Genomic DNA, 72,089 nt, shown 5'->3' on the forward strand with positions numbered 1-72,089 from the left:
TACCTCATATCAAATATAAAGACATAATGAAATCAACATACCCGTCCCACATCCTATTTTATGCCTTTCTCTGAGCTACAGTCATTTATATCCCTGATGACTTGCTGTGGGGGTGGTGGGTGCTGAGCTCCCTCCTGATGGCACTGCAGGCCAGGAGCTTCCTAACCAGGGTCACCTGGGCTGAGAGCACTGACTTCCTGTGGTGGGGTGCGGGGCACCCCCTGAGTGCACTGGAACTGGGTCCTACACTGTGATCTCTTTCTAGTTCTGCTCAGGAGGGTTCCCTCACCCCCTGAGATTATTTCACAAATGTGCTTTTGTGCCCCTACACAACAGTCAGTTCTGGGGGTATGGGATCTGGCCTGAGCGCCTGTCCCTGGGTCCCCAAAGACCAATCCCTAACTGAAGCGGGGAGAAGCAAGCTGGTCCTGAGTTGCCTGTGATGTGCTCAGGCAGGTTCAATGTCCTCTGCTTTACAGCGTTCCCTACTCTGTCATCACAGGGTATCCCCACATGGCATTTTACACTTTTTTTTGATATTTTTAAGTGGTATATCATAGGTGGACATATTTGAGGGTTAGTGTGATATTTTGATATGTGAATACAATGCATAATGAAGAAGACACGATAATTGGCCCATTTACCACCTTAAATATTTATTTTTATCTCGAGATCATTACAAATTTTTTCTTCTAGCTGTTTTGAAATACATAATAAACTATTGTCAACTGTAATTCTCCTACTATACCATCACATTCTAGAACTTGTTCCTTCTAACTGCATGTCTGTTTCCATTAACCAACTTCTCCCTGTCTCGGTTTCCACCATTCTACTGTTCACCCCAGGAGATCCACTTCGTATAAGAACACTTGTCATATTGCATAAGAGCCCACCATCTTTTTACATCTAGAAGGACCTTATGTCTAAATAAGCCACATTCCCAGTTTCCTGGGATTAGAACTTCAACATGCCTCTTGGGGGAACACCAATATAGATATTTTGGAACTTGCAAACCTCAGCTCCCATGAGACTGCCAAATAACTATACTTCTCAACTCCTTTTATTATTTTGGATTAGAAGGGAGAATTTTAGATTCTTTATTTCCATGGAGTAAGAGTATAGATCCAATCTTTGTCATGTAATTTTTCAGTTCTATTCCAATACCATGTCCTATACTTTCCTGTCCCAATTAAGTGAGGTGACTTCCTTGAGCAGTGGAATTTAGCTAGCAGGTGCTTTACAAGCAGAAAACTAGACTGCACTTGCTTGATTTGGCTTAGCTTCTGGATTCCTGCTACAACCCCTGAGAAGAATATGTTCTAGGTAACACTGGTTAAAGAAGAATTAGAACGTCAAGACCAGAAACTCCATAGTTTAGTGACTCCCGATACTCTGAGCAAGAGAAATAATTTGTTTCTGTAGGCCATTGAACACTGTCTTTGTTCCATAGCATCGTGAAGCTGGCCAATATGCTGTGCTGCTCCAAGATATAGGTCCACTTCATCATTCCTTCTTTCCTAAAATTGTCCTGATTGATTTTGCACATGACTGAAAATCATGTAAGTTTTAATTTATTAAGAAAACTGCTCCATATTAAACAAAACGTGCCTGCTCCTGAGCCCTTTCTGCCAGAAACCAAAGTTCTTTTTTTTTTTTTCATTGCTTTGCTCAAAGGTTTTATTTTTATTTTTTTTTATTCTTGGGGATTCAGAAACCAAAGTTCTAATCTTATTTGATATTATCATTCTTGCCTGATCATAAATTCTATTGAAATGAATGTCTTACCTAATGGCAAGGGAAATGTCCCAAAGCCTTAGGCATGTGCAAAATAATATCAGGTATGTCTACAGGTAAGATGTCCATACAATTAATCAGGCATTCAGGAACAAGTTGGAGAATTAAAGACGATACTGTAAATAATTATGCCCGGATCAGCCATAAAGCAGACTTCCTGAGCTTACCGGCTCATGCAACCCCTTTCGTCAGAGTAAAATAACGTGAAAGCACATAAGTAAGATTTGGATTTTGTTTCCTTTTGTTTTGGTCCTTGCTTATTTAGCTACTTACTTTTTTTCATATATAATAATTCCCCTTTATCAATGGAGGAGAAGTTCCAAGGCCCACAGTGGATACCTGAAACCATGGATAGTACAGAATCCTATAGATGCTATGTTTTTTCCCAGACATGCATACTATGATGAAGTTTAATTTAAAAATTAGGTACAATAAGAGATGGACAACAATAATAACACAACAGAATAATTATAACAACATGGCGGCATCACTACTCATATGCTTTCAGGTCATTGATAAATAGAATAAGCGTCGCTGAAATGTAAACATTGTGTTCCCTCCACAGTGATCAGCTACCAGGCGGGCTACTCAGTTACTGCAGAGTTGACAGCACGTGCAGCCTGGATAGGCCGGACAAAGGGAGGCTTCCCGGCCCATGTGGAACGGAACAGGATGGTAACATTTTGTTATGCTACTTAGAACTAGGCACAATTTTAAACTTATGAAGTGTTTATTTCTGGAATTTTCCATTCATATTTTCAACCCATAGTTGACTGCAGGTAACTAAAACCATGAAGAATAAAACTTCAGATCCAAGGGATCTAATGTAAACACCCGTTGGGGTCTTCCTATCTAGATTTCCAGGGCATTTAGGAATTTAAAACGTTACTCCAAAGAGCTCCCAAGGGAAAAAGCAGCCATTTGTCTTTCTGAGAGCAGGATAGCAGAGTCTGGATGCACTGCTAGAGTAATTCTTTCTGAGGAAGACGCGTGAAAATAAAATGTTTCAAAAGGATATCATTCTGAGATGGGACAACAGAGTGGGAAACTGTACAAAAAAGAGAAAAAAGAAAGAAAAGAAAAGAAAGGAGGGAAGGAATGAGGATGGAAGGAAGGAAGGAAGGAAGGAAGGAAGGAAGGAAGGAAGGAAGGAAGGAAGGAAGGAAGGAAGGAAGGAAGGAAGGAAGGAAGGAAAAGAATTCAATGAAAATTAGTTATCCTGGCATGGTGGTGCATGCCTGGAGTCTGACTACTTGGGACACTGAGGCAAAAGAACCACTTGAGCCCAGGAGTTTGAGGTTACAGTGATCTAATTGCAACACTGACCTCCAGCCTGGGTGACAGAGTGAGGCACTGTCCCTAAAAACTTAAATTAAAAAATTTATAGAAGTGTTTAGCCTATCTAGGAAGCAGACTCATTTCCTGTTTGCATTTCCAATATCCAGGAGTAGGTGGAACTATTTTCTTGATTGGTTAGAAGACTAGAAAGTCTAAAACATATGCCTTTTGGCCTTAAATACCCCAATTGTTCTCAAAGGCTTCAGCACTTACTTTCAAAATAAAAAGACAATTGAGCTGTCCTTCCATTTCCCTGCTGCAGTGTATAATTTCCCAAAGTGTGGTTCAGAACTCCTACGGGGTTCCTGAGCTTTTCTTCGCAGATAGAAAAAGATAAAGCTATTTTTATAATCATACTAATTTGTCAAATAAAATTTATTTCTCCTTTTAATGTGTTAACATTATACTGATGATGGATAAGCAAAGATGGGTAAAACTCCTGGCAACTTAGCAAAAATTAAAACAGTGACTCAAAAGCATAAAAGTGGCCACTGCAGCCATCAATATCATCCCCCTGCAATTGAAACAAAATTCCAATTGAGAATGTATGGATTAGGGTGGCGCCTGTGGCTCAAGGAGTAGGGCGCTGGTCCCATATGCTGGAGGTGGTGGGTTCAAACCCAGCCCCGGCCAAAAAAAAACACAGAATCTATGGATTAAGCAGTAAATATACTGATTTTACTAAGTCTCAGTTCTTGAGCATACATCTTTTAAAATTTTTTGCATTGAAATGAGAAGAAAGCATTTCCACCATATAACGAAGTACAATAGTTATCTCTCAAGGAAAACATATAAAAATTTGAGTGTTTGTGTGATTGAGCCATAGCAAGGACATTTTATCATGGAGCACTATTATTGCTTGATAGAAGGAGTTATAGAAAAAATGTGGTTCTTTAAACTTGAGAGTTTGGCAGACATCGTCTCAAAATTGAATGAAGTGAGTTAATCAGGTCAAGGAAAACAAGGATGAGGATAATAGTTTCACAATAGTCAAAGATTATTCTGATGAGATAAGAGGCAATATTTATGGTGACATTTTGATGTTTAATTTATATAATGAAATGTACAAACCTAAGGAGGATTTTTATAACTAGTGACAAAATGTTTTCTAAATGACCAATGTGTACTATAACAAAATAATGCATTGGTAAACAATACAAGTAAAATGTAAGAACAACAGAGGTCTTTAAGACAACAGGCACAGAAAGTTCATCAATATTACATAATACACCAGACAGCAATTGGCATTTAAGGATTAACTGTTTTTGCAGTTTGAGGTAGAACCAAAGAAGAATATTCTAAAATAGATGAAAAGGTTATTGAAATAAATTTCCCCTTTCCAAATACATGTATGTGTAGGGCCAGATTTTGTTCATGTTTCTCAAAAAAATAATCTAGAGACAGACAAGAAAATCTATGTGTCATAGTCCGTTCAAGTTGCTGTAACAAACTACCATAATCTAAGTAGTTTATAAACAAAAAACCATTTACTTCTCACAGTTCTGGAAACCGGCAACTCCAAGATCAAGGCAGTGGCAGACTCAGTATTTGATGAGAGTCTATTACTCAGAAGACCGTCTTCTAAGTGTGCCCCGACGTGGTGGAAGAGGCAGGAGGTCTCTTTAGGATCTGTTGTAAGAACACCAATTCTTACTGATGCTCTTACTGGGAGCTCTCATTCCCAAATCACCTCTCAAACGCCCCCATCAATGGTATTTCCAGGGCGTTAACTTTCGACATATGAATTTGGAGGGGACGCAGATATTCAGACCACAGCACGGCCTCTCCTACCACACCATACATTAAAGAGGTATGCAAAAATATTTTGAAATGTATTTTATTACTAGTTTTTGTCTTACAAATAGCAATTTTATTTTAAATGTATATTTGCACTAGGACAAAACATTCATTATAAACAAGTACTTTCAAAATGTTATATATTTTGAAAATGTTATAATTCATGTGAATTACACGTTTGGGGGTATTCCACAATATTTTAGGACTGTATAGAGTACTCAAAGCAAAAGTTTTCAGCAAGACTGCTCGCGTCAAAGCTTGCTGTTTCTTGTATATTCTTTCTTATTTTTTTTTTTCAATGAAGATACCAAGCTGAAAATCACCGTTTATTTCCTAAAAACTCTGCTGTGCATAATCCCAATTCTGGCCAACCTCTATTTCATTTTGATTTTAAGATGAACATTAATAAAACCTACAGCGTACAGTTATCTGTTTGAAACTCAGCATTGACAGCAGGAAAATCAATTTGTTAAGGTTTATGTAAAGTACAGGCCAGAGGAGAGGGCAGTGATATGATTATGATTCTTCCGTTCTAGCTTTTCCATGAAGTATTATGCTAAATTACAAGAGTGATACTGTGGATTTCTTCTCTGGATGAGATTATCCACCATTTCCATCTCCTTATCTATTGCGAGCTGCTTTCAAATTGCTAAAGTAATGGGTTGCATAGCTAATGCATTTGTTCAGAAAGAAAAGGAATTGTTCTTGACACACATTAAGAGAAATAGTTCTGAGGTTTTCTTAAACTTATTTTTTGTCGTCTCCTTTTCATAATAGTGACTTGTGCATTTGGAGTTTGTCATTTGGTTTTGGTTTGGTTCTAGTTTTGTTTTGGAGTTTCCAGACTCAAAGATTTTTAATTACTTACTTATTTATTTTTAATTAACAAATAACCATGATATAGTTTTACGTGACTCTGAATTTTAAAACACCTCTCAGTTTCTTTGTGTTCTGATTTAAAGTTCAAGGATTTCATTGAGGGATTTACAGTTCCCTAATGACTTCAGTTTTAGGAGAAAATGAAATAACTTAAGTTCCCTAAATCTAGGCACGTTTTATTCACTATGTCCTTCACATTATGATTCACGGTATTGTAAATGTAAAAGATAAAAATGCTTTAAGAAACATCAGAAAAACTAGCAGGGGAAAAATTGATAGTTTAAAAATATATTAAATGTATCATAATATATATTATATATTCCTGTATTAAAAAACCTATCAAAACTCCCTTCTAGATTAGAAAAAATATCCTTCGAGAATGTTGGAAGGTTAAAAGCGGCTGGGACATATTCTGTGCATTCATATTCTGTGAAACTTCAGCTCTTCTAATAAAGGCAAGAGATCTTTGAGGAATGAAAAGAGTAACTGTAGTCAGAATAATATTAAAGAATGATATTTTACTCGACGTATCATTCTAGTCTCTAAATTATGTTAGTAATTAATATCTATCAAAAACTGAAGATAATTTCTAATATAACCATTGTTTTACAAATTATATTGTAATTGGCTCGGTGTCATAACACAATGGTTATGGCGCCGGTCACATACACCACAGCTGGGGGGTTCAAACCTGGCCAGGGCCAGCTGAACAACAATGACAACTGCAACAAATAATAGCCAGGCATTGTGGCAGGTGCTGGAGTCCCAGCTACTCAGGAGGCTGAGGCAAGAAAATCACTTAAGCCCAAGAGTCTGAGGTTGCTGTGAGCTGTGACGATGTTACAGCACTCTACCCAGGGTGACATAGTGATGCTCTGTCTCAAAAAAAAAAAAAAAAAATATATATATATATATATCAGTAATAAACATCTATAAAAATATTCAAGATAATGTTCTCTTGCAACTAATTTTTTACTCAAAACTTACCAGGGTTCCTGGAATACAGCAGACCTGTAATATGTTCGTTAAATAATTGCTTGAACTTAGTTTCATGTTAGTTTTATGTATGTGTGTGTGTATATATATATATATATATATATATATAAAGTTCATGGTACAAAAAAAAAAATTACCTAATAACCGAGCTCCTTAATTTTTCTTTGAGAAAGCATTGTGAATCCAAATCTTTACTAACTCTGACCCAAAATTATCCCCAATTTCTTCTTTTTTCTTCTGTTCCTATTCTCAATATTTTACCTAAAAATTAAAGGCACCTGTCATCTGGAAATACAACAAAAATGAACTTTGGCTGTTATACACAGACATGGGAGTATTTAAATAATAAAAGACCAATATGACACCAGATGGAGCCAGAACTCTTTTATTCCTCCTTGGAATGAAATAACAGCATGTGGTAAAGTCTAGCTCAGAAGAAAATGTGCACCAGAAGTTTACAAAATAAAACAGCGAAAGCTCCAGATGCACAAGCAAAGCTGCCTGGAGGGGAGGGGAGATACATTTTCTTCGAAATCTTTGAAATTCTGACTTTTAAGTCCTTTGTGGGACATTTGGCTGTCAAAATGGCAAGGTAGATATAATGTAGGAGAGAAGTGATGCAAGAGTTGTATTTTACACTTCCGACTTGGGGTGCCACAGCTTTGGGTAAAGCGTGAACTTTGCAGCAGTGCAGGGTAAACAGTGCTTGCTGTGAGGGGCTCCCATTGCCAAGCTCAGCTGGAGCAGACTGTTGATGTATCAGGCAGTGTTACAGACGTGGTGCGTAAAATTAGAGCAGCTCCTTCAATATCCCCGGTCAGCAACACTGCGAAGGTGTAGCTCTATGCCTCGCAACTCCCTGTTATAATTAAGAAAAATAGGGTAGCACCTACGGCTCAAAGGAGTAGGGCATGGGTCAAAAAAAAAAAAAAAAGAATAAAATAAGAAGAATAACATGATACAGCTGATCTTGCCAGTGGGGTTGGGAATTTACAGCAATCCATTCAGATCTCATGAAAAAAACTTTACTCTGGGTAGCCTGCAAATTAAATCAGAGAACAGACCAGACCCAGCAGTGTGGGACCCAGAAGGAGTTCTTAGAGCCCAGGATAAAGGTCAAAAAAGGTTGAAATTAAAAATCTGGAATATTCAGAAGATAAAGATAACGTATTGTAAACCTCTAGAGCTAAATTATTTAGATAAAAAATACATTTAAAAAAATTAAATTTAAAAATTATTTTTGAAAAATCACTTACTGTCGATTACCAGATGAATGACTAGGAAGGGTGCTTCGTACTAACAAATCTAGTCCACTGCAAAAAAAAATCTCACAATTCTAATTTTGAAATTTTCTTTTTGCAAAGATTTCTGAGCTGTTAGAACTTTGTTTTTGTTTATCAACATATCCTGCCAAGAACAGATTTTTTTTCTCTGCATCTAACTTTACTTATCAGAGACAACCCCTATTTCACATTTTATGAGGTCTCAGTCAAAGTTTATTTTGTATTGTAACTTGTAGTCTTATTTAAATAATTATAGTGGAAAACTGTTATTTGTTTTACAAATGAATACTAAAGGGAAATCAACACCATTTTAAATGATTTCCTCAGGCAACTATGCCTATGCCTTAAGAAACACCAAAAAAGCTAACAGAGAAGAAATGGATGGTTGAAAAATATAATGTTCCAATATGTAAGATCCAAGAACAGACTCTTGTCTAGATCAGCAAGCAAATCCTTTGAGAACACTGAAAACTTAAAAGTGGCTGGGACGTACTCTGTGCATTAGAAACTTCAGCTCTTATGCTCAGGGCAAGAGACCTTTGAGGAAGGAAGGGTCTCCTATGCCATTTTCCTAAAAGTAGAGTTGCCAGAGGGAAGTATTTATATCAGTAGACTAAATTTTGCTTAACTAAAGATTCTATTAATAGGCTAAATTTTATAATAACACTTCATTGCTCTTAATCAGCCTCAGCCTAGTACATTTAATATAATCCAGCATATCTAACTGTAGTCAAATAGCACCTTATTTAAAAAATATATCCTTTCCATAAACTACATACTCATTTATATATCCAATCTTTATAGTTTAGTTTGTGCTAGGAAATACTAATGCCAATATAGACCTTGCTAATCATTACTATAAAAATAAGGAAAGACCAGTCAATGGTGTCACAGCTTTTACTGGACTTACCCTTGTGAGGAAAGTGTAGCCTCTGGGCAAAGTGTAAAAGGCCTTGCAGAATGACCAATAATGGTCTTTTGACTCTTAAAAGAAAGGAACTGCATAGTATTAGATTCATATTTATAATTTATACAGATGTTCTCCTGAGGGCCTTTCCAAATCTAAATGGCATGCAATAGCTAAAATTTCAGAAAAAAAGCCGTAGACACACGAGGTTGAAGCGTCACAAGACAAAGCATGGGGGCTGCTGGACACCTGGAAAAACTGAGAAAGAGGGACATAGTATGTGAAACCTCAGAATCTGTGTGTACGATACCCCCAAAGTATGCACATGTGGGGAGACTTCGAGGACCCCAGCAGGAAGCAACACATTGCTTGCTCCCCACACCAGGAGGGACAGAAGAGGCACCTCCTGGGTGTTTAGGGAGCATGTTGGACTCTCCGCTGAAGTTCAAGAATGGCTGAGCTATTGGCAGGTCTAAGGAATCCACCCTGGGACCAGGGGCCTGGTAAACACAGGCTTCTCCCAGAACACGCACAACCAGGCGTCCAGACTTCAAGGTAATCAGCCAACTACTTAACCATGACAGAAACCAGCGCCTTCAAAGTAAACCACTGAAATGACATAACAAATAAATAAGCATGGGAAGGATGTGGATACTGATGAGAAGGACGGAGGCAAAATCTGACCCACGTCATGAGAAGCAGCAGAAAGAAATCCTTAGTGTTAGATTAATATGCAGGAAATTTAAAGCAGCTGTAATAAAATGTTCAAGGAAGTAAAACAAAATCTGGTTGTAATAATCAAACAGATGAGTAATTTCGACAGATACATGGAAACTGTAAAAAGAAACATCTGGAAATTCTAGAACAGGAAACATTTAAATTAAAAAATTCACAGGCTTAAAAAATGTTAAAGTTGGCAGAGAAAGAGGGAGAGAATACTAAAAGTTGAAGGGAACTCAGGTAACAGAAAAGAAAGAAAAAATTTTAAATATGTACAATTTTATGTGCGGAAGGAGAGGCAAGAAAATGGAAGTTTTTTTTTTTAAATAACACTTAGAGAAATGTAAACAAAATACGTAACTTACAGATCCTAAGAAGCTCAGAGAACTTCAAGCATTTTAAATTAAAAATAAATAAATAAATAAATAAATAAACCCATGTCTGGTCACATCACAAACTACAGAAAGCCAGATGTAAAAACTGTTAAAAGATGCTAAAGAAAAAAAAAAAAACATACTTTACATCAAGGGGAATACCGAAATAACCTGACTAAATTCTTATCAAAACATGAAGAAAAGAAGACAATAGTATGATTCCGTTTATGTGTTGTTATAAAAAACATACATGTAGGTGTATATATATCAACTTAGAATTATCTAGTTTAATATTTTGCAAAGTGACAAAAAAATTAAGATACATTCAGGAAAACAGGACCAAAGACATTCTTTTTTTTTTTTTTTTGTAGATACAGAGTCTCACTTTATGGCCCTCGGTAGAGTGCTGAGGCATCACACAGCTCACAGCAACCGCCAACTCCTGGGCTTAAGCGATTCTCTTGCCTCAGCCTCCCAAGTAACTGGGACTACAGGCGCCCGCCACAATGTCCAGCTATTTTTTTGGTTGCAGTTCAGCCGGGGCCGGGTTTGAACCTGCCACCCTCAGTATATGGGTCCGGCGCCTTACCAACTGAGCCACAGGCGCCGCCCAGGACCAAAGACATTCTAATCTCAAAAGGCCTGAAATGCGAAACTGAAGTTCTTAAGGCTAAAGGAAACAATAAAAATATAATCTCAGATATGCAAATAAGAATAAAAAACATAAAAATCGAAAATTGTAACAAATAAAATACTCTAAAACTATCTTTATCCTTTTCATTCCTATAAGAAACTAACAATTAAAACTATTAACATTGCAATGTGGAATTTTACATATACACATACACACACGTATATTAACATTATCACAAAAGTTGGAGCTATTCCATGAGATTTGCATTTGACATTTCACTTTAGCCAGGCTGTGATAAATTAAAAATATGTATTGCATGCTGGGCACTATGGCTCATTCCTGTAATCCTAGCACACTGGGAGGCCAAGGCAGGTAGATTGCTTGAGTTCAGGAGTTGAAGACCAGCCTGAGCAAGAGCGAGACCCCATCTCTAAAAACAAAAAAGAAAGAAAGAAAGAAAAAGCTAGCCGGCCTTTGTGGCAGGTGCCTTTAGTCCCAGCTACTCCAGACGCAGAGGCAAGAGGATTGCTATAGCTCAAGAGTCTGAGTTTGCTATGAGCTATGATGCGCAGGCACTCTATTGAGGGTGACAATGAGAGACTCCGTCTCAAAAGAAAAAAAAAGTATCACATGTATTGTAATCCCCAGATTGCCACTAAAAGTACAAAAACTAGAATTAAAAACATAGACAAAATCAAGTAAAAAACAATAGTTAATTACCAGATAAAAAGCAGCAAAGAACACAAAAGCAGAAACCTGACAAATATAAAACAAATATAGAATAGTACAGTTAAATGTAGCCTCCAAAATAATTATAATAAATTTAAATAAATCTAACAAAAGGCAGAGATTGTCACAGTGAATTGAACAAGGAAGATACAAATGTACGTGTGTTTAAAATACTTGCTTTGAATAGGGCATGGTTGGGAAAACATAAAAAGATAGAAATAGACATATGTTCCATGCAAACGCTAATCAAAACAAACCCTTAGAATGGTAACATTTATATAACATAAACTAGAATTTAGAATGATAAATATTAGTAGGGAAAAAGAGAGAAATTAATGCAAATAATGGTCCAGTTCATCAAAAGAACAGGACTCTGACGTCCTCAAAGCAAAAACAGGCAGAAATAAAAGAAGACAGAAACAAATCCACATTTAGAATTGGGAATTTTAATACCTTTCATTTGATAACTGATAAAACTTGACCAAGTATCAGTAAAGGCACATAATATTTAAACAACAGCTCCACACTGTTGGCATTAGTAAAATAGTACATCCAATAACAACAGAACAGTGTTCTCCGTTGCACGTGTAAATGCTTATCAGGACATGCAGTATGCTGAGCTACTAAACATCTCACTAAATTTAAATGATTGAATTTTAAGAAGTATGTCACATGAGCACAGGGAATTACATTTGAAATCAGTAACAAGAGACTTCACTATTTCCCAAGTATTTGAAAAATTAATAATATACTTCTAAATAATTCATGGGTGAAAGAATTCACAAAAGATGGGAACTACTTCAAAATGAATTATTTCTAAAATGCAACATGTCAAAATGTGTGGATTTGAGTTACAGCACTAATAAAAACGATTCTTATAGATTTTAATGAGTATTAGAACACCAGAAGTGGGTTTTTATGAACTAAATTCGTAACGTGAAAATGTAGTAAGAGTCAACACAAAATACGAAGAAAATAAGTGATAATGAAGATTTAAATTATCAAAACCAAAAAATCAGATATGTAAGAGAATATAGATTAGCCTGATTTTAGCCATTTGGAAAGAGTATTAGGATTGGTACACCCCCTAAAGTAAAAAAAGAGAAGACAGAAATCTCTAGCCTATATAATGAAAGGAGGGATCTTGTTACATGCCTTCAGATATTATAATAAAATTAAGAGAATACCATTGATCTTCTTGTGGATCTATATTTGTGAATTAACTCCATTGCTAAAATGTACTTGTAGCCCCCAAATGAACAGGTGCAGCCCTTTTGTGATCACTCACAGACATGGGCAAGGCAGTGAAAATCTGAGTCACCCAGTGCACAAACCCCATCTGAGCGTAAACAAGACAACACTGTGTTCTTAGTCCAGCTCTCACATTACAAACTACCAGTCCTTTGGGGGGATCAATTTGGTTTCGTATCTCTTGCATTTTTCTGCTCTTTGTTAGTGATTTAACTGCTTAAAATGGACGTTAAGCACAGAGCTGACGTGTTGGCTAGTGGCCTAAGCGCAAGGCTGTGATGTGCCTTATAGAGAAGATGCATGTGTTAGACAAGCTCATCCAGGCATGAGCTATAATGATACACCAGGGAGGCTAGGAGTTCAACACCAATACATCAACAATATATATAAAATAATGTGTCTTTAAGCCAAACACACATAAATCATATCTGGGTACTGACCAGTTAATGAAAATGTGACCACGGGCGGTGCCTATGGCTCAAAGGAGTAGGGCACCGGCCCCATATGCCGGAGGTGGTAGGGTCAAACGCAGCCCCGGCCAAAAGAAAAAAAGAAAAAGAAAACAAAAGAAAAGAAAATGTGACCAAAGGCTTGTAGGAATCTAACCCTACATGGCCCCTACAATCAAGGGTCTGTATTTACTAATTCAGTGTTTGTGGTAAATTTATACAATATAACCACCATGAATAACAAGAATCAACTGCATATATATATGCCCTGCGCCTGTGGCTCAAAGTTGTAGGGCACCGGCCCCATATACTGGAGGTGGTGGATTCAAACCCAATCCCAGCCAAAAACTGCAACAACAACAACAACAACAACAAATATATAATATATTATATAAATACATTTTACAACAAAACCAGAATAAGTTAAAACTCTGTATAAAAAGATCCTCCAAAAATTTCTAGGCTCAGATAATTTTTTGGAATTAAAATTAAAATTAAAAAATTTTAACTTAAATTAAAAATAAAATAAAGCAGTACTCAACAATTTCTTCCACTTCATGAAGGAATGGGAAACTCTTTAAGACTTGTTTGTTTCACACGTTCAGCATAACTGTGTTAGTAGAGGCTAAGAAAAACATTTTATGCAAACACATATCCCAGAGAAACAGACACAAAAGAGTTGAAATATCAAATCCATCAATATGTAAATGATCCTTTATTATGACCAAGTGGTATTTATCTCAAGACCAGAAGTTTGGTTTAGCATTCAACGGTTATATAAATATAACTGATCACATTAACAGAATGAAGGAAGAAAAATATATGATTTCCTGTATTGAGCAGAAAAATTATTTTGTAAAATTTAACAAGTGAAAACTCTCATAAAATGAAGGACAACAGGGAATTGTCTCAACTTGATAAAAGACAGTGACCAAAAAAGGTAACTTTTAAAAATTTTACTTATTTATGCATTTATTTTATTTTATTTTATTTATTTTTTGCTGAGACAGAGTCTCACTCTGTTGCCACAGCATCAGCCTAGCTTACAGCAACCTCATACTCCTGGGCTCAAGAGATCCTCTTACCTCAGCCTCCAGTGTAGTTTGGACTACAGGTGCCCACCACAATGCCCAGCTAGTTTTATATTTTTTTTTAGTAGAGATGGAGTCTTTCTCTTCCTCAGGCTAGTTATGAACTCCTGAGCTCAAGCAATCCATGCACCTTGGCCTCCCAGAGTGCTAGGATTACAGGTGTGAGAAGATAACATATTTATTGATGAAAGATAGTGAACACGTTCCCTTTGATACTCGAACAAGTTAATAAAGTCTACTCTTAGTTTTTCTATTCAAAATTACTCTGGAGGTCTCTGAATAAATGAAGAAAAAAGTAAAAGTTCTACATATCGAAACTATGTGCACAGACAACACATTTGAATACATAGAAAATACTAAGGAATCTGCAAAACGCAGTGACAAAAATAAGTAAGTAAATTTATCAAAATTGCAAACACCAATAAACAAATAACAATTATTGTGTATTTGCATAATGCCATAAAAATTGAAATTTTGAAATAATATAAATTATTAATTTTATAAATAAAAAATACAGAGGAATAAACTACAAGCATCAAAGAACTCTACTCAGAAACTGAAAAGTATGGAATATTGCTGACAGAAATTAAAAACTTAAGATACTGAAAAGATACACCACTTCATGAACTGGAAACCATAATATCACTACAATGTCATTTCTTCCCAAATATCTATAGATTCAATGTAATTCCAATAAGATTTTTTTCCTAGAAAATAACAGTACGAGAGGAAATCCTTTCTAAAAGGAATACCAACTTGTAGAGGACCCTAAAATAAGTTAAATACCCTCTTGAACAAAGGAAACCGAGTTGGAGTATCCACTTTACCTGATTTCTAGATTTAGTACAAAGGTACAGCAGTCAAGAGAGCCTGGCTCCAGCAATGACTGGTAAATCAGTGGAATAGAATAGAGTCCAGATGTAGACCTGCATATATGTAACCAATTATTTTCAACAAGATACCAAAGCAATTCAACTGAGAAAAGTCTATAGTTTAGGAAAAGTAGTTCTGGAAAAACAGGTTAAAGATGTAAAAGAATAAGTCCTCACACTACATATGAAAATTAATTTGAGATAAATCATAGTCATCAGTGTAAAGCTACAAGTCCCCCAGAAGTAAATGCAGAAGATATTTTGTGTGTGTGTGATGTTGGGAGTTTTAAGTCCAGCAGAGGGTAAACAAGTGGAAAGGAAGTGGCGAAGGGCAGATAGCAGAACCCAAATTGTAGCCAGGAGCCAAATTGCAACGGGGAACCAAATTGCAACCAGGAACATTCCCAGGTGGGGACAGGAAGGAGCTCCTAGGGACCTTGAACTGACTTGAAGCTCATTATCATCTAATTAGCACAGCATGGGTAAATTTTCATGAACAATTCCCTGAGGAATGCGTGCATAGTTAAGGAAACAGTTACATAACCTAACCTGCAGCAAACCTGTATGTAACCTGGGATGGAATCTGTTATGTAACCCAACCTGTCAATCACCCCAGGGCGGGAAATGGCAGCCAATCCTGGCAGGAGAGAGGCGGGACAAACCAGTGAGCACCTGAAAGACACTGAGCTCGGACTGCCGGGCTGTGTCCCCTGGCGGAGAAGGACTGGTGTCCAGGAGATGTCCTCTGCCTTCTCAGTGCGTGCTGTGTGGGTGACTGCTCTGGACCACTCTGGTCACCGTCATCTGCTCCACTCGGTTCCGGCACTCATTATTCACACTGGGAACCCGGCCCCAGGGAACATCCAGACAGACCCACCTGGGCGAGTGAACAGGTCACAGACAGGACCGAAATTAGAGTTTTTAACGGTTGCTATAGTGAAGCTGAAAACATTCAAAATCTTTGATCATCAAAAAAAGGAAGGAAGGATGAAAAGAAAGGAAGGAGGGAGGGATGGAGAGAAGGAGGGAGGAAAAAAGGGAGGAAGGGAGGAGACACATGTCACAGAGTGGAAACAACTATGAGTATTCCACTTTTCTAAAAAGAAATTTGTATCTAGAATATAGAAATATTTTCTACAATTCAATAATAAAAAGTAAAATTTAACAAATAACACCCAAATATTTGAATAGACACTTCCTAAAAGATGATAGACAAATGCTATATACAATGAGCATACAAAACGTCCTCAGCATCGTTGCACATCAAGGGAAGTAAAATTAAAGCCATATTTTAATAACATTCTACATTCCCCCAAATGACTAAAATGTTAAACATGGCAATGCCACATGTGCTCTGAGGACAAGTGATGATCTAGCACATGGTGGGAGAGGGGGTAGGGGGAACAGGGAGAGGGAAGGAGGGAGGGGGTGAGGGTTCAGTGTGTGACACACCTCTAGGAGGCAGGACACCATTGTTAGAGGGACTTTACCAAACAAATGCAATCCGTGTACCTGCTTCTGTGTACCCTCAATGAGTGCTCAACAATAATAAATAAATAAATATTGTAATTGGTGTTACATTTGGTGTAACATTTGGTGTTGTTAGGCAAAAACATAGAAAATAAGTTGGCAATAGCTTATAAAAGTCAGTATCTAGTCTTTACCTAAAAAAATTTATTTCTAGACATTTACCCAAGAGAACTGAGAACATTATCCACTAAATGAATGATTACAATTATCAGTGTGTCTCATAGAAAACTCAAATTCCCCATAATAGGATGGTGGATAAAAAATAGAGATTATTTAAATAGAATAGAACACCAATAAAAACAGAAAGGAATGAACTACTTACATGAACCCTAGTTGATATATTTGGCCCCTCCTGGTATATCTGCACAGAGACATACCCACACATACACATGTGTGTGATGTCAAAATAAGTAAAGCATAAAAAAAGAGTTCCTACTGTTTTATTCCATTAATATTGAAGTTATAAGACAGATAAAAAATAATCTATGATGATGAAAATTAAAACAGTATTTGAGTATAGTGGTGGGTATGGACAGGAAAAGAGCATTAGGAAAATTCCTAGAGTAATAGCAATATTCCATATTTAATTTGGATATTGCCTATAGTTTATAGAATTAGTTTACTAAGCTTTTTGGTGTCTGTACTTAAAATATAATCTTCTTCACTGCATGTAAATTCTCCCTCAATCAAGAAAAGTTAGGTCCTAAATGATGCCAGAAACAGTTACTTACCTGACAAAATTTCACATATTACCTGAATGCATATTATGAGACAGATAACATTACTTTTTTAATATGAAAGAACTTACTTTAAGAGATAAAATTATTGATTCAAGGACTCAGGATTAGTTAGTGATAGAATCAATATTTAAACATAGTTTGGTATTATTTCCACTATGCTATACTCTAATTAAAAGAATCTGTGGAACATAACAAATATAATCTCACTTATGATATCATATGTCATTCGTTTCTGGTTATGCTCTTATATTTTTGCCTTCTTTGTACATGATCATTGAGATGTATCTGGGATTACAGGTGTGAGCCACCATGCCTGACTTGTTTTAATGATCAGAAATTCCTTTTATCAAAGGATGTTATATTTTTAAATGTGATTCAAAATGATAATATAAATTCAATGAGTGGAGTTTGAAAATCAAAGTCCTTGCATTGTTTGAGACTCAATTCTCCTGAAGATCATGAGTCACTGAAATAATCCAGCCTTATTTCTGAAATCTAACTCTCCTAGGGTAACATTTTGTAGGTTTGAGTAGCAGAGAATTAATAGTCCCAGATTCACGAATTAAACCTGTGGCTCAGTCGGTAAGGCGCCAGCCCCATATACCGAGGGTGGCGGGTTCAAACCCGGCCCTGGCCAAAACTGCAACCAAAAAAAAAAAAAAAAATAGCCAGGCATTGTGGCGGGTGCCTGTAGTCCCAGCTACTTGGGAGGCTGAGGCAAGAGAATCACTTAAGCCCAGGAATTGGAGGTTGCTGTGAGCTGTGTGAGGCCATGGCACTCTACTGAGGGCCATAAAGTGAGACTCTGTCTCTACAAAAAAAAATTAAAAAAAAAAAATTGTAAAAAGAAATCCCCAACACTTAGGCTATACATAACACCCTGTTGACTCAGAAAGCCCTGTATGCCAGGGTCAATCACCATTATGAACATCACGATTTTTATTGTCTAGTAGTTTATTGTCTATTTTTATTTTCTATTGTCTAGACTAGTAAACTTAGTCATGTGAACTTTCAATTTGTTCAAATTCTACATTTACAAAGACTGTTATGTTTAAGAAAGCCTTACATGTTCATTCAATTGACAATATTCTTCTTCAGCATTCATCAGCTCTTTACATACAGCTCATGTTGCTATGTGTTATATTTCTGAATCTACTGCATTATTTTTAACACCCATCACTGATTTAGTATCTGTTCATTCAATCATGTTTTTCACTCACTTTATTCACTCTCAGATGGTGACATTATTTTTATTCCACTGGGGAAAAGAAAAGTATGCCATCAGAGATTTTCCCTCTCACGCCAAACATCCAATCAGCTAATGAACCTATATAATGCCCATCGGATCCTTCTGTGCTCCAGATGCAATAGCCAGTCTCCCCTGCATGGGTATTGGGTCCTACAACTTTGAGCTTTCTGGTTCATGATTCTCTTTGCTTCCACATCTGAATCATGGCTGAAAGATAAATCATGTTTTAACATTTCCCATCTTAAAACAAACCAAGAAACTTTCCCTCAATCCTATAGCCTGTGCAGAGAATGTGCAGGTTTTTTGCTATTTCTCCCACAATAGAATTTTCAAAGCTGTTGTTAATAGCTGCCATCTGTTTCCTGCTGTTCTATTTTCTCTTGAACTCTCTGCAGTCATCACTCACCATCACCACTTTGTGGACACCATTGTTGTCAATGTCACTGATAATCTCCAGTAGATTCTCAAGGCTCATTTAACCAGACATGTCAATAGCAATTCTTCCATGAAATATTTTCTGCTGGGATGCTAGTCATTCTTGGTTCTTCTCCTTTGATTCTTCTCTGCGTTGTTCTCAGCTGTACCTGCAACCCATTAGAACCCTGACTATAGTGATGTAAGCAGTCAGTAAGTTTTTAATAAGTGAATACTTGTATTCTAAAGGCCACTTTTGCTCTTCAACTAGAGGTAATCATAGAGGCAAATATACACAATAAGAATGAATGCCAATTAGGCATTGTGATTTATACCTATCATCCTAGCATTTGGGGAAGGCAAGGCAGGAAGATTGCAGGAGACCCACCTGTACAGAAAATAAAAGAAAAGTATCAGGACATGGTGGTTATCACCTGTAGTCTCAGCTATTTGAGAAGTTGAAGTAGGACGATCACATAAGCCCAGGAAGTGAAGGCTGCAGGGAGCTGTGATGACACCACTGCACTCTAGAATGGACAAAAGATTAAGAACCTGTCTCAAAAAAAAAAAAAAAAAAAGTAAATTGTCTCTTTAACAACAGTATTACAGGAAGAGAAAATGTTCCTATAAAAACTCAAATCAAAAATACTATGTAAAGACAACTGGCAAAAAATGTGTTTCTGTGACATTAAAAATAAGATATACATTCCTTTTGGAAAGATGTTTGGAGAACACTTAGAGAACACTTATAATTCCTCTACTAGGCATGTACCCAGAAGACCAAAAATCACATTATAACAAAGATATTTGTACCAGAATGTTTATTGCAGCCCAATTCATAATTGCTAAGTCATGGAATAAGCCCAAGTGCCCATCAATCCACGAATGGATTAATAAATTGTGGTATATGTACACCATTATGCAGCCTTAAAGAAAGATGGAGACTTTACCTCTTTTATGTTTACATGGATGGAGCTGGAACGTATTCTTCTTAGTAAAGTATCTCAAGAATGGAAGAAAAAATATCCAATGTACTCAGCCCTACTATGAAACTAATGTATAGCTTTCATATGAAAGCTATAACCCAGTTATAACCTAAGAATATGGGGAAGGGGGAGGGGGAAGGCGGGAGGGGAAAGATGGGCAGAGGGAGGGTAATTGGTGGGATTACACCTGCAGTGCATTTACAAGGGTACATGTGAAACTTAGTAAATGTAGAATATAAATGTCTTAACACAATAACTAATAAAATGCCAGGAAGGCTATGTTAACCAGTCAAACGGTCTATAAAACCAGTGTATGGTGCCCCATGATTGCATTAATGTACACAGCTATGGTTTAATAAAAATAAAAAATAAAAAATAAAATAAAATAAAAAATATTTTAAAATTTTAATGTTGTTGGGTTGAGAGAAAGATGGCGGCCAAGTAACAGCTTCCTTGCATCTGGGCAACGTGAGTCTGGGGAGCTAGGACTCCAGGCATCTCTGGCTGGTGGGATCTGCCTATCATCACCCCTGTGAGGATACAGAGAGTCAGCGAGAGACCCCAAGAGGAGGACTAAAACAGTGGAAAACCGGCAAGTGGTCGTGTGTGTTCAATCTGTCTAAACCTGCCCGCAACTGTAAGTTCAGTAGCAGGGAGACTGCAAACTGGAAAGGCCTTACCTGTGAACTGTTTTGGTGTCTTTGGACTTGGCACTCAGTTGAACTGCCTTGGGGAGAGCCTGATGGGGAGTGTGGATGGCTGTTGTCTAGGGCCCCAGTCTGAGCCGCTGAGCCAGACGGAGCTAATAGTGTTTGGTTGTGGGCCACAGGAAGCCATTGTGAGTGATCTGCCCAAGCAAGCTCCACCCTCAGGGTCTCAGAGCTAGAATCTGGATGGGAGCTGGTAACCTAGCAACTGAATAGCCTAAGGGTGGGGTCTGAGCTGCCTTGCAGCCCTAACCCTCAGGGGCAGAGTGAGACCAGTCTTGGCACACTGGGTAAGTGGATAGCCACTTCAGCAGTGATTCCAGTGACAAGCACTTTCCTGGGACAGCTTCTGCCCAGCAAGTTTACAAGTTCAAAGTGCCTTTTAAGTGGACTGAACAGAGATTTAGGGTGTCTACCTCCTGGGGTTTGAGAAATTAGCAGCCTCCAGTCATATCAGAACCGTGATTAACATCTCATACCCCAGAAGACCACATGTTCCCCAGACAATATTCAACAACATATATATACTGCTTTGTTTTGTTTCGTTTTTTTTTTTTGGTTTGGTTGTTTTTTTGTTTATTTTGATGTTGTTGATGTTGTTTTCTTTTTAATTTCAACCTTTTCCGTACAGATCTTTTTTCTTTCTCAATTTTTCTAGTTTAACTATAATATCCCATTGCTGCCTTTTTCAATAACTAGAACTTCATTTTTGCTAGTGTTTCTACTGCTATTATTTGGTTTTTCACGCAATTTTATCCTGTAAAGTTTTCTGTTTGCTTGTTTTGGTTTGATTAATAGCATTTTTGTCTTTCCTCTCTACTTGGTGGATGTGGGGTACTGTGTCTGATCAGGTTAGCAAAGAGCTGCTGACCTCAAGGGAACCACCCAACTGGGCACCCCCAGAAGGTGGGTTTTTTTTAAGGTTGTGTCAAAGTACCCTACTGTACACCACCTATATTGCTCTGTCTCACTCTTTCTGTGCCTCTCTTCTTTTTGTCAATATTCCTTTTACCCACCCCCTCTCCTTTCTCTATTTTTTTTTCTTATAACTCGGTCCTCCTTTCTTTCATCCCTTTCTTGATCTTCAACCTTCTCACCCTTCTGGTCCTGTACCAAAAGGACTAATCTAACCCTTATTCCACAGGCATGAGAACTTAAAGAGCAAGAGGAAGTGAAAGGAAAATTAGGGCAAGGAAACAAATAAAAGAAATTACTCATGTGATGAACCTGTCCAAAGTCAAGACAAAAGAAAAGATTCTGCAAGCTGCCAGGACTAAGCGCCAGTTAACCTACAGGGGCAAATCCATCAGAGTGACCGCACACTTCTCTAATGAAACTTTCCAATCAGCAGAAAACTCCAGGCAACATGAAGAACCAGTCCAGAAAAACCCCACCAAGGGACCATGAGGTAGCTACTGCAGAGGATTCCACCTATAAAGAAATGTTAGGAATGACAGGAAGGGAATTTAGAATACACATGTTGAAAACAATGAAACAAATGATGGAAACAATGAAGGAAAATGCTAATAAAGTGGAAAATAACCAAAAGGAAATCCAAAAACAGAATCAAATAAGAGATGAACAATATGAAGAATATAAAAAAGATATAGCAGAGCTGAAGGAATTCAAACAGTCAATTAGGGAACTTAAAGATGCAATGGAAAGTATCAGCAACAGGTTAGACCATGCAGAAGAAAGAATTTCAGAGGTAGAAGACAAAGTTCTTGAGATAACTCAGATAGTAAAAGAGGCAGAAAAGAAGGGAGAGAAAGCAGAACGTTCACTGTCAGAATTATGGGACTTTATGAACCGTTCCAACATACGAGTAATAGGAATTCCAGAAGGGGAAGAAGAATGCCCCAGAGGAATGGAAGCCATACTAGAGAATATTATAAAAGAAAATTTCCCAAATATCACCGAAGATTCTGACACACTGTTTTCAGAGGGATATCTGACCCCAGGTCACCTCAACTCTAACCGAGCTTCTCCGAGACACATTGTGATGAACCTGTCCAAAGTCAAGACAAAAGAAAAGATTCTGCAAGCTGCCAGGAATAACCGCCAGTTGACCTACAGGGGCAAATCCATAAGAGTGACCACAGACTTCTCTAATGAAACTTTCCAAGCAAGAAGACAATGGTCATCTACCTTTAATCCACTTAAACAGAACAATTTCCAGCCCAGAATTCTGTACCCTGCTAAGCTAAGCTTAAAAATTGATGGAGAAATCAAATCATTTACGGATATACAAACATTGAGGAAATTCGCCACAACAAGACCAGCTCATAAAAAAATATAAAAAAAAAAAAAAAAACAAGACCAGCTCTACAGGAAATACTTCAACCTGTTCTGCACACTGACCACCACAATGGATCAGCAGCAAAGTAAGAACTCAGAAATTAAAGGACAAAACCTAACCTCCACACTGATGCAAAAGACAAAACTAAGCAATGGACTCTCACAAAACAAGATGAATAGAATATTACCACACTTATCAATTATCTCAATAAATGTTAATGGCTTGAATTCCCCACTGAAGAGACATAGATTGGCTGACTGGATTAAAAAACACAAGCCATCCATTTGCTGTCTGAAAGAAACACACCTGGTATCAAAAGACAAATTAAAGCTCCGAGTCAAGGGTTGGAAGACAATTTTTCCAGCAAATAGAATTCAGAAGAAAAGAGGAGGTGCAATCTTATTTTCAGATACATGCGGAATTAAAGCAACTACAGTTAAAAAAGACAAAGATGGTCACTTTATATTGGTCAAGGGAAAACTACAACAAGAAGACATTTCAATTCTAAATATTTATGCACCCAATTTAAATGCTCCCAGATTCTTGAAACAGACCTAACTCAGTCTGAGCAATATGATATCTGATAATACCATAATAACAGGGGATTTTAACACTCCTCTTACAGAGCTAGACAGATTCTCTAAACAGAAATTAAAGATATAAGATATTTAAATGAGACCCTAGAACAACTGTGTTTGATAGATGCATATACAACGCTCCATCCCAAAGATAAAGAATATACATTCTTCTCATCGCCCCATGGAACATTCTCCAAAATTGATCATATCCTGGGACACAAAACAAATATCAACAGAATCAAAAGAATTGAAATTTTATCTTGTATCTTCTCAGACATAAGGCACTAAAGGTGAAACTCAACTCTAACAAAAATGCTCAACCCCACCCAAAGGCATGGAAATTAAACAATCTTCTGTTGAATAACAGATGGGTGCAGGAAGAAATAAAACAGGAAGTCATTAACTTCCTCGAGCATAACAACAATGAAGACACAAGCTACCAAAACCTGTGGGATACTGCAAAAACAGTTTTGAGAGGAAAATTCATCGCTTTAGATGCCTACATTCGAAAAACAGAAAGAGAGCGCATCAACAATCTCACAAGACATCTTATGGAATTGGAAAAAGAAGAACAATCTAAGCCTAAACTCAGCAGAAGAAAAGAAATATCCAAAATCAAATCAGAGATCAATGAAATTGAAAACAAAAGAATCATTCAGAAAATTAATGAAAGAAGGAGTTGGTTTTTTGAAAAAATAAATAAAATAGATAAACCATTGGCCAGACTAACGAGGAATAGAAAAGTAAAATCTCCAGTCACCTCAATCAGAAATGATAAAGGGGAAATAACAACTGATCCCACAGAGATACAAGAGATCATCTCTGAATACTACCAGAAACTCTATGCCCAGAAATTTGACAATGTGAAGGAAATGGATCAATATTTGGAATCACACCCTCTCCCTAGACTCAGCCAGGAAGAAATAGAGCTCCTGAACAGACCAATTTCAAGCACTGAGATCAAAGAAACAATAAAAAAGCTTCCAACCAAAAAATGCCCTGGTCCAGATGGCTTCACTCCAGAATTCTATCAAACCTTCAAGGAAGAGCTTATTCCTGTACTGCAGAAATTATTCCAAAAAACTGAGGAAGAAGGAATCTTCCCCAACACATTCTATGAAGCAAACATCACCATGATACCAAAACCAGGAAAAGACCCAAACAAAAAGGAGAATTTCAGACCAATCTCACTCATGAACATAGACGCAAAAATTCTCAACAAAATCCTAGCCAATAGATTACAGCTTATCATCAAAAAAGTCATTCACCATGATAAAGTAGGCTTCATCCCAGGGATGCAAGGCTGGTTTAACATACGCAAGTCCATAAACATTATCCACCATATTAACAGAGGCAAAAATAAAGATCACATGATCCTCTCAATAGATGCAGAAAAAGCATTTGATAAAATCCAGCATCCTTTTCTAATTAGAACACTGAAGAGTCTAGGCATAGGTGGCACATTTCTAAAACTGATTGAAGCTATCTATGACAAACCCACAGCCAATATTTTACTGAATGGAGTAAAACTGAAAGCTTTTCCTCTTAGAACTGGAACCAGACAAGGTTGTCCTCTGTCACCTTTACTATTCAACGTAGTGCTGGAAGTTCTAGCCAATACAATTAGGCAAGACAAGGAAATAAAGGGTATCCAAATGGGAGCAGAGGAGGTCAAACTCTCCCTCTTTGCTGACGACATGATCTTATACTTTGAGAACCCCAAAGACTCAACCACAAGACTCCTAGAAGTCATCAAAAAATACAGTAATGTTTCAGGATATAAAATCAATGTCCACAAGTCAGTAGCCTTTGTGTACACCAATAACAGTCAAGATCAGAAGCTAATTAAGGACACAACTCCCTTCACCATAGTCTCAAAGAAAATGAAATACCTAGGAATATACCTAACGAAGGAGGTGAAGGACCTCTATAAAGAAAACTATGAAATCCTCAGAAAGGAAATAGCAGAGGATATTAACAAATGGAAGAACATACCATGCTCATGGATGGGAAGAATCAACATTGTTAAAATGTCTATACTTCCCAAAGCAATCAACCTATTCAATGTCTTTCCTATCAAAATACCAACATCATACTTTCAAGATTTGGAAAAAATGATTCTGCGTTTTGTATGGAACCGGAAAAAACCCCGTATAGCTAAGGCAGTTCTCTGTAACAAAAATAAAGCTGGGGGCATCAGCATACCAGATTTTAGTCTGTACTACAAAGCCATAGTGGTCAAGACAGCATGGTACTGGCACAACAACAGAGACATAGACACTTGGAATTGAATTGAAAACCAAGAAATGAAACTAACATTTTACAACCACCTAATCTTTGATAAACTAAACAAGAACATACCTTGGTGGAAATACTCCCTATTCAATAAATGGTTTTGGGAGAACTGGATGTCTACATGTAAAAGACTGAAACTGGACCCACACCTTTCCCCACTCACAAAAAATGATTCAAGATGGATAAAGGAGTTAAACTTAAGGCATGAAACAATAAAAATCCTCCAAGAAAGCATAGGAAAAACACTGGAAGATATTGGCCTGGGGCAAGACTTCATGAAGAAGACTGCCATGGCAATTGCAACAACAACAAAAATAAACAAATGGGACTTCATTAAACTGAAAAGCTTCTGTACAGCTAAGGAGACAATAACCAAAGCAAAGAGACAACCTACACAATGGGAAAGGATATTTGCATATTTTCAATCAGACAAAAGCTTGATAACTAGCATCTATAGAGAACTCAAATTAATCCACATGAAAAAAGCCAACAATCCCTTATATCAATGGGCAAGAGACATGAATAGTACCTTCTCTAAAGATGAAAGACGAATGGCTAACAAACACATGAAAAAATGTTCAGCATCTCTATATATTAGAGAAATGCAAATCAAAACAACCCTCAGATATCATCTAACCCCAGTGAGAATGGCCCACATCACAAAATCTCAAAACTGCAGATGCTGGCGTGGATGTGGAGAGAAGGGAACACTTTTACACTGCTGGTGGGACTGCAAACTAGTACAACCTTTCTGGAAGGAAGTATGGAGAAACCTCAAAGCACTCAAGCTAGACCTCCCATTTGATCCTGCAATCCCATTACTGGGCATCTATCCAGAAGGAAAAAAATCCTTTTATCATAAGGACACTTGTACTAGACTGTTTATTGCAGCTCAATTTACAATCGCCAAAGTGTGGAAACAGCCTAAATGCCCACCAACCCAGGAATGGATTAACAAGCTGTGGTATATGTATACCATGGAATACTATTCAGCCATTAAAAAAAATGGAGACTTTACATCCTTCGTATTAACCTGGATGGAAGTGGAAGACATTATTCTTAGTAAAGCATCACAAGAATGGAGAAGCATGAATCCTATGTACTCAATTTTGATATGAGGACAATTAATGACAATTAAGGTTATGGGGGGAGGAAAAGCAGAAAGAGGGATGGAGGGAGGGGGGTGGGGCCTTGGTGTGTGTCACACTTTATGGGGGCAAGACATGATTGCAAGAGGGACTTTGCCTAACAATTGCAATCAGTGTAACCTGACTTATTGTACCCACAATGAATCCCCAACAATAAAATAAATAAATTAATAACATTTTAATGTTAGTATTTTCTTTCTTTCAAATCAAGGTATAATTAATATTGCTCAGCATTTGTGCAGAGTGTTAATAATAACACATTACACAGTCATTTATATTGTGTTCATAAATGCTGCAAATATTCTTTTCCTGCACACATAAGGTTTTATGTGCAAATCACGTGTTTTTCAAAAGTCTTCCAAAGTTAAATAATGAGGACATGTAGCTACATAGAAAATGTCTCTTTTCTTCACGCTGATTATCAGTGTACAATAAATTCTTTACAATCTTTAGTTTTTTACTTGTAAACCCACAAAAATAAAACTGTGTTTACGTCCAATAATTATGAGTTTCTTTAACTTGACCTCCAGGGACAGAGCAGAGTCTATCAAAGAGTAACAAGTAGAGCAGAAAAACAGGAATTACGACATAATTCGGAATGCATATTAAATTTTTTGATTACAAAATAGTTTATTATAATTGAGGGGATTATTCTAACAAAAATGTTTTAAAGGCATTGCCATCTACAAAGTCATAAGATTAAAACTGAGAAGCTCTTATTTCTTTAAGACAGACATACTTGAAGTCGGCTCAAGTAACATAATTATAACATTTAGAGATGACTCACTCTGTTACCCAGAAAACTTAGTGTCTTTTAGGTTGAAAAAAAAAAAAAACCATCATAGAATGATTATCAGACAGATGTGATTTAATAAATATTTGAGAATAAAAGCGCTGCAAAATTTTAATGGTTCTGTAATTGTAATTCCCAAGTATCTTTCCTTCCTCAACTAATTGGGTAATGACATTGCTAGAATTAATTCAAGGTCATCAGCCTGCACATAGTACAGATGGTTTCACCATTTTACGGGTATACAGGGGATTTGAGATTACTGTTGCCTGCTGCTTTTCAAACTAATTTTTATTCTTAAAAATCCACATTTTCACTGCAGCTGAACAGCTAAGCCATATGTTGCTTTGTGAATACTTTAAAATATCTGGTGCATGTAATTATTACATGCATACAATAGGACTTTTCAATTTTATTTTAAGAAAAGGACACTTTCAGTACTATGCCGTGTGTGCGTGCGTGGGTGTGCGTTTCCTCTAAATACTAAGCTTTAGTTAAATTATGATCCCAGTGAGAATTTCAAGCTAAAATACATTGGTTAGCTGATCTGTATGATATTCTCGTGTACTTCTAAATTGCCTAATGCTTCTTGAGATAGTCTGTTAATCCATCTCACAGCTATAAGGCCTGGCTTTGAAATACTCTCTCGCTTTGCTCTTGTGGGAGTCATGATAAATAGGAATGGGTTTTTTTTTGTGCTTTTGTTGAAATTCTGATACACCATTGGGATTTTGGACAATTAGGGACTTGAACAAGTTTTTTTAGGTAATGTGATGGCAGAAATGTCTTTATTAAAAACCATAATAGTAATGGTAATTTTTATTTGTTAATATTTAATAGTCATCAGGATGTATCTTTTTCACACAAACCAAACTGAGAGACCAAAAGCCAGGTGATATCCTCATTTTGCATGTGAAGAACTAAAATTCAAAAGTCTTAATTGACTCGTTCAAGGTGACACAGCCTATAAGTGACAAAATGAGGCTAAGAGTTAATGTTGCTTTGGTTTTTCTAGAGCCTATAATAACCCAAAAAGTAGGTCCAGCATTCTGTACTTTTCATGTTTCTCTTACTTAATTCACAGGACAGTAACTCAGCCACACGAGGCAAATAGAAGACAAATCAGTATCTCGGAGTTCTCCAAACAGAACCAAAAGATTTGGAAAAAGACATATTAGTTTTTTATAAGGAGGTGACTCACACTGTCTTGGTGGCTGACAAGTCCCAAGATCTGCAAGTGAGTCACCACGTCTGATAACTGGGAAAAGCCAATGTTTTGGTTCAAGTTCAAAGGCAGAACAAAGCTGACGTCCCAGCTAGAAGGAAGCCAGGGAGGAGACGTTCTCCCTTACTCAGGAAATGTCACCCTTTTGATTCCTTTCAGAGCCTGGACTGACTGGATGAGGCCCCCCAACACTGGGGAAGGCAACCTGCTTTCTTCATTTCTACCCATTCAAATGCAAATCGTCACAGGAATACCCAGAATCTTTGACAAAATATCTGGGCAGCTATGTGACCCAGTGAATTGACACATAATATTACCATCATAAAAACAAATTATGTTTTGTCTTTATATTCTTTCTCATGCCACTTTCTTAATACCTATACACTTCATAAAAATAAACTCATAAATCATTTTGTAAATAGATAGAATAGGTACATAAAAACTATATATGGATGTAAAAAAGCCATGACTATAGTGAAGCCAAAAAAAAAAAAAAGAAAGAACCTAAAAGTTTATTGCAGACTCTATTCACAGCATCAGAAAAGGGCCACACTAGTAAATGATCCTCAGAGTTCCAGGAAGGGACATTGTAGGACTTGCGCGTGGAGACAAATGATGTAATGAACTGGACTCTGTAAGATCGGTTATAATCAGTTAAATTAAGTGGACAAAGAAAGCCCAAATTAAGTGAAAAGTCATAATTTGGTGAGTAAAGTGTGAAGAGCTTGTCAAGGGCTCCCAAGGATCAAATAAGCAAGGTAAATTAGCAAAGTTACAGATATTATCAAATTCCTGTAATAGGCAGGATTTGATCCAGAAAATGAGACCAACTGATGATTTTGAACCAATAGGTAATATGATGAAAGCAGTCAGATATCAGAAAAAGTCACTTGAGGCAATGAGGGAAATGAATTCAGTATAGAGGCACGGAGAAAAAAAGTAAAAGAAAATTCAGATTTCCTGGCACAAATTTATGAATGCATTTAATGGGGAAGTTGCTGATGGATTAAAAAAAAAAAAAAAAGAGGACATAAAGGCATTATTAGGAGAAAACAAAAAGTAAATATTTATTTGAAAATGTAAACAAGGAAAATTGAAAGAATCAATAATACATCAAAAGTTTAAGATGAGAGTGTGTGTAGGGAATGATGGTATCACAGATGGAAATAGAAAAATCTGCAAATTTTCAAAGGGAAATGAAGAGCTTGGACAAGTTTCCATATACCTTAAACACTCAAATGGTTGTTGACCAAAGTGAGAGCAGAAGATAGAGATTTTCACATCATCGCTTAAGTCTCCTAAGAGGCTGCTTAGGAAAGTTTTGCCCCCAGTCTCAAGAGTATCTAGGAAAAAATACAAACCAGGGAAAGAATTAAAAATAAAGGATCCTCACGATAGAGGGCCAAACTGGAAAATTAATCTGGTGATCTAAAGAAGAGGATGTAGCAAAACAAAGTAAATAAAAAAGAATAGGAACGTATCCGCAAAAGACAGAGGCGTCTGGGGTTCCAAAAGGAACGTAATTGGTGGAACTGTGTCTAGCCTACCTACTAATCAATTGCAGGGAGAACATGGTGGCTGAGTTCTAATTGCTGACTTTCACCACTTAATCTCTCTGTGGAGATAAGAATTAGTTATGGAGTGTTTGTAGATGGCAGTCATCTTGTTTGCCACAAACTCATTTGCATGGAAAAGCACACATCAGTTAGATTCCTGTCAAAATAATTAGCTAAGCATGAGATAAAACCTTCTAGATGTTAGAATGTTCCCAGCACTGACTCTCTTCTTTATATGAGCCCACTCAAAATGTTTTACGGAAATAATAAGCATTGCATATTATTCTAAATGTTTCATGTTACCTCTCTTTTGTTTTGTTTTTCTCATCTATTTAATAAAATACTCAATTGAGTAGAATAAAACATTAGCAACTGGTAATCACCGAGATAATATGAAGTGGAATTTCTTCTCATTTTTCTCATCCTTCTCATTTTTTGTTCAGCATTATGAAATTGAGATAACATCCTTCAATTAAAGAGATCTGTTCTCTTACTATAGGGCTCTTAGACAGTGTTACTGAATTCAGCCTGTTCACAGTTTAATCAGCGTACAGCCAACACCTAACACAGCTATAGAAGAATACGTCCTTTTCTCTTCCTGGATAAAGTGCAGCATGTTTAAAAGCACCTTGCTACTTTCCTTCCCAGGAGCATGGAAAAGAGAAACGGAGATTAGTGTTTTCTTTCCCAGGAGCATGGAAAAGAGAAACGGAGATTAGTGTTAGTATTTCTGGGACATGTGATGTAATTTGTTGATTTCTGCAATGGGTTTACTTTACAAATACTTAACCTGATTCTTTCAGTAAATTTACTATTCCTGGTCAAAATTTTGAAAAATGTGAAATCAATATTAACCCTTTTCATTATTTGCCTTTTGGATTAGCGCATTAATGGAACTATAGTCTCATTAGTAAATGAACTCCCCTAACTTCCCATGTCAGGCTATTTTAAAAATCAAGCAAACTTTTCCAGTGCTTGGCTGCGGAGATGACTCAGAAGCAGTTCTTGTCCTTAAATGTGCTCCACAGAGGTTAAAGCATTTCTAGTTACTGCTTTATTAATTAAATGAAAAGTGATTTGAAGTTTACCTTATGCCTTTCCAACTTACACTGTAGGACGCACAAACACATTTGTGTGCTGAACACACAAACATTACGTTCTAATTCAAGGTGTCTCGACTTTCAGTTACTGACATCGTGAACCAGAGAATGGTTTGTTGTGGAAGCCTGTTCTGTGCACTGTAGTAAGGTCAGCAGCCCCTCTGTCTGCTGACTAGCTGCCACAGGACACCCCAAGACATGACAACCAAAAACTGCATCCAGACATTGCCACGTGGTTCTGTTAAAAACCACTGCTCTGACAGGCCAGGAGGATGTCAACACGCAGAAGACAATTAAAGCAAAGAGTCTACACAGGAAGCCACAAAGAAACAAAAGGGGAAAATCTGAGAAACCAAGAAAGGGAAAATTTCTTTATTTATTTTTATTTCAGATTAATGTGAAGGTACAAACAATTAAGTTACAATGTTTGCATTTGTTAGGTAGAGTCTCCCTTGTCTCACCAGAAAGGGAAAAATTTCAAGAAGGAATCTGGTCAGTGGTGTAGTAAGGCCATGTCCAGGGAGAAAGACAGGTCTGGGAATGGAGTTCAAACAGCACCTTTGGAAGTGACCTTTACATACTGACCTTGACCACACAGCATCCTGTTCCAGCCCAGTTGTTCTTGAGGTTGTATTTACCTCCAGAGACCCAGGTGCCTTCCGGTGTGTCTGGTTATATATGTGTGTGCATATCTATAATATATATATTTTAATTACCTCTAGGATCCTGGCATGCCTTCCTGATTAACACCTACTACTTCAATCCCATTTTCTATATCTTTTGTTCCCTCTGTAATTACCTTCTTGTCCTTAGTAGTGTGGGGTGGTATTAAAAATACTGAATTAAATTATTCTGCCCAGGGGTTCTGCTTTTCAATTTGACACTAAGTAAATGTGTTCACTGGACAAAATCCCTTAAATTCTCCATAGCAGTTGAATCACCTATAAAATTGGGTCAGACAGTCCCTTCAGTGTGAACCTTCTACATAGAATCTTATTTGTTTGTTTATTTTTAACCATGTATAAAATTCTTTATTTCAAAGCATTAAGTGGTACAAAGGATTTTTTTGTTTGTTTATTTATTTTTTGTAGAGACAGAATCTCACTTTATAGCCCTGGGTAGAGTGCCGTGGCGTCACACAGCTCACAGCAACCTCCAACTCCTAGGCTTAGGTGATTCTCTTGCCTCAGCTTCCTGAGTAGCTGGGACCACAGGCGCCCACCACAATGCACAGCTATTTTTTTGTTGCAGTTTGGCTGGGGCTGGGTTTGAACCCGCCACACTCTGTATATGGAGCCAGGGCCCTACCCACTGAGCCATAGGTGCTGCCCTACAAATGTTTTTGTTAAATAGATAACCTTGCATCATGCTTAAGTCAGGGTTTTTGAGGTATCTGTCACCAGAATAATGTTCATTGTATCTAATTGGTAAGGTTTTGGCCACCTCTCTTTCCTTCTCCCCACTTTTTGTTTCCTATGTTCATTATATCTCTTTGTGCCCAAGTATACCCATCATCACCTACCATTTCTTAATGAGGACGTGTGGTATTTGTTTTAAAGGATAAGTGTGCAGTGCATTGTAAATAACTGTCCATTTCCTTTCATTTCCACAATTGCACAAAAATTTGGACAATGTTGTCTCTATCTTAGACTTCATAAGAGCCCTCAGTGACAAATACAATATAGAAAAGCAAACAATGTGATATAACCCAAAGAGCATGAGTTCAGTTCTTGGGGCACATGGAAAAATATGCACATATTTCTCCCTTCCTTATGTGCATGCCCCTTCTTAGTGTGATTTGGTCTCTATTCCTTCTAAGGAGAGGATTTCTCCATCCCTCAAATTTGGGCTTGTTCATGTGACTCACTTTACCCAGTGGAACATTAAAGAATTAGTGCAGAGTCATAAGAAGTGTTTAAGCATTGGGAGGTCACCCAGGGTACTGCTGGAAACCTTCTGCTGGGTGAATGTGGAGGGGAAGAATTCTAGAATGATGAAAATGCACACGGAGGGAGGTTCCAGGCCTTTCAAGATTACATCCCATCCCTGTTCAAGACACGTGAGTGAAGCTGCCCCACAAGGTCATTTAATCTCTTTCCAACCAAACTTGATCGGACCAAATGAACTGTCCAGGTAACTTACACAATCATGAGGGGGAAAAACGGTGTTGTCTTAAGCCACTTACATTGCGGGCCATTTGCTGAACAAAGAAGGGAGGGAGGGAGGCCGGAAAGAAAGGGAGAGAGAGAGGGAGAAAGAGAGACAAGAGGGAAGGAGGGAGGAAGCTGCTCTAGCAAATTAAAGCAGGAATCAGAAACTTAGTAAATGTAGAATATAAATGTCTTAACACAATAACTAAGAAAATGCCAGGAAGGCTATGTTAACCAGTGTGATGAAAATATGTCAAATTGTATATAAAACCAGTGCATGGTACCCCATGATCGCATTAATGTACCCAGCTATGATTTAATAAAAAAAAAATAATAATAATTCCAAGCAATGAATCTTTGAACCTACCCGTAACATATAACCCTCTATTTCAGATGCCCCACTTCTCTGGGCCAAACCAACGCATTCTTTCTATATATTTTACATTATTTCACATGTAATTCTTGTCTCCGTGAATGCATAAAGTCAACCCTGCTGCCTTGGGCACATTTTCTCAGGACCTCTTGAAGCCTTGTGCTCAGGCAATCAGACACACATGTTTGGGTCAGAATACATCTCTTTTTCAGATTTGGGTTTTTTTATCCATTAACATGGATGCATAGACAGATTGTGGATTCTCTGAGTCTCTCATGGTGCCACCCCAGGCATCTGCCATCAGGGTAAAGGAGCAATCTGCCTATCAGCCAGGCCTTCCTGTGGCAGCAGCACCTTGAACAGGCTAAGCTGTTCCACGCAATCACACGAATGCTTCACTTTGATAATTGGTATGGCCATTCATATTTTCTTGCCCAAATTAAGCATCATGGCAAATTGTTTTATTGAATGAAAATATATATTTCTCCCATGGGGCAGTGGTGTAGAAGGATAGGAAGATGTGAGTATCAGAAAACAATAATCTATCAACACAACACACCATCTTGGAACAAATATTTATTTCTCTCACTTCCACACAGAAAACACACTCCAAAAAAGATATCCTAAATGTCTTATTCAATCATGGCATACGATGGCAAATCTGTTATTTTGTGATAATCCCACTTTAAGTTAGATGATGATACTGTTCTGGCTCCCACATCCATCACAAAATGGTGGGATGTCTACCAAGAAGCATTACTGCTGGAAAAAAAGAATAATGAGAGACACACAGCTATCAATTACAGAAATTCATAGAAATCTGAAATTCAGCTAGATAATATAGGGGAGACAAAGTAATATTTTTTTCATTACCCATTACAAGATTTATAGCTGACATCCCTATAACAAAAGACAGATTAATAAGAGGAAAAGTATAATGAATTTATTTAAGCCAACTTATATGTGACACAGGAGACTTCCACAATGAAGACAACCAAAGATCCAGGAAAAACTGTATTTTTATGCTTAGATTTGATGAAGAATAGACAGTTATATAGAAATGTCATGGGACAACCATGGGTATGATCTAATTATTATGAAGTGGGAAGAACTGAGAGGGCCCCCTTTGTTTGGTTCTCTTGGCACCTCTGTATTTTCGGTCCTTTCCTTGAGGGATAGAGCAGAACACTTGTCCCATAATAGATCCTACCTTCAGGGGAGTTCGTCAGAGAATTATTCTTAAGGCCTTGGGCGGGGGAGGGGGAAGGTGGGAGAGGTTAGAGTTTGCTTCTCTTGTTTTCTCAGTTTCCTTCAGTTTAACATACTTGGGTGTCATGACTGGAAATACGGTGTACTGTATGCCATCAATAAACATTGCATATCCCCCTCCTTGATGGGTCTCTGGTCCTGCCCACGGGGAGGAGCTCCTAGATTCCATGGTCCCCGAAGGTCTGGGCTTCCTCTTCTGTGAAGTTTTCTTTTGATTAGTTCTCTTGACAGGATGTGACAAGGGTTTATTCAGTCTTGTTTTCCCCCCCAGTGGAACGTTGAGAGCCAAACATCCATTTTAGAAATTGAATAGTCACAAACTCTTTTACTGCAAATATTTTTTTAATAGTTCCTGGGGGAGACGTTTTGTTGTTTACCTCATTGTATCTTCTATCTCATTATGGAGAACTTATTTTGTATCAGGGATTTTTATACATCTGTGTCAGTAATTTATATCAAACAGATAAGCAACAGAATTGTTGAGTTATTGAGTCATATAATGCCATATAATTGGCTCTTGACACTAACACGGTGTCTCTGTATCTTTTGAGGACTGATAAAAAGATTGTGTATGCATATGATTTGTGCAATTCCTTTATTAAGGGAAATTTTTACCCCTAATTTTTTTTTTTTTTTTTTTTTTTTTTGCTGTTTTTGGCTGGGGCTGGGTTTGAACCTGCCACCTCTGGTATATGGGGCCAGCACCCTACTCCTTTGAGCCACAGGTGCCGCTCCCCCCAATTATTTTTTAATTTTTTTCTGTTATCCCTTCAAATTTTTATTTTATTTTATTTTTTTATTTCAAATTAATATGATGGAACACATTTTTAGATTATATTGTTCTCAGTTCCAGGGTAAAGTTCCAGTTGTAAAAGAGCCCCTCATCCAGAGGCTATACACCCTCACCATGTGCAGAATAGGTGAGATTCCACCTCCTGCCCACCCTCCTCCTGCCAATCATCCTCCCTCCATTCCCCCATACTAGATTATATTGTTCATGTGACCATGTAATTATTTATATATTGTTTTCATATTAGCTTTGAGTACATTGGATATTTATTTTTCCATTCTTAAGATACTTTACTGAGAAAAATGTGTTTCAACTCCATCCAGGTAAATATAAAAATGTAAAGTCTCGGGCGGCGCCTGTGGCTCAGTCGGTAAGGCGCCGGCCCCATATACCGAGGGTGGCGGGTTCAAACCTGGCCCCAGCCAAACTGCAACCAAAAAAATAGCCGGGCGTTGTGGCGGGCGCCTGTAGTCCCAGCTACTCAGGAGGCTGAGGCAAGAGAATCGCTTAAGCCCAGGAGTTGGAGGTTGCTGTGAGCTGTGTGAGGCCACGGCACTCTACCGAGGGCCATAAAGTGAGACTCTGTCTCTACAAAAAAAAAAAAAAAAAAAATTAAAGTCTCGTCTTTTTTAATGGCTGAATCATATTCCATGGTGTACTTATACCACAGTTCATTAATCCTTTTTATGGGTTGATGGGCACTTAGGTTGCATCTATGACTTGGCAATTATGAATTGAGCTGCAATGATCATTTTATTGCAAATGTATTTGTGGTAAAGTGATTTTTGTTCTTCTGGGTAGACACCTAGTAATGGGATTGCGGGATCAAATGGAAGGTCTACTCTTAGTTCTTTGAGGATTCTCCATACTTCTTTCCAAAAAGGCTGTATTAGTTTCCAATCCCACCAGCAATGTAGAATTGTTCCCTTTGCTCCTAATTCACACCATCATCTGCAGTTTCAGGACTTTGTGATCTGGGCTGATCTCATTGGGCTTAGGTGATATCTGAGAGTGGTTTTAATTTGCATTTTTCTGATGATTAAATATGATGAGCATTTTTTCTTGTGTTTCTTGGCCATTCATGTCATCTTTGGAGAAATTTATGTTCAAGTTTTGTGCCCACTTACAGAGGGGATTGTTTGTTCTTTTCTTTTCTTTCTGTCTTTTGAGACAGAGCCTCAAGCTGTCACCATATTCCTGAGGTATATGTGGCTGGTGCCTTAGACACTTGAGCCACAGGCGCCAAGCCATTTGTTTTTTTCTTATTCTTTAGTTTGAGTTCTCTGTAAATTGTAGTTATCAGGCATTTGTCAGATTCATAACATGCAAAAATCTTATCCCATTCCAAAGCTGTCTGTTTGCTTTATTTGTGGTACACTTAGCTGTGCAAAAGCTTTTTAGCTTGATCAAATCTCTGTCATTTTTGGTGTTGCTGCAATTGCCTGGGGTCTTCCTCAGAAGTTTTTTCCCCAGGCCAATATCTTGTTTTCCCCACACTATCTTCTAGAATTTTTATTGTTTTATGTCTCAAATTTCAGTCTTTTATGTAGATAGTATAAATTTTTGTCAGTCATGAGAAGTGTGGGTCCAGTTTCAGTTTTCTACATGTGGGTAAGCAGTTCTCCCAGCACCATTTGTTAAATAAGGCTTATATTCCCCAGTGCATGCTTTTGTTAGGCTTGTTAAGGATCAAATGATGATATGTGGCTGCGTTCATCTCTAGATTCTCTATTCTATTCCTTACATCTACATCTCTATTTTTGTGCCAGTACCATGCTTGTGATACTGTTTAGATCACTATAGACTTGTAGTATAACCTGAAATCTGGCAACATGATGCCTCCAAATTTGTTTTTAGTTCTAAGACTGTATTTGCTATTTGGGATTTTTTTCTGTTTCCATATGAATCAAAGTACTATTTTTTCAAGTTCTTTAAAGTATGACATTGGTGCTTTGATGGGGATTGCATTAAATCTGTAGATTGCTTTGGGTAGTATGGACATTTTAACAGTGTGGATTCTTTTTTTTCCTTTTTCTTTTCTTTCTTTCTTTCTTTCTTTTTTTTTACTGTTGGGGATTCATTGAGGGTACAATAAGCCCGGTTACACTGATTGCATTTGTTAGGTAAAGTCCCTCTTGCAATCATGTCTTGCCCCCAGAAGGTGTGGCACACACCAAGGCCCCGCCCCCCTCCCTCCTTCCCTCTCTCTGCTTTTCCTTCCCCCCCATGACCTTAATTGTCATTAATTGTCCTCATATCAAAATTGAGTACATGGGATTCATGCTTCTCCATTCTTGTGATGCTTTACTAAGAATAATGTCTTCCACTTCCATCCAGGTTAATACGAAGGATGTAAATCAGCTCAATTTACAATCGCCAAAATGTGGAAACAGCCTAAATGCTCACCAACTCAGGAATGGATTAACAAGCTGTGGTATATGTACACCATGGAATACTATTCAACAGTGTGGATTCTTTCCAGACGTGAGCATTGTATGTTCTTCCATTTGTTAACATCTTCTGCTAATTACTTTCTCAAAGTTTCATAATTCTCTGTATAGAGCTCTTTCATGTCTTTTGTTAGATATATTCCCAGTCTTTTCATCTTCTTTGGCAATACCGTAAAAGGAATAGAGTCTAATTTTATTCTCAGCTTGACTATTGTTGGCATATACAAAGGCTAAAAAAAAAGTACAAACTTTATGAATGTGTGTGTCATCCTTACACAAAGGCCATGCTAATCTTCTCTGTATCATTCAAGTTTTAGTATATGTGTTGCCGAAGCAAGTACTACAGACTAACAATGATTTTAAAGATACAAATATTTCAAAAATAGCTTTGAATTTTTTTTACTTATTTGGTGTTAGTCAGATAAATATTCTAATAATAACCACGTAAGAAATTATTTTTGAGATGTGCTTTTGTCCTTAGATTAATTTTAAATATTTTCAGTGTATCTGACTTTTATTGAATCTTACCCTTTGCTCAACTAAAAATACCCACCAGAGGCCATGTAATAACAAATGAAATATATCAAGTCAACTATTCACAAGATTTAACAAAGGGTGGTCTTTTTCAGCCTTGCTTCTCACTTGTGCTTTCCCCAAGCATGTGTCTTAATGATTATACCTATGTCTTGGCCTTTGCCCTAAGCAGTCATCTTAATGAGAATTTGAGTTGCCACGGATTGCTCAATTTTATGTTTCTACTTAGAAGAAAGAACCCCAATATATTTCTCAACTCTGCAAAGTCTAAGATCTTAAAAATTATAATTTACTTTTCATCCTTTCTTTAAAAAAGGCAAGTTTCTGTTTCCCCTTAGGTTCAACTCTTACTTGTCACATCATAGCCAATGAAGCTCATTTTCTAAATATCATAATGATGCTGAGTTTCCAAAACTCACTGGTCTTACCCACAGTCTTATTAGATAGATTATCTGCCTGCCCAATTAGCACAGTCAATAGCTTTACTATTTTTGTTACCACTATATAATATGGGCCGCCATTTTTCCAGCCACTAATAATAGTTTGTTTGTTTGTTTCTTCCTTCCACTCAGCCCAATCCCAAAGTTACAATATTAATTTTTTTGTTTTAGGAGTACAACACTCCCAGGTGCCAATTTTTGTCATTGGTCTACCTTTGATAGTCTATGTTGTGCAACAAACAAAACCAGCATCTCATGGCCTACAGCAGCAGCAGCAGCTCACTTCTCACCCCTTTTCTTGCATGGCTGGGATTCTGAAGACACAGAGGCAGATTATGTGTCTTCCACACTTGTCCCTTTAATTCTATAGGCCAGAGTGAAGGGACATCCCCAGTCTAGGACGTGGCCTTTCTCATAGCAGAGGAGAAGGAGAGATGATTGGCCAAGTTATGCTGCTGTGTCTGCAGCTCTTGCTCAGATGTAGTATATGGCAGATGCTCACATTGAGTTGGAAAAAGTCACTTGACCAATGGGATGAAAAATTATAATCTTTCAGTAGAAGGTTAACGGCAAGGGAGAGACTGAAAAGGAATACTGGTCAACAATCATATAACTTGCCACAGACAGAATGTAGAATCTCAGAGTCAAGCTCTCAGAAACTATAATCTAATAATTAGAGTTAATTAAAGGAGAAAAAAAAGAAAAAGCGTTGACTAGTGGGACAACAAGAGGACCAGGGAAGGGGGAAATCCTGTAAACAAAGATTAAAACAGGGCGGCACCTGTGGTTCAAAGGGATAGGGTGCCGGCCCCATATGCTGGAGGTGGCAAGTTCAAACCTAGCCCCAACCAAAAACCGCAAAAAAAAAAAAAAAAAAAAAATTAAAACAAAGTAGTTGAATAGGTAATGAATAGCTAACTCTGTCAAGAACCATTGAAATGTTAGGCAAATTGAGGTTAAACAATATGCAAGGACTCAGGCAGAATGAGACCATCAGTATAGCAGGTATGAAAAGCTCCAGCAGAGCAAAGGACTCCTGCCAGCTTAAGGAGCCACATGAAAGAAGGAATACATTTTACTGTTCATGAAAATTGATAAATTATGCTCTTCTCTTCCCTAGAAAATCCAGAATCCATTGATAAATAGGCCCGGGAGTACGGTATATTGAATCAAAATAACAAATCTACAAATAGGCAAGCTGAACTGCAGTGAGGCCTATAGCCAATATGTGCTTCTTTATGCTTTTTATTTTATTATATAGCCTGGGATACATTCCACTGGATAAACTGATCTGCAGAAGAGATTTCATTTATTCAGCAATGTGCAAGAAAGGAAATAGTTGCCTCAGCCACTTCAAGCCATCAGTGTAGGCAGCAATTGGCTTTTAGGTGTTATTAAAGAGAGAGGTCCTCAGCCTCAGTTCAATATTTTCTTCACAGAGAGAATGAATAGCAAATGAACATGTGCATACTTTGCACAGTTGTAGCAGGCTATTAATTATCGCCCAAACTCATTTTTACCTTCCTAACTGTAGGATTATATCTTTTCACCACTGAGTTTTAGCTGGACAAATGGATAGCCAGCTAGAGGCCCAGCCTTTCTTGCCTCTAGTATAGTCCAGATGCAGTGAAATATAAAGTGATATGAACAGATTCCAGGTCACATCTTTAAAAGGAAAATTTATTGAAATCTACTTTATCTTCCTCTTTGTTTGGATTCTGCAACATGGCAACAAATTGTACATCAGGTGTGGTGACCACACGCTGGGATAGACTTGGTAACTGCATGCTAGAACAGCCCAGTCATCCACCAGCCTGGACCCCAGCATCTCCTTTCAGATGAATCGCCAAACCACCCTGGATCTTTCATGTTCCTCTGGACTATGGTGTCAAAAATAAATCTAATTCTCTCTTGTTTGATTGAATGTATTTTGGGGTCTAATAATTATAGTAATTCATGCTGTACCACAATTAATATATAATTTGGGACTCAGCAAGACAATGATACCATAATAAAAATCTCAAATGATGCTCTGGCTTCCCCAGTGGGCTGTGAGCTTCAAGGACAGAAAAGTTTTAGTTTAAAAAAATCTGGTAATCCTTATCTCATGAACAAAAAAAAAAATACATGATAAGTCAGCTGCCATCAGGTGCAAAGCAAAGCACATGCTCCCCAAACCTGCAGGAGTTTCTGAAAGGGAAGTGCAGTACCCTCTGTGTGACTCACCCTTGTCGCTTTAAGCAACATTCTAAAAGATACCTAGCAGGGTTGCACACAGGGATGAAGTGAAAAGTATTCTGTCAAAAATTCTTTTTGTTGTTGTTGTTGTCTCATTCTATTCATACTGCTATAGCAAAATACCTTGAACCTTGACACAGTATTTTAATTTTAAAACTGTGTGTACTTGGAAAGTAGAATAGTGAGTGACAGAGATTGACAGGAGGAGAAAATGGGGAGTTATTGTTTTAATGGGTATAGAATTTCAATTTACCAGACAAAAAGAGTTATGGAAATGTTTTGTGGTTATAGTTACACGGCATTATGAACATATCTAATACCACTGAATTGTAAACTTCAAAATAGTTAAGATGGTAAATTGTATGTTATGTGTGTTTTACCTCAATAGAAAAAATGAGGAAAAAGATAAATTTAATTTTTAATAAAATAAAAGTTTTTATTTTACTTTTCATTATTCGGTGATATTCCCCCTTTCTTTGTGTAGGTCTGAATGTTTGTGTATTCCTCAAGCTCCTATGTTGAAATCCTAATTCCCAAGAGTATTAGGATGTGGGGTCTTTTGGAAAGTGATTAGGTCATGAGGGCAGAAACCTCATGAACAAAGTTAGTTCCTTTGTGAAGAGGCTCCCAGGTGTCATTTGCCCCTTTGAGCATGAACTTGCCATCCATAGGGAGCCGCCCTCCCTAAACATCAGATCTACTATTGTCTTCATCTTGAACTGTTCACACTCCAAAACTGTCAGAGACAAAGTGCTGCTTGTAAGCCATCCAGTTGTGGTGTTTTTCCTCACAGCAGCCCAAGTGGATAGAGACAGGATCCAGCTATGTGACCTCAGGATGCAGCTATGTGAGCTGTACAGCATTCTTTCTCTCTGAAAGAAATGTATTTTGATATTTCCTGCAAGGCAGGTCTCCTGACAACAAATCCTTCAATTTCTGCTTGTCTGAGAAAGTCTATTTCTGCTTCACATTGAAGGGTAATTGTGCAGGGTATAAAATTCTAGCTGGGTGTTTTTGTCCTCTTAATACTGTAAATATTTCACCCTGCTCTTTTTGCTTGCATGGTTTCTGGGAAGACATTGGATGTAATTCCTATTTTGGCTTCTTTCAAAATTTTTTCCTTCTCTTTGATTTTCTGAAGTTAAAAAGTGACAGGCCTGTGTAGTTTAAGGACATTTATTCAGCTTGGTGCTTTGTAAACTTCTTAGAGCTGTGGTTTGACATCTGATAATAATTTGGGAAAATTCTGCCATGATTCCTTCAAATATTGCTTCTGTTCCTTTTTCCGTTCTTCTTCTTTGGGCATTATTATGCATATGTTACATTCTTAATAGTTGTCACACACGATTCTTAGATATGCTGTTCTATTTTTTTCATTTTGCTTTTCTTGTTTTTTTTTTTTGTTTGTTTGTTTGTTTTCGTTGTTGTTGTTGTTTGTTTGTTTGTTTTGGCCAGGACTGGGTTTGAACCTGCCACCTCCAGCATATAGGGCCAGCGCCCTGCTCCTTTTTGCTTTTCAATCTTATTTCTATTTCATATTCTCGAGCTCAGAGGTTCTTTCCTCAGCCATGCCTAGTCTACTGAGCCCATCAAATGCATTTGTCATTTCCATTAGCATTTTTGATCTTTAGCATTTCTTTTAGATTCTTTCTTAGAATCTCTCTGCTTACACTACCATCTGTTCTTACACAATGTCTATTTTATCCATTAGCTCCTTTAGCGTATTGGTTATAGTTGGGCTAAATTTCTAGTCTGATCATTCCAACATTCTTGTCATATCCAAGTCAGGTGCTAATGCTTATTCTGTCTCTTTAAACTGTTTCTTTTGCCCTAAAATAAGAATGCCTTGCAACTCTTTCTTGATAACTGCATATGAACTATTGGATAAAAGAACAGCTGTAAACAAGCTTTTAGTAATGTGAAGGTCAAGTGCAGGAAGGTGCTTTCTATTATCTTTTAAATTTTTATAAGCCTTTCTCTCTGAATTATAAACTTAACAAGTCCTTCTCAGTTTTTTTTTTTTTTTAATTTCCTTTGTCAGACTGGGTTAGCTAGAGTAGGCTGAACTTGTATATTTTCCTTTCTCATGTGCATGTACAAGGCTAAAGTAGCTATTTCCTTTCCTCCAAGTCAGGCAGGCTCTAGTAAAAGGTTAGGTTCTGATTAATTGGTTTCTCCTGAGGCCATGTTTTGTTAAGAAAAACAGAGTTCTCTGTTGTGTTTCACAATGGCTATTTTCCCCCTTTCCCTGCTAGAAACTAAAGTAAGTGTCCTCCAATATTTATGAGTATTGCAGGAAGATGAGGCCCAATGGGAGAACAAACACACAAACACTGTGTTTAAAAGAGGATGGGCTTTATTCCAGCTGGTGGAGCAGCAGACCCAGAGTCCCCAAATGGCCAGGCTCCCCGACTGGCTCCATCTTCTCCTTTTAATCTCCAGTCAAAAAGTTCTGGCCCCTGGGTACCTTTCTTATGGTCAGTTTGAATCAAGCTGTAGGAGTGGGGCTTTTGGCTTTTACAGAAGTAGATGGAAGCTTCCAGGTTTCAGGAAATTAAGTTTCTACAAATAACCTAAGAGCTGAGTCACTATGGAGAGGACCTCAAAGCTGTGTCCTTGAGGGTCTCCTTGAGAAGAGCTCTGTTGTCTTAGACCTCACTTTTCCCAAGTATTCTCACTCATGAGAGACTTTTGACTTACTAAAAGTAAAACTCAGAATAATATGGAGACCCCCTCCCCAATACTGGGTCCACCTGGGGTTTCTGCAGCTCCAGCAATTTATCAATTACAATTTGAGTTTCCTACCTTGGCACTGGTTCCTGTGGAAGTTTCTGCTTGCGGATTTCTGTTCCAATAACTTGTAAATCTCTGTAATCCCCTGTCTGCCTCTCTAATTTGGGGGACAGGGTTTTGCGCTGTGACCTCATTTCTTTTACAGATCTAAGATTTGTTGATTTTTTAGTTATTTCAGTTTTTTATCTGTTATCAGCATGGAGTGATGAATTCCTAACACCTTACATGGTAGAAACAGAAATGGGTTTTTTAAAATATAATTTAATTCTATAAAGGATAGTGAATAACCATGAAAATTATTGATATGCATTGCAGGTATTGTATTTTTCCTATATCCTTGAAACTTTTGAGGGAATCAAGCATGCTAACTCTATAATTTAATAAATTGAGTGCAAATTTAATTATAAGGAAGTTTCTTGCTTAACAAAAGAGAGTATGCTGCTGGAAGTGAAGGTGGAAGGAAGACATATAATACTCAGATGTATGGAAAATAGAGGAGACATGTATTTACAGAGATAGGAAAGAACAGGATCAGTTGCACATGTGTGAGAATTTGGCTTTGAGGAATACGACACATTCATCATTTTAATAAAAATGAAGAGAATATGATTGCAGCTGCAGACAGGTATGTAAATTTAGTGATGGAAAGACAATTGAGCACCATTTTACGTCTACCATTTTCCTTGTGAAGTGTGAGGTGGCAATTATTTAAAGAACAGAATAGTAAGAGACATGACTATGTTTTAAAAAGAGGAAAATTCTTGGGAGGCTGAAGAAGAGAATTACCTAAGCCTAAGAGCTGGAGGTTACTGTGAGCTGTGATGCTACGGCACTCTACCAAGGGTAACAAAGTGAGACTGTCTCTAAAATGAAAAAAAAAAAAATTTTTAAGAGAAAAATTATAGTGTTAGACAGTAAACAAGAACATTGGCTGGCTAGAAATAGTTGGGCTTCCACTAAGTATTTAACCAGTTGAGTTTATGTTGTAGGGATCATGATGAAACTTGCCTTTTTTCCCCCAGAAAGTTTGCTGAAGGATCAATTAATAGTTAATGAATATGAGAATATTAATATTAATAAGAGAAATGTTTATTTCCAAATACCATGTGTGGAGGGAACCCACAAGAGTGGTGACCTCAAGTCTCAGTGATGGTCAGAGACCTTTATAGATGCCTTATATAAGGCAGGTTTGGGGTGGAGGTGGGAGAATGTGGACTACAGGGACAGCACATGGTTGCTAAGGAGGATGAATAGAGGAGAGAAACAGATTGACTTGTAAATTAACCTGAGAGACAGGTATTGTGTTTTACATGATCTGGGCCAGGTCTTCTAGCATTCAGGGAGAGGAAAGGAAGTCAATTTTCTCCCTCTGATCCCCTGATCAGGTCAGGTCAATTTTATGCAGACAGAGGGAAAGCTCCTTCTACGGCCTTCCAATGCTTTCTGATTGTGAATGGCCCTTAATTCAAAGTAGAATTTATGTCAAGTAGTCATATTTGGGGGTAAAATTTCCTTAGCTCCTACAACGTTCTATGAATTTAACATGAAATGACGCAGCCTTGCCCACTATTGTTCTCCTGTGGCATTCAACAGCAGGAACGCACCATAAATCAAGATGGTGCATGCACCAAGCCAGTGTCTGCTTTCTCCCAGACACATGTGAGAGAAACTCCGGGCCTGGGGAGTTGGGAGCACCTGCCAAAAGTGATGTAAAAAGAAGACTGTGGGGAGAAAAAGAAAGGGGAGCAAATGTTAGAATTAGTGGGTTGGAGACCTTGTTGAGGTTGAAGAACTTGTGTTGCTATATATGATACTGAGCTCCTTGTGAGCACCCACTGCCGCCTTCACATCCTCTCACTCTGGTAATGATGCTCATTCATGTTTCTCGGAAGGAAAAAGAAAAAGAAAATATACAAGAATAAGAACAACTTCACAGGGCGGCCCCTGTGGCTCAAGGAGTAGGGCACCGGTCTCATATGCCGGAGGTGGCGGGTTCAAACCCAGCCCCAGCCAAACACACACACACACACACACACACACACACACACACACACACACACACAAAAGAACAACTTCACAAACTCTTCAACTTCCATAAGCGCTGTGTCTACCAACTGACCTGTCTTTGTATACATAACCTATGATTTCCCTCCTGTTAACAAGGATAGATTGTTAAATCCTATCCAAGGCCAGACTTTTCTATTCTGCACTGGACCTCATTCATATTTTTGCTTCCTTTCCTCTCTCTTTCTCTCTCTCTCTCTCTCTCACACACACACACTGTTAATTCTTCTCAACTAGAACATAACCATCACCTAGAAACGTGTTGTTATTTTTCATACCAAAAATATTTTTTAAAAATTTTGACCTCACATTCCATTCCATCCAACACATTTTTTTGCCTTTCTTTTATAATAAAACTCTTTGTGGTAATGTGATTTTTGGTCTTCTGGGTATATACCTAGTAGAGGAATTATAGGATTGAATGGCAGATCTATTTTTAGATCTCGAAGTGTTCTCCAAACATCTTTCCAAAAGGAATGTATTAATTTGCTCCATGAATGGATTAATACATTGTGGTATAAATACACCATGGAATATTACACAGCCTTAAAGAAAGATGGAGACTTTACCTCTTTTATGTTTACATGGATGGAGCTGGAACATATTCTTCTTAGCAAAGTATCTCAAGAATGGAAGAAAATGTATCCAATGTACTCAGCCCTACTATGAAACTAATTTATGGCTTTCATATGAAAGCTATAACCCAGTTATAATCCAAGAATAGGGGGAAGTGGAAGGGGGGGGAGAGAGGGTGGAAGATAGACGGAGGGAGGGTGATTGGTGGGATTACACCTATGGTGCATCTTACAAGGGTACATGTAGGATGTGTAATTTTCATGTTTCTTGTCAGTGGTCAGAGAGTGAGAGAAGCTGAGACTTCAAGCCAGAGTAGAAGTTGCAATAGGATCGAACAGAAACCAGCTGAAAACAAGACAGAACCACTTTGCTCCACCACACCAGACAGGGCCCCAGTTTCTCAGGCCACAACACTGTACGGGCCCTCGATAAAACCCCAGGGGAAAAACCAAAGGGAGTAAACCATGGGGCGGAATCAGCGGAAAAACTCTGGTAACATGAATAACCAGAATAGATCAACCCCCCCAAGAAAAGATACGGCAGATGTGATTGAAGATCCCATTCATAAACAACTGGCTGAGATGTCAGAAGTCGAATTCAGAATTTGGTTTGCAGACAAGATTAATAAAATGGAATTAGGAATTCGAGGAGAAATTCAAAAACTGTCTCAAGAATTTAACGAATTTAAAGACAAAACCACCAAAGACTTAGACACACTGAAACAAGAACTTACAGCCCTCAAAGATATGAAAAATACAGTAGAATCCCTCAGTAACAGAATGGAGCAAGCAGAAGAAAGGATTTCTGACATTGAAGATAAAATCTTCGAACGCTCCCAATCTCTCAAAGAGGAAGAGAAATGGAGAGCAAAAACGGATCACTCACTCAGAGAGCTCTCAGATAATTCGAAAAAAAATAACATAAGAGTTATAGGAATTTCGGAGACTGATGAAGTGGCAGCAAAGGGCACAGAGGCCCTTCTACATGAAATTATGAAAGAAAATTTTCCAGACATGCCTAGAGAATCTGAAATTCAGATAGCAGACAGCTTCAGAACCCCAGCACGATTCAACCCCAATAAGCCATCTCCCAGACATATCATAATTAGCTTCACTAAAGTTAACATGAAAGAGAAGATTCTCAAAGCAGCCCGGCGAAAGAAAACTATAACGTACAAAGGTAAGAATATTAGAATAACTGCAGATCTCTCTGCTGAAACTTTTCAAGCAAGAAGAGGCTGGTCATCAACTTTTAATCTCCTAAAGCAAAAAAACTTTCAACCCAGGATCTTGTATCCAGCTAAACTGAGTTTCATCTATGATGGAGAAATTAAATACTTCAATGACATTCATATGTTGAAAAAATTTGCCATAAGTAAACCAGCTCTTCAGGATGTTCTCAGACCTATCCTCCACAATGACCAACCCAATCCTATACCACAAAAGTAAACTCAATCAGAAACTTCAGATCAAACTCCAACTTCCACACTGGCGAAAGGATTAAAAATGTCCACTGGACCTTTGAAAAACTCGATACCCAAAATTCCACCAGACTTATCCTTACTCTCCATCAATGTGAATGGCTTAAACTGTCCTCTAAAGAGGCATAGGTTAGCTGACTGGATACAAAAACTTAAGCCAGATATTTGTTGCATACAAGAGTCACATCTCAACTTAAAAGACAAATACAGACTCAGGGTGAAAGGATGGTCATCCATATTTCAGGCAAATGGTAATCAGAAAAAAGCAGGTGTTGCAATTTTATTTGCAGATACAGTAGGCTTTAAACCATCAAAAGTAAGGAAGGACAAGAATGGTCACTTCATATTTGTTAAGGGTAATACTCAATATGACGAGATCTCAATTATTAATATCTATGCACCCAACCAGAATGCACCTCAATTTATAAGAGAAACTCTAACAGACATGAGTAACTTGATTTCCTCCAGCTCCATAATCGTTGGAGATTTCAACACTCCCTTGGCAGTGTTGGATCGATCCTCCAGCAAGAAGCTGAGCAAAGAAATCTTAGATTTAAACCTAACCATCCAATATTTAGATTTAGCAGACATCTACAGAACATTTCATCCCAACAAAACTGAACACACATACTTCTCATCAGCCCACGGAACTTACTCCAAAATTGATCACATTTTAGGTCACAAGTCTAACCTCAGTCAATTTAAAGGAATAGAAATTATTCCATGCATCTTCTCGGACCATCATGGAATAAAACTTGAATTGAGTAACAACAGGAATCTGCATACCCATACAAAAACATGGAAGTTAAATAACCTTATGCTGAATGATAGCTGGGTCAGAGATGAGATTAAGAAAGAAATCACCAATTTTTTGGAACAAAATGACAATGAAGACACAAGCTATCAGAACCTCTGGGACACTGCAAAGGCAGTTCTAAGAGGGAAATTTATAGCACTGCAAGCCTTCCTCAAGAGAACGGAAAGAGAGGAAGTTAACAACTTAATGGGACATCTCACGCAACTGGAAAAGGAAGAACATTCCAACCCCAAACCCAGTAGAAGAAAAGAAATAACCAAAATTAGAGCAGAATTAAATGAAATTGAAAACAAAAGAATAATACAACAGATCAATAAATCAAAAAGCTGGTTTTTTGAAAAGGTCAATAAAATAGATAAACCTCTGGCCAACCTAATCAGGAAAAAAAGAGTAAAATCTCTAATATCATCAATCAGAAACAACAAAGACAAAATAACCACAGACTCATCAGAAATCCAAAAAATCCTTAATGAATATTACAAGAAACTTTATTCTCAGAAATATGAAAATCTGAAGGAAATAGACCGATACTTGGAAGCACGCCACCTTCCAAGACTTAACCAGAATCAAGTGGAAATGTTGAACAGACCCATATCAAGTTCAGAAATAGCATCAACTATACAAAACCTCCCTAAAAAGAAAAGCCCGGGACCAGATGGTTTCACGTCAGAATTCTACCAAACCTTTAAAGAGGAATTAGTACCTATATTACTCAACCTGTTCCAAAATGTAGAAAAAGAAGGAAGACTACCCAACACGTTCTATGAAGCAAATATCACCCTGATCCCCAAACCAGGAAAAGACCCAACAAGAAAAGAAAATTATAGACCAATATCACTAATGAATATAGATGCAAAAATATTCAACAAGATCCTAACAAACAGAATCCAGCAACACATCAAACAAATTATACATCATGACCAAGTTGGTTTTATCCCAGGCTCTCAAGGCTGGTTCAATATACGTAAATCTATAAATGTAATTCAGCACATAAACAAATTAAAAAACAAAGACCATATGATTCTCTCAATTGATGCAGAAAAAGCTTTTGATAATATCCAGCATCCCTTCATGATCAGAACACTCAAGAAAATTGGTCTAGAAGGGACTTTTCTTAAACTGATAGAGGCTATCTACAGCAAACCCACAGCCAATATCATATTGAATGGAGTTAAATTGGAATCATTTCCACTCAGATCAGGAACCAGACAAGGCTGCCCATTGTCTCCATTGCTTTTCAACATTGTAATGGAAGTTTTAGCCACCGCAATTAGGGAAGAAAAGGCGATCAAGGGTATCCATATAGGGTCAGAAGAGATCAAACTCTCGCTCTTCGCAGATGATATGATTGTGTATCTGGAAAACACTAGGGACTCTACTACAAAACTCCTAGAAGTGATCAAGGAATACAGCAGCGTCTCAGGTTACAAAATCAACATTCATAAATCGGTAGCCTTTATATACACCAACAACAGTCAAACTGAAAAAGCAGTTAAGGACTCTATCCCATTCACAGTAGTGCCAAAGAAGATGAAATATTTGGGAATTTACCTAACAAAAGACGTGAAAGATCTCTATAAAGAGAACTATGAAACTCTAAGAAAAGAAATAGCTGAAAATGTTAACAAATGGAAAAACATACCATGCTCATGGCTAGGAAGAATCAACATTATCAAAATGTCCATACTACCCAAAGCAATATATAATTTCAACGCACTCCCTATTAAAGCTCCACTGTCATATTTTAAAGATCTTGAAAAAACATTACTTCGTTTTATATGGAATCAGAAAAAACCTCGAATAGCCAAGACATTACTCAGAAATAAAAACAAAACAGGAGGAATCACACTACCAGACCTCAGACTTTACTACAAATCGATAGTGATCAAAACAGCATGGTATTGGCACAAAAACAGAGAAGTAGATATCTGGAATAGAATAGAGAACCAAGAGATGAATCCAGCTACTTACCGCTATTTGATTTTTGACAAGCCAATTAAAAACATTCAGTGGGGAAAAGATTCCCTATTTAACAAATGGTGCTGGGTGAACTGGCTGGCAACCTGCAGAAGACTGAAATTGGACCCACACCTTTCACCATTAACTAAGATAGACTCTCATTGGATTAAAGATTTAAACTTAAGACATGAAACTATAAAAATACTAGAGGAGAATGCAGGGAAAACCCTTGAAGAAATTGGTCTGGGTGAGTATTTCATGAGGAGAACCCCCCGGGCAATTGAAGCAGCTTCAAAAATACACTACTGGGACTTGATCAAACTAAAAAGCTTCTGCACAGCTAAGAACACAGTAAGCAGAGCAAGCAGACAGCCCTCAGAATGGGAGAAGATATTTGCAGGGTATAACTCTGACAAAGGTTTAATAACCAGAATCCACAGAGAACTCAAACGCATCAGCAAGAAAAAAACAAGGGATCCCATCGCAGGCTGGGCAAGGGATTTGAAGAGAAACTTCTCTGAAGAAGACAGGCGCACGGCCTTCAGACATATGAAAAAATGCTCATCATCTTTAATCATCAGAGAAATGCAAATCAAAACTACTTTGAGATATCATCTAACTCCAATGAGACTAGCCTATATCACAAAATCTCTAGACCAGAGATGTTGGCGTGGATGAGGAGAAAAGGGAACACTTCTGCACTGCTGGTGGGAATGCAAATTAATACATTCCTTTTGGAGGGATATATGGAGAACACTCAGAGATCTAAAAATAGATCTGCCATTCAATCCTGTAATTCCTCTGCTGGGCATATACCCAGAAGACCAAAAATCACAACATAACAAAGATATTTGTACCAGAATGTTTATTGCAGCCCAATTCATAATTGCTAAGTCATGGAAAAAGCCGAAGTGCCCATCGATCCACGAATGGATTAATAAATTGTGGTATATGTATACCATGGAATACTATGCAGCCTTAAAGAAAGATGGAGACTTTACCTCTTTCATGTTTACATGGATGGAGCTGGAACATATTCTTCTTAGTAAAGTATCCCAAGAATGGAAGAAAAAATACCCAATGTACACAGCCCTACTATGAAACTAATTTGGGACTCTCACATGAAAGCTATAACCCAGCTACAACTTAACAACAGGGGGAAGTGGGAAAGGGGGGGGTGGGTAGAGGGAGGGGAATCGGTGGGATCACACCTGTGGTGCATATTACAGGGGTATTTGCGAAACTTGGTAAATGTAAGAATATAAATGTTTTGGCACAGTAACTGAGATAACGCCGGAAAGGCTATGTTAACCACTGTGATAAAAATGTGTCAAATGGTTTATGAAGTGAGTGTATGATGCCCCATAATCATATCATTGTATACAGTTATGATTTAATAAAAAAATTAAAAAAAAAAAAAAGGGTACATGTAAAACTTAGAAATGTAGAATATAAATGTCTTAACACAATAACTAAGAAAATACCAGGAAGGCTATGTTAACCAGTGTGATGAAAATATGTCAAATGGTCTATAAAACCAATGTATGGTGCCACATGATTGCATTAATGTACACAGCTATGATTTAATAATAAAAATAAAATAAAACCCTTGTTTTAAAAAAATAAAAAAAAATAAACTCTTTGAAAAGTAGTATCAATACCTATCATCTTCAAATTCGTCTCTCTTCCTTTCTTAAACACAATACAATTATATTTTTATCCAGGCTATTCCACATTAACTGTTATCCCCGATGACACCAATGACCTCCAAATTGCCAGAACCAATAGAAACTCTTAATCCTCTTCATCATCTATCAACACTCACTCACATATGAAATTATTTCTTTTTTTGGCTTCCCTGATGCATGCCAGTTTTGACTATTCTCCTTTCCTCACAATCTACATTTTCCTGGGTTTCTTCCTAGCTTTCCTTAACCTTCTGAGCTTGGAAACATAGGCCCACTATGAAGTGCTATCTGCAGACCCCATTTCTCCTTCATCTAACTGGCTTCCTTGGTTATCTAATCAAATTGCCTAACATTAAATGGCATTAGCATTGTATTTAGACCTACATCTGTCTATATCTCAAACTAGATATCCCTCAAACTCAGGCCTCATGCTTGCTATATGACAACTCCATTTAGATATGTATTAGGAATTTTAAACTTACTATGTCCCAAACCAAGTTACTAATTTTCTACCCCAAACTTTGTTGCGAACGCTACAGTAACAAATAAAAAATCAGAAGTTAATTCTGATGCCTTTATTTCTCCACATTCCACCAGCATCAAGATATCATCTTTCTTTTTTTTTGGCCAGGGTTGGGTTTGAACCTGTCACCTCCAGCATATGGGGCCAGTGCCCTACTCCTTTGAGCCACAGGCGCAACCCAATATTATCTTTCTTAACTTCTGAAATATGCACCTTATGCAAGCACATCTCTTGCAGTACTGCAACACTGGTTTAGTCTAACTGCACCTTTTTTGAATTACTGAAATAGAATTCTGTTTTCACTGCTCCCATCCTCAACCTGTATACTGTGGAGAACAGGTACATGTGCACACCTACGCCCAAAGGCAGATGGATCTGAAAAGCTGAAGGAAGAACCCAAAAGATCCAGTTACTCAGAAAGAAATATTTAATAGGGACTTATGAACAGAAGGGATGTCTCTGGTGGCTGTGAGATGGTGGGTTTTGCACTGACCTTCCAGAAAATACCCTTTTTATAACAGGATTTTTGTATAAAACATGTGCAGTTGGTCATGTCTCATTTCTTACCAAAGCTTGTGATCATTGGGAAGATTAGATAAGCATCTTTTGGGGGTGGTTATTATGCTATAGGCATAGTCTTAAGACCTTTCTGCAGAACTTCTTGGTACGGATGAGTCAAACATTGGCCATCAAGAATTTGCTTCAAGATAGCATCACTCTTACCATACGACATGCTGTTTTCCTACAACCTATATTGTCCAGTTTCTGCATAACACACAGAGTGACTATTTAAGAATATATTTTGCAGTTCCTATAAACTTATCAAGGATTTTCCATTTTAAAGTCCAAAATCCTTACAATAGATTACAGGGAAATATATAATAGAGCCCCCTGCCATCTTTTCTGGACACAGAGATACTCAACAGTGCAGGAATTTTGTTTTGTTTCATTTAAATACTTTAATGTCTTGCCCCTGGTCCTCACTGGCATTCTGGGAGCCATAAGGATTTTGAGGCTAGAATTTTCTTGGCCACATAAAAGAAGCATTTTTTTTTACTTCTAGTGGAAATGCTAATATACATCCGTGGGAAAAATAGCATCATCAAGAATGATCTACAACAACTATAATCTAGAGCTACAGGCATGATTCTACTGATAAACATGTTTTAACCAGCACATGACCGCCATCAGCTCAAGACATTTCTATTATTATTCTTGCGATTATGGCAATATTATTACTATTATTGTATCAAATATAAGTTTGTTATTGCTTATGTCAAAACAAATATTTTTTTCGAATGTTGACTTCTCATTCCCTTTCAGCTGCCAATACATGTCTTTGCATTACCTTTATGTACCCTTTACGTGTCCTCACTTATCCCTGAACTTGACTTTATCTCCTTACTTCCACTCTTTTATTTATTATTATTATTTTTTAAGACAGAGTCTCACTATGTCGCCCTCGGTAGAGTGCCGTAGGGTCACAGCTCACAGCAACCTCAAACTCTTGGGCTTAAGCGATTCTCTTGCTCAGCCTCCCAAGTAGCTGGGACTACAGGCGCCCACCACAATGCCTGGCTGTTTTTTGGTTGTAGTTGTCATTGTTGTTTGGCGGGCCAGGGTCAGGTTTGAACCTGCCAGCTCTGGTGTATGTGGCTGGCACCCCAGCTGCTGAGCTGTGGGCACCAAGCCCTTACTTCCACTCAAGAGAAGACAAGATGCTGTTTGAATGCTCTATTTCTATTCAAGGATAAGTCCTTCATCTGCCTTCTTGTCTCTTCACCTACGTTCTTCTATCAGTTAGGTCTTGTACATTTTGTGTTGGGTCTCTCTCATTGCATTTGTTCTTGTTTTCAACTTTCAAGTATCAACAAGACAAGTCCACTGTGAAAAACAAAAACAAAACGAAATTTCCTTGACTCTAGTTGCCCTACAGCCTTTCATTTTTTTTTTTTATTCTCATTAGCAAGAGAATATTCATTCTCTTCAATTAATATTGGGTCTTCTTTTTTTTATATCACATTCACTTCTCTATCAGTTGTTCATGGTCTTTCTTAACACACTACTAAAATTGCTTTAGGAAAGGTTATCAATAATAACATTACGGTTGGATGCAAAAGAAAACATTTCTTTTCTATTTTTTTTCCCTCTTTTCTGCAAGTAATACCTAACATTAAAGCCTATAGTTCCTGGTAATAGAGCATCACATCATCTGATTTCACATTGCTTCCAAAGCAAACCCACAAACTTTCGGAGGGTGTTTCCAAATTATGGAGGGATTCTGTCTAGACAAAGGGTCATCAGGGTCTTTGGCAAGTCATCAAAGGCTCTAAAGTTGAAGATCCTAGCCAATGTTAGATATTTTATCAGCAAACTTTGTAGCAAATACACCCTATTGGCCACAGGCCAAAGTTATTTGTTATTAGAAAATACATGCCAACAAACATAGGTGCTTCTGAGATGTCCGGGGCCATGAGAGGTGTCTTGGAGGGTGAGAAGTTGATCGTCATGGAAACACTTCAGGAACAGGGACAGCTATTTCCTCTTTTGAACAAAGCTTAAGAACTGCTTTCCTACTCACAGAAGGATAATAAAATGGACCAGGCTTCAATTTTTTTCTAGGTCTATGTTGGGGGAGGGGTCTATGTTTGTGGGTTTGCTTTGGAAGCAATGTTTCCTTATGGCTCAGGAAATTTTCATAGAAATAAGGCCTCAGGCAGAACTCAAAATGAGTTTTTAAAGAAGAAAATTAAAGACAGATAAACCGACTCTATAGAATTTAAATCCCATCCGGTGAATTTAAAAACAAAACAACATTAACAATAGTAAGTTTTCACACTGACCCACCAACTTCTCCAACAGACAGGCAGCTTAGGAAAGAAAGGAAGCAGTAAAAATTCTTTTAACAACCACCTGGGGGGAGGCCACACTTTCCCTTCTGGCTCCAGTCTGCCTGTCCCATCTTCTCACCAGCTGTTTGTCATTGGAAATCAGTGGCTTAAGCCAAACTCAGCTATTCACCACAAATCCCCAGCTCTGTGCCGTTCCTGGAAGGCTGCCCACCTCACAGTCTAGGAATTTTTTTCTCCATGCTTTAAGGACCCAATCAAGTCTTATAAATTTCTAGAAAATTCCCCAACTACATCTTTTATGGACATCTCTAAACCCTTAAAACTCTGATAGCCTCCACGTACCTCAGCAGAGACAGGCATGTCTTTATTTTTTTAACCTGTACCACTAGCCTCCACCACTAAAGTTAGCTCCTTTAAGGGGTTAAAACTGGATCAAAATCACCCTGGTCTTCACCTGAGCCCACAGCACAGAACAGGTTCACAGCCTATGCTCATTAAAGGCAGAAGCATGAAAAGAATGAATTATGAATTAGTAATAAATAGTATAAAATACAATTATATTCTTTGTGGTGGAAATTTCCATTTTTTAGCAGTAATTCTCAAGACTCAACATATCATGGATGTTTATGATTTTCTTCTGACTCCTGGTCCACTTGAGACCCTTATGTGCTACATTTTTTTTTTTTTTTGAGACAGAGTCTCACTATGTCACCCTACGTAGAGTGCTGTGGCATCACAGCTCACAGCAACCTCTAACTCTTGGCCTTAAGCAATTCTCTTGCCTCAGCCTCCCAAGTAGCTGGGACTATAGGCACCCACCACAACACCTGGCTATTTTATGATTGTAGTTGTCATTGTTGTTTTAGCCAGTCTGGGCTAGGTTCGAACCCGCCAGCCGTGGTCTATGTGGCTGGCGCCCTACCTACTGAGCTGCAGGCGCCACCTAAATGCTGCGTCTAACCTCCAGGTGAACATTTTCATCTGTATCCTCACTCTGTTCCTCTATATTAATCTGAAAGTGGCTGACCAAAAACCAAGTTGCAAAGGTGGGCCAGTTGGATTGGTATAGGTCCTGTTAAAAGGAAAAGCTTTTGACAAATCAAATTTAACAAAGTTTAATTAAACAAGGCAAAATTCACAAATCAGGCCACTCCTGAATCACAATAACTTCAGAGAGACGGCCTATCTTGTGGTCAATGATTTATAGACAGAAAAAGGTAAGTAACATTCAGAAAGTGGAAATGAGGCCCAGAAACAGTGAGATTGGTTACAGTGTGGTTTGAACAACTCGCTGCCTGTGATTGGCTGATACTCAGTGATGGGCACAGACTAAGTTACAGCCTGTTACACATCCTGTGAGGGGACAGCTCACCATGTACAGAAAAACCTTCTAGGCAGAACTTAAACTACATAAGGAAATAGTTTTAGACTAAACTTTATTTAGCAGTCCTAAAGAATTCGAGACTCTTAAATTACATGTGGAGAGAATTTAACAACATATATTTTGTTTCAATCATACATCTTCGTGGTGACTCTATGATAAATACAGAGGTGTTCACAGTGAGAATTCCACTTTTTTGGCTAAGATTTTCTGACTTCTGTGGTTTTATTACAAGGTAACTGTGAACCAGCAGGACCTCGATTACTTAGCACTTCAGTTCCTTCCCACTGTCACCTGAATGTGACCACCTAATGTTCTAGAATTTCCAGGGAGTTTCAAAATCCCTGAAGATTTTCTTGACCACACTAAGCAGGCCTCTTCCTTTCTTTATCATGTTCAGCCAATGTTTGGCACTATCTGGGTAGTGTTTGTTAAAAAGATGACTGTACTTATGGCTATATGTAGTAAAACTCCTTGAGTAAAGAAGATACAAATGGAAGAAAAAGCTAGCTTTGTACATTTGTGTATTAGTGGGACTTTGTTATTGTGCATGTAAGTTTTTCAGAAACAGCAAAAATGCAGCCAGTTTTCACAGCTAATATAGATGATTCCAAAAATATCTGCAATATTTTAAATGCCCAACAACTAATAGTATCTGTTTTCCTTGAAATGTCAGGATAGAAAATCCAAAATGTTATTCCATTATTTAAAAGGCTTTTGCATTACCCAGAGATAAAGGGAGGAAAACCATTGCAATTGATCTATAGATAAAAAGAAAGAGCATCGTGTTGCGTTCCTAATATTGGTGAGAAGGTAATATTATATGGGAAAAGAGGAAACATCGAGTGTGGTGACCAGATAAAAGGTAAGTTAGATTAGAAAATTTAGAAAAGAATGATAGCATCATTGTGACTTTTGTGTAGAAAAAAGGAAAATAGGGCAAAAAGGTATCATAGGTAGGCAAAGCTGTATCATAGTTTACTTTCTTTAAAATGCAGAAGAGTGGCTTGGCGCTTGTAGTTCAAGAGGGTAAGGCACCAGCCACATACACCAGAGCTGGCGGGTTCAAATCCAGCCTGGGCCTGCCAAACAACAAGACAACTACAATCAAAAAATAGCCGGGTGTTGTGGGTGGGCGCCTCTAGTCCCAACTACTTGGGAGGCTGAGGCAAGAGAATCGCTTGAGCCCAGGAGTTGGAGGCTGCTGCGAGCTGTGACACCACACACTCTACCCAGGGCAACCGCTTGAGGCTCTCTCTCAAAAAAATAAAATAAAACAAAACAAAACAAAATTCAGAAGAGGGGGAAGCCAAGAGCACATCCCCATGATAAAGAAGAACTAAGGTTTCCGGAAAAGTAGACCACACAGTCACAGCTCCTTAGTGAACTGGTAACAAAACTCTCCCTCTTTCCCTTCTTATGAGAATGATGTTCAATTAGAAATATTACATTTAAATTAAGTAAGTTTGACTCATGTGAAAAATGGGCCTAGTGAGTTCCACCTTTACAGAAAGTCTGTTTAGGAGAAAAAGTCTTTGAGACTTTTCCTCACCGTGCAAGATACAGAAAACGGATACATGGAAATATAGAAAATCATTGTCACCTGGTGTTATGGTTCAAATGTGACCTCTACAAAATTCATGTGTTAAAAACTCAATTCCTAGTGAAACAATGTTTGCAGACGGGGCCTTTTGGAGATGTTTAGGTCATGAATAAATTAATAACACTATAAAGGGGCGCGCAGGCATAGGTTTGCTCTCTTGGGTTCCTCTGCCCTGTCAGAGCCCAGGATCCCTTCATCCCTTTTTACCCTCTGCCTTCTGCCTCTGAGGACATGGCAAGAAGGCCCTCATTGATTCCAGAACCTTGATATTGGACTTTCCAGTCTCCAGAACTGTGTGAAATAATTTCAGACACTTGCAAATTACCAGGGCTAAAGTGGTGTTTAACAGCAGCAGAAATGAGCAAGGCCAGGCAGTGGCCCAGGCCCCCCAGCTGCCCAGCATCTTTGTAGGCTGAGGGAACCAGTATCTACTGAGGGGTGCCTTCCTCGCAAACCACTATGTCGGTGTCGCAGGGCCGCTGACCAGCAGGGATGAGGACACCAACAAAAGGATCAAGGGCACTTTATTATAGAAATGATACAGCTGGGAAAAAAGCAAGCTCTCCTCTTCCTTCCTCTTCTTTCTCCTGAAATGGAATCTGTACTGCCAGGGTTTGAGGCAGGAAGGTTCACACGGGATTCGGACAGACCCGTGGGGCGCCCTGCAGGCAGCTTCGGACAGACCCGTGGGGCACCCTGCAGGCAGCTTGCGGGGGACAGGTGAGCAAGCGCCCCCCCACCCCCCGCATCCCCCCGGGTGGGAAGCCTTAAGTAGTGGCCAGAACAACAGTGGCTCTGAATCACGCCTAATGATCATTACTTAAGAAAGCACAGACACCTGCCTGACTAATCATCTTTACTCAAAATAATCTGGCTCCTCGTGGCCCTCAGGCGAGAAAGCCTAATTGTCTCATCTTCCCTACAGAGTCTGAAACCCTCCTGGAGGGACGCCTCTGCACTGAGTCTCACCGGCTGAGGAGGGGGCCCCCGGGCTTAGGGAAGGGGCTCCGTTATAGGTTGCCTAATGTAGTACAAGCAGTTAGCGCGTCATCTGTTTCTGGGGAGCAGCTATCTCTACAGGTTAGGTTTTTCCCATCCCTCCGCCTTTTTAGGCCAGCGGCCTTCGTCCTCTTACAGGTCTCTCCACACCACTACACTCTGGCTCATCTTCTGACAGTGATGAATTTCAGTAATGAAAGAACCTGTGTTTTGAATAAAGGGGTTAGTTCAAAACACAGGTTCTCAGGTCTGTGTGTCCCAAGTGTCTGGATCACGCCTGTGGAGTTTCCTACTCGTTTAGTTACTAACTGTTTGAGTAAATTAAATAGTTGCACATCTATGTTTCCTGACTGATTCAAATTTGGTGTTACCTTTGGAAGGAGATTTGGATTGAAGAACAGAAGTCTTCGTTCTGTGTATTTTGGCTGGTTTTTGTAGACATTATAGCAACTTGTTTCTTGGATTGGTTTCCCTACACTATGCTGTCAGCCAAAAGGGTTTAGTTGGCTTAGAGCCCTGGAGGAAAAGTATAGCAAAAAGTCAAAATATAATAGCTAAATTCAAATATCGCTTTCCCAACTTTCCAAAATATTTTTCAATATCCTCCTGAAAATCAGGAGTCTATTAAATATTTGCAGTCACATTTTAAGCAAAACATTAATGATTATGCTTTGCAAATTAATAAAGCTAGGTAAATGCACCTTAATTCAAGAATAAAAGATATTAACACAGATCGTAAAATGGTAATCTGTTGCCAAAGTTAGCAATATACAGGAACCACAAATTGCTCTTTAGTTTTGGCAGTAAATGTTTTGAGATATTCTGCCCCAGGCTAAGCTCTCTGACTGACAGTATCTCAGAATGCTTATTACAGGGTAATTTCTTCTTTCCTTCTAAGATTACATAAAGATAGTCGGTTAATAAGCAATAAAATCACCTCACAAGACATCTTTAATTGTAATCAAATAAATATGGCAGATGAGATTAAATTAGTGAGTAGCCACCACTGTAGTTATTGTTAATTACACCCACAGTATACCGGTCTCCACCACACGGTGGTGTGACAGCTCATCCTTTTGATCATAAAAGCATAATCTGTAATTCAGACCCAGGATCTAGGGCATTTGGAGGTTCATAGTATAAACATGTATATTTTGAACATGGCAGTGGTTGAAATGCATAAAGTAGGTAATAGCTGGGTCATTCTCATCCTTGCATTGCTGTGCATTTTTTTTTTCCTGTACTGTATTTGTTTTTCTCTCTTTTCTCTAATTTTACATTTACCTTTAACCTCTTCAAATCCACCATTTCCCTCCTTTTTTAAGGGAATTATCAGGTTCAGAACATGCTGAGCCAAAATATTGGCATCTGAGAAAACAGAAGAAGCAAGAAAATCACTCACGCCCTCTCTACTCTTTCCCTGAAGGAGGGCATAAAATCTAGAAAGAATTTTCCACCCTTCTCCCCTAAAAAACAAGTCATAAGAGTTTCACTGAGAGGTGATCTCCTTATTCCCAGAGGAAGGAAACAGCCTTACCTCTGAAAGCACAAGGACAAAGAAAAGAATCTGAACAAATAGCATATATTTTATTTATTACCTTTAGAACATACCTTTTTATTCAAACATCTCCAGGACTATTTGCTTCTCCATCAAACCTAGAATAAAAAATGACACAGGTTTACTTGTTTCTTTAGCTCTTCATTTCCTTATGAAGGCTCCTGTGTCACTTAACACTTATATTAAATAAATTAGCATGCTTTACTTTTGTTAATTGTTTTTGTTATGGGGACTTCAGCCACTAGATGGATAAGATAAGGAAAAGCAATCTTTCCTCCCTTGCCTGAATAAATTAATTAGTACTCACTAATACGAAAGAAATCCTCAATGTTTTCTATAATTTATTTTCCTTGAGAATGGCAAGCTATTATTAAATTATTAACATTTAGGAAAAATTGAAATGAAAAAAATTAAGCCTTTTTTGTTTTTAACTAGCAATAGTAGAAAGTTGCTTTCTTTGTGATTTTATTACTAATTCTTATTCACAACTTTAGCCCAGTAATGTTTTCTTTATTAATATTAATTTAGTTGTCTAAGGTACACTAGAAATACTGAGAACATAAATATACTCGGCCAACCCTGTATGTGTTTTCTTCCCCTGTAAGCTAACAAAACAAAACCAAAGAAATGAATATCACTGGATTGTTTGATGTATCAATGTAGAGTGAAAATGGCCTATAGGACAACTAAAAAATATTCATTTTATTTTGTGTTTAAAAGTCCATCAGAAAAGATATCTGTTTAATACTATGTGAAAAATCTTTACTGCAAAGGAAATGCAGATTTTCATAAACTCGCAGTCATGCCAATAGAACCAGACATGCTGACAAATTTTTAGGTGACATTGTTCTCACGTCCAAGGTCAAGTTCAAGTGGTAGTTGAGCCCTTCACCCAGGGGCGTGCTGAACACCCTCACGCTGTGCACATCAGGTGAGATCCCACCAATTTCTCTTCCTCCTCCCACCAGTCACCTCCTCCAGCCCCCTCATCTACCCTGCCCCTTGCTAGACTATATTTGTGTTTTATTGTTCGTGTGGGCATACAGTTGTTTATATGTTGGTTTCATATAAGTATTGAGTACACTGGACATATATTTTTTTTCCATTCTTGAGATACTTTACTAAGAAGAACGTGTTTCAACTCCATCCAGATACATGTAAAAGATGTAAAGTCTCCATCGTTTCTTATGGCTGAACAGTATTCCATGGTCTACATACATGTACCACAATTTGTCTATCCATTCGTGGGTTAATGGGCATTTGGGTTGCTACCATGACTTGGCAATTATGAATTAAGCTGCAATAAACATTCTGGTGCAAATGTCTTTGTGGTAAAGTGATTTTTATTCTTCTGGGTAGATACCTAGTAATGGAATTAAGGAATCAAATGGAAGATCAGCTTATAGTTCTTGAGAACTTTTCATACTTCTTTCCATAAAGGTTGTATTAGTTTACAATCCACACCGGCATCTGCAGATTTGGGACTTTTTGAGGTGGGCTAATCTCGCTAGAGTTAGATGATATCTCAGAGTAACATGGTAGTGCTGAGTACAATGTATTGGTTATAAAAAGATGCTTAAAGGATGAAGACGAACGTGTTTATCTGAACTGTGATCAATATTTTGGATGCTGTTAAACCTGACATTAATTTGTTTCCCTTGTCAGACATTTTCAAAATCATTAATAACTGATCATACCGTTTTGAGTAATCATACTAAATGTTAATCATACTAAGTTCATGTATTTTTAAATAAACTATGTATATGAACAGGTGGGGGAAAAGTATAAAAAAAAATATTTAATAGATGTATAAACTTTAGTTTTTTCCAGTCCCATTTTAAAAGTAATCATGCCTTTACCAAATACTGACAAAATAAGCACGATTTGTTTCACAAAAGGCATAATTTTTTAAAAATTAAATATTTTATACATAATAACTTTCAATTGCCTTTCTACATGGAAATTACTTAATAATTAGATTTTCTGCTACTTCCTCTTACACTGGAAATTTTAACAAAATATAGTTTGGTTAATCTATTGTCCTAATGCCAGATCTTTTGCTAATATTTAAATAGTTCCAAGCATGAACAGAGTTTATCAAGAGTAAACAATATAGATTTTACTCCAAAGTTTTTCTTGTCCTTTACAACAAAAACAGACTAAAGTAACATTGAGCTTCTGACTTTTAAAAAATCTTTGCTGTCTCCAAAATATCCCTTAAATACAGGTTGTTCTCGAAGCCACCATATATAGGGAAAATAGGAAATCGTAGCTACATGTACCATTACTTAAAAAATATTTAATTGTGTGTCACCTTTTTCTACAATTTTGTAATAATATTTTGTAAATAAAGGTGCATTTAGCTACAATTTCCCTTATTCCCTACATTTGCGCTATGTTTGGTGATTTCTGTCATGCCTTGTATAACCCCAGAGGAGCAATATATTCTTTGGAGGTTTGTAAGAGACCTATCTCCATTCAGAAAACATAAATGCAACATGTGACTTCAGAAAAGAAATCAGATCTAATGAATTTGAGTCTTGATACTTTACATGTTCACGCTCACCAAAGCTCTCCAGTTTTTAAAGCAGACATAAAATCACTTGTCCTGGAGAAGTCTGTATCTGTTTTGGCACTGCTCCAGTATTTGGGATATTATTAATACCTCCAGGTCTCTTACTATTTATTCTTCTAAATGTATGCTACTAGTGCAATCTATTTATGCCAAATAAATTTTGTAGCTTAATCAGTTCATATTGTTACAAATATTTAAATACTATGCAGATGAGTACAAAATGCAACCCAAATATGAGTGTTTTGATGAATGTGACAACATAATTAACATAATAACATATTCCACCATTAATAAATGCATTAAGCTGGGTAGCTGAGTTTTGTTATATTATATTACAATGTACAATGTGTATATTACAAATTCAAAATTCTGTTTCTTGCATCATAGAAAATAGACTTTTGAAAATTCAAAAGGAATATACATAAAAAAAGAGAATTATTTTGTACTCTACTTCTTTGCTGCCATATCCTTTTTTGTGTTGTTGTTGTTTTTTGCAGTTTTTGGGCCAGGGCTAGTTTGAACCTACCACCTCTGGCATATGGGGCCGGCGCCCTGCCCCTTTGAGCCACAGGCACCGCCCAGCTGCATACCTGTGGTACTCAGGAGCATCTATGACTTCACAAGCCTTTAATTCACATGACAATACAAGCCCGTATCATTGCTTTGCAAAGAGTTATTTGCTTGGATATTAATGTCTGACACAGGAAGTTATGAAAAGTACTATTTTAATTATTAAATGTACTTTTACAAAATTACAACGTACAGTTTTCTCAGCAAATTTCTTCATTTATGAGGCCAGAGTTGTATGTGTTGTGTCCTCTGTCTTTCTTGTGCCAAAACATTGTCTCTCATATCCAATAGTATCTATACCACTCACATTGAAATCAGTCCTCTGTAATAAAACATGGGCTCTCCAAAAAGCCACTCATCTGATGGAAGGGTTCATTTATTATCTGATTAGTATCTAACACATATTTTAGGTTGGTGTGAAAGTAATTGAGGCTTTGGACCATGAATTTTAAATCATAAATAGGCTCCAACATGTCTTTATTAATCAGAATAGGAACCATTACAATCAACTTTACAATAAGAAATAAGTCTGTTTCTTCCGGGAGCATAAAAATCCTTACTGTAGCATAAAAATAAAGCATTTCCTGCACTCTGCTGATTGTGGAAGTGTTTTCCCTGCAAAAAGTTGTCAAGGTGCTTGAAGAAGTGGTCGTTGGTTGGCCAGAGGTCAGGTGAATGTGGTAGGTGAGGCAAAACTTTGTGGCCCAATTTGTTCAACTTTTGAAGTGTTGGTTGAGCAACATGAGGTCAGGCATTGTGGTGGAGAAGAACTGAGTCCTTTCTGGCTGCTGGAGTTGAAGTTTTCACTGCATCTCATTCATTTTATCAGCAGTCTGCTCAGATGTGATGGTCTCCCCAGGATTCAGAAAGCCATAGAGGACCAGACTGGCAGCAGACCACCAAACAGACCATCAAACACCATGACCTTTTGTGGTACAGTTTGGCTTTGGAAATTGCTTTGGAGGTTCCTCTTTGTCCATGCACTGAGCTGGTCATCACTGGTTATCATATGAAATCCACTGTTCATATCATAGTCCAATCCAGAAATGATTCAGTGTTGAGTGGGATAAGAGAAGATGACACTTAACAATGAGATTTGCTCTGATTTTTGTTCAGCTCATGTGGCTCCACTTACTGAGCTTTTTCACTTTTCCAGTTGGCTTCAAAGGCCGAACCACTCTGCAAGGTCAAGGTTGAGTTATTCAGCAACTTCTCATACAAAAGATCCTTATCAGAGGATCAACTTCGATGTTGCTCTCAGTGGGCTGTTGTCAACTTCGGGTGGCAGACACTATGCTCCTCATCATCAAGGATATATTCTCTGCAAAACTTCTCCAACCACCATTGTAGTGTATGTTCACTAGCAATTCCTGGACCAAATGCGTTGTTGATGTTGCCACTTGTCTCCACGGCTTTATGACTCATTTTGAACTCGAATAAGAAAATTGCTCAAATTTCCTTTTTGCACAATATCATTTCCATAGTCAAAAATAATTATAAAATAAACATCAAGTAATAAATCATTAGCAAAAAAACATAAAGTGAGAAATTCACATTAAAATGATGTAAAACATGACCATGTTTATTTAAGAATATATGCCAGTGTCATACAGCAAATTTCAACAGTGCAAAAACTACAATTACTTTTGCACCAACCTATAATAAACAGAGACCTAATGGGATTGGCTACAGGTCAGGCAAGGATTAATTTGAAAGAAAAGCATGATGAAATTTTAAGAATATGGAGCTGTCCAAGTTCAGGGTGCAAGATCTTGTACTGAAATAACTTAGTAAATCTAAAAAGGAACATCAATGTCAGTGTGTTTGCTGTATACAAGTATATAATATAGAAAGGAAAAAAGAAAGGTAAACTTTTTATAGTCTATTGAATACTGAAATGAAAGCAACACACTCCATCTTGTGCTCAGTTTCCCCTTGTTCTGTGTCCAGCTAATTCCTCCAGTTGCTGACCTCACAAGCCAAAATCAGCTGCACGCCCACCCTGAGGAGCTTAGAGCAGCTGGCATGGAGGTGGTGGTTTGCACAGACACCTCCATGACCACCTTCATCATGGTTTCACTGTCATGGGAGGATGCTCTCTTCTCCTCAGACATCACCACAATCTTTCATCATCTACTTTTCCACCCACATATGTAATTTAGGCTGATCCATTTACTATTTCTCTCTTCCTCTGGCTTCTCACATCCCTAGATCCTCCCACATTTGTATAACTTTAATTTCCTTATTAAGCCTCTTGTTTCCAAAATAATGCATAGTAATTTTTTCTCCCTCATTGAACACTGACAGACACACAGTACTTGAGGCAGACTTGTTTTGTAATTGACTCCACATATCCATGTGATGCTGTATCTACTTCTTACACAGCACAGGTGCTTGGCTCATTAGGACTCACTTTGCCCATTGAACAGAAGCAGTTTTGATGGAAGCAGAAGGTTGAGAAAGTCTGGAGTATCTCTTTTTTACTGATGGAGCCCTGCTCCTGCTTTGATACCTTCCTAGGCTATCCTTTTGGAGAACATGATGAAAACGAAGCTATTGAAGCTGAGAGACAATGGACCCATCAGCTGACCACAGCTGTAAAAAACAACCCAGCTTAGCAGAGATCTTCCTAACAGCAAGTCAGCCAAAAGAACCATGAGAAAGAATCAGTACTTGTTCCTTTAAGACACAAATTTGGAGGTAAATTTGTGAATAGAAATAAAAAATTGATGCAGTAAGAGAAGTAAAGAGAACAGAAATTTAGATAGGGAAGTCTAGAAATGAAGACTGCGTGCAGAATCATGTGCATTGCCAATGCCTTGTCTTGTTTGTTGGTACGTGAGGGGAAGAAAAAGATTGTAGATAAGGAAGTCCAGGGTGAAGGCATATGGAGGGACCTGTGAGAATAAGCATAAAGCATAACTATGGAGGTAGGCACGAAGTTGCAGTTGATGTCCACGAGTGAACACCCACACAGAGCACCAGCAAGCAAGTATATACACTGACCTCAACAGCTGCAATTGACCACCTTCAACGTCAGTTGACATAACCTCACTTATGCTACTGACCACCCCATTAGAGGCACCAGGGGCTTACAAAAGGCTGGCCATCATGACAATAATAGAGCCTCGGCATGGGCACTATGATATGGACTCCTGCTCACTAAGGTTGATTTAGCCACTGCTATTACTCTGTCCAACCTACCATGAGCAGAGACTGAAACACTAATAAACCACCATCCAGGGTGACCATAGTCTCAGTTTGCCTGGGACTGATGAGATTTTCAAGACAAGATAATCAGTGCTAAACCCAGTTTAGTGTCTAAAAACCATCCCTCAAGGAGACCAAATACCCAATTGGTGGCAAGTTAATGACATTGCATCCCTAGAATTCTGGAAATGGCAGTGATTGACCTTAATTGGAATGACAACCAATTTTAACACAAAGTTGCTATTCCTACACACAGAACCTCAATCAACTTGCAGAATGTTTAAGCCACTGGCACGTGATCGTGAGTAACATCAACTCAAACCGAAGGAGTTGCTCTGTAGGAAAGGAGGTGTGACGGTGAGTATGTGAACACAGGATCCCCTGGTCCAGTCACACATTGCACCACCCTGAAGCTGCTAGCCAAAAGAACAGCACTTTGAATGCACAGCTGAGGTGCTACCCTGGGGAGGTGACCCATGCAAGGATGGTGCACCAACTCCAGGATGTGGTTTCTACCCGAAATCAAGACCATTGACTGGAACTACATGCACAATAAATAGAATACACATATCTTGCTCATCATTGATCCCAGTAACCCACTCAATGAATTCATGCTTTCCATTCTGCAACCTCAGATTCTAAACCTCTTTGGGAATTCTTCCAAGAGGTAGTCTGCCAATAGTCTCAATAAAATTTGAGCTACAGTTGTTGCTTAATGACGTTTGGCTACTGATGTCAACCTGGTGGGGATTATTGATTCTGATCACCAAAAGGAGATGATGGAGCTGAGAAAAGTATGTTGACACCCACCTGATTGTATGTGGTGTCTATCCCCGGTTTTGAGAATAAATGATTAAGTGCATCAGACACTCAAAAATGTCTACAATGTGTGCTCCTATGCTCGGAAATTTCTTTAGTCACCTAATGAAATATTCATACTTGTGGGTTTGCCTGTTTGTTTTTAGAGATAGCATCTTTATGTTACTCTGTTTAGAGCACAGCTCAGTGACCATAGCTCACAACAGCCTTGAATGTTTGGGCTGAAGTGATTCTCCTGGCTGAGGATCCAGAACAGCTGGGATTGTAGGCACAAACCACTGTGGTTGGCTCAGATATTTATTTTTCCCATATCAGTTTTCCTTAGAACTTTTTCAGGAAAGGATTTCTTTCTCTGCTACCCTGCAATTGAAAACTCTACTACAGAATTAACAGGTTAGAGATTAAGAACTTGTACTATAAACTGTTATACATCCATTACTTGTTATTTGTATGTACAATGGTCTTCTCCTAAAAGTGTAGGCAATTTGAATTTAGAAAATATGCCTTACTCTCCTCGCATCCCCAGTATTTATAACAGTGTCTGACAAATTGTCAAGGGGATTATCAAATACTTGTTAAAAGGAAAAAAGAGAAACAAGGATTGTCACCTTTTCTCTGAAATGTTTCCTTTAGCCCACCCTATTCTTTATCAGGCATGCAGAGCTCTATTATTTTCTTTGATTGTGAATATATTGTCTACTGGCTTGTAAATAATTGGTATGCAAGAGATTTTTTGCCTTCCATCTCCTATGTCTAAGAGAGCGCATCCCTCAAAATAAATGCACAATATACATCGAATGAAGTAATAAAAAATATTAAATTTCCTACTGTTACTGCCTTAAAGTAAAACCAAAAACACAGTAATATGAAAAGAGAAGAACTTGTTAGAAACTTATTTCAATCTTGACTCTTTAAAAGTATCTGTTAAGATGGTTATTTGAAAAGAATCTGAAAATCTTAGAAATACTAAATAAAGGACATGCGTTTTAAACCACTGAGAGCTATGTTTGAATTTCAATTTTGACGCTAATCATGTAAATTTTGGAAGTCATTATATACTGTAAGCTTCAGTTTCCTCATTCTTAAAGTGAAGATAATGTCAACTTCATGGAACTTTTACGAAACTTAAATAAGAAGATGAATTTTAAAGTAGGCACTCAGTAACAATAGCTGCTATTATTTTTATTGTTTTTAATATTATCATTATTGTTATAAATGCAAACCTTCTGGGGTTTATACTTTACCATAGTTAACATTGTTTCTAAAAGTAAGATTTTGGAAAGAGAAGAGATAGCTGACCAGAGACATTAGCTGCCAGATCATCTCAGAAAGAAGGAAAAGTTTTAGATGAAAAAGGAAATTCAAATAAACAGTCATATATTGGGTGTAATTATGAGTGAAAAGTGCCAGAACCTACAATAGATTTCATGGAAAGAAGTTGTACAGCAAAATGACAAGAAAGGATATTAACAGAGGACAACTCCTGAGAAGCCCAAAGTCCAGTGAACAGGGTGGGTGGTGTGGTTTGTTTCTCCCTCCCTCACATCTCTGGCAATCATCAGGCTCCAGAGCTGCCAGAAAGCTTTTGTACCCTCTATAGTTCAAAAGCTGCTGCCACAGTAAACTGAAAGCTTCTTGAGGACAAAGCAGCAGCCAGCCAGCTGGTTGGGGTGCTCCCCATCATCACAGGCCTGAGCTGAGATGGCAGTGCCATGTTGCTTCTCCACCCACCACGTGTCTTTTCCAATCCAGGGGGCTTCAGCCACTCAGTATTCATCTTGCACATTTCTACAAAGACATTTCCCAACTCTGGCCTAGACTGAAGGAGCCACAGAGAGCCCACAAGATCTAAATGACCCCAGAGCCTGAACATTTTGGGCAGGCTTCCTTCTGAAGAGAGGGACAGAGTTGGCCAACGTTGCCAGCTTTACCCCATTCAGATTTTTCCTTCCCACCCCTCCCTCACCCATGGCTGCAAAGAGAGATGAGTGAGCCAGGTCTCTCAGGAACTGCAGCTCCCCTTGTTGAGGCATACACCACACCAGGGCTTCCAGACAGAGAGGCTCAAACTTGTTCTCTTAAAGACTTGAAGAAAACTAGGAGTTGCTTGGACTATGAGCTCCCTCCTCACCATCTCTCCTCAGTGCTGTTTGCCCAGCTACTCCATCAGAGCAAGACAGACCCAGAAGCAGAGGGACACCAAGCCTGCTTGAGTATCACATAGGAAACTCTGAATCGGCATGCTTCTTTCTAACACATTCAAGGATTTATCTTTGGATGACAGGCCCACAAGCCAGATCACAGATCCCTAAGATTCAATTTTGTTGCATGAAGGCAAGGAAAAGATACTTGTGAACTGATCTTAGGAGGTGAGGTGGGACAGAACCTAAAAAGAGAATAAAGCGTACGTCCCAGCTGCGTTGCACTCGCAGACCACCCCTCCCTTCCCAAGAAGGCTATGCTCTCCATCCAGTATAGAACCCTAGACAGAGGAGTTACCAGCCCATGGGACCATCATGAGGGGGCTCAAATTACCTGAGCTTCTTCCTGCTGGCAGATGCCAGAGGGAAATCACAAAGCAGGGGAGGAAGAAGAAAAGTGAAACTCAGGCCTGATAACCAGATTGTGAATCTCAGATGACCCCGTC

General features: G+C 38.0%; 1 non-coding gene across 1 annotated transcript; it reads right to left on the bottom strand.

Moving 5' to 3' along the window:
* Nucleotides 1-38,997: 38,997 nt before the first annotated feature.
* LOC128597880 (U6 spliceosomal RNA) lies at nt 38,998-39,104 on the bottom strand. The gene has a single exon (XR_008383435.1). It is a non-coding gene; the product is annotated as a U6 spliceosomal RNA (small nuclear RNA).
* Nucleotides 39,105-72,089: the final 32,985 nt, after the last annotated feature.

Source organism: Nycticebus coucang, chromosome 10 (genome assembly GCF_027406575.1).
Source record: "Nycticebus coucang isolate mNycCou1 chromosome 10, mNycCou1.pri, whole genome shotgun sequence".
NCBI lineage: Eukaryota > Metazoa > Chordata > Mammalia > Primates > Lorisidae > Nycticebus > Nycticebus coucang.